This window comes from Dermacentor andersoni, chromosome 3, assembly GCF_023375885.2.
Source record: "Dermacentor andersoni chromosome 3, qqDerAnde1_hic_scaffold, whole genome shotgun sequence".
Lineage (NCBI taxonomy): Eukaryota > Metazoa > Arthropoda > Arachnida > Ixodida > Ixodidae > Dermacentor > Dermacentor andersoni.
This window is the reverse complement of record NC_092816.1, coordinates 153,837,895-153,909,983: the sequence shown is the minus strand read 5'-3', so window position 1 is coordinate 153,909,983 and position 72,089 is coordinate 153,837,895. Positions and strand designations below refer to the sequence as shown.

General features: G+C 46.5%; 1 protein-coding gene and 1 long non-coding RNA gene across 2 annotated transcripts; one reads left to right on the top strand and one right to left on the bottom strand.

Annotated features, from left to right (window-relative positions):
- Nucleotides 1-1,422: 1,422 nt before the first annotated feature.
- Nucleotides 1,423-1,737, top strand: LOC140216566 (uncharacterized). Its single transcript, XM_072286936.1, has one exon. The coding sequence runs from the start codon at nt 1,423-1,425 to the stop codon at nt 1,735-1,737; it is 315 nt and encodes a 104-aa protein (XP_072143037.1).
- Nucleotides 1,738-21,534: 19,797 nt separating this feature from the next.
- On the bottom strand, nt 21,535-57,248 carry LOC129383011 (uncharacterized). The gene is made up of 3 exons (XR_008610959.1): nt 57,151-57,248; nt 33,691-33,789; nt 21,535-21,827 (listed from the first exon to the last, which is right to left on the bottom strand). It is a non-coding gene; the product is annotated as an uncharacterized lncRNA (long non-coding RNA).
- Between the last annotated feature and the right edge of the window lie 14,841 nt (nt 57,249-72,089).

The following is a 72,089-nucleotide window of genomic DNA, read 5'->3' as shown; positions in this document are numbered from 1 at the left end:
GCTGTGAAGTGCTGAAGAAACACAATGACCAGCTGGTCCGGGAGATAATTGAGGCGGCCGAGATTACTAGACTTCGTGACCAATGCGTTAGCACGCCGTCCTTGTTACTGACAAAAAAAGAACTTGAGCTTTTGCACGTGCAACCGCTATCTTGAGTGTATAAAAGGAAAAAAGTGCTTGTTTCACATGATGTGTGATCACGTGACTGCGACACGTGAGGGCAATGTTTATAAGAAGCCGTGTTTCTTTTGGAATAAACGTTGTTGAAAGTCAGCGCTTGTGGTGTCTTCTTGTCTCGTCCCTTGTCTACATTTTGCGCTGTTACTAGCAGGATGCTTCAACTGTTCCGTGAAAGGGCACTTGGTCCAAGCGTGTCGCAAGAAACAAAAAGGTCAGGTTAACCACCAGTTGGAAGATATGTCAAACTCGGAGCAAACTGAGTATGATGACATGCTAAATATTAGTCAAGTGACTAGCGGTTGTCCCAAGTTTATGGTGGCCGTAAGTATAGGCGGTGAAATAGTGTCCATGGAAGTCGACTCAGGAGCAGCTAGGTCGATTATCAGTGAAAACACGTTCAGCAAAGTGGCAAGGCGCATAAAGCTTGAAGAATCGGACACGAAGCTCGTAACTTGGACTAAGGAAGGATTGGACGTCGTCGGAAAAGCCACACTTCCGGTCAAATTCAAGGAACAAGACTTCGAGCTGCCGATACTCGTTGTAAGAAACGAAGGTAGCACGCTTTTGGGTCTCGATTGGTTCAAGGTATTGAACATTAATGACACTGGGCTTCACAGCATCGAACAAAACGCAGAAGCCCTTATCAAAAGGTTTCCGGATGTTTTTGACGAAACATTTCCAGGCGCTGCTCTGCCACCCCTACACATCGAGCTGAAGGAAGACGCCCGGCCCAAGTTTCTAAAATGCCGCAGCATTCCGTTCGCACTGAAGGATGACGTCATGACAGAACTGGAAAAACTGGAACGTCAAGGTGTTCTGCAACCGACGCAGTACTCGGAATGGGCCACCCCTGTGGTCATCGTCCGTAAAAAGGATGGGTCATTAAGAATATGCGGCGACTATCGAAGTACAGTAAACCAAGCGGTAAGGAACAACGTTTATCCTTTACCTACTAGCAAGGAACTTTTCGCAAAGTTGGGGAAAGGCCGTATTTTTTCTAAAATTGACTTGACGCAAGTGTACCAGCAACTTGCAGTTGATGACGCTACAGCAGAAGTGCTCACAATAAATACAGTAAAGGGCCTGTACAAAGTGCGACTTTTGCCGTTTGGTGTCTCGATAGCACCCGGATTATTTCAAAGAGCAATTGATACAGTGCTTACAGGTCTATGCCAGGTGGCGGCATACCTCGACGACATCCTTGTGGCCAGCGATACAGCAGAGGAGCACCATGAAATCCTCATGGAGGTTCTCAACAGACTGTCAAAAGCGGGACTGCGTATACAAGGCGCCAAGTGTCAGTTCTTCAAAGAGAGCCTGGAGTATTTGGGACACCGGATAGACGCCACCGGCATCTACCCATCAAAGGCTAAAGTCGAGGCGATTCACAAAGCACCTGTACCAAAGAACAAGAAGGAGCTCCAAGCTTTTCTAGGTATGGTGAATTTCTACAATCGTTTCCTAAAGGGTCGGTCCGAAGTTGCAGAAGTGCTCTACCACCTACTGGACAGCGAGAGTACGTGGAACTGGGGTGAAGAACAGCAACTAGCTTTCTAAAGACGTTGCTGACGTCCGAGTCACTTTTAGTGCATTTTAACCCTGATGCACCCCTAATTCTGTCTTGTGACGCATCACCCGTGGGTGTGGGAGCTGTATTAGCTTACCGCGATGCTCAAGGACGCGAGCAACCTGTTGCTTATGCGTCAAGAACACTCACTAAGGCAGAACGTAATTACGCCCAGATTGACCGCGAGGCTCTAGCTATTGTCTATGGCGTCCGTCAATTTCATCAGTACTTATGTGGGCGAGAATTCCGCATCTTTACAGATCATAAGCCCCTACTCGGTATCTTTCAACGAGACAAGCAGATTCCCGTTGTTTTGTCACCGCGCATGTTGCGATGGTCTTTGTTGTTATCTGCTTACGAATACAAACTGGAGTATAGAAGGACTCAAGGTCACGCAAACGCTGACTGTCTAAGCAGGCTACCGATACCCGGTGACAGGAAGGACATCGAGCCTCCTGGCGACGTGCTTTTGTTGGAAGCAGTGGAGTACCCTCATTGTGAGCGCAGCAGACGTCTCATCAGCCACTATGCGTGATCCTTGCCTGTCGCGGGTAAAGAAATGGGTTGCAACTGGCAGGCCAGAACAAGGTGTGCCCCCAGAATATGCTGCCTATCAGGTGAGGCGCGGAGAGCTGTCTTTTCACCGTGAATGCCTCCTGTGGGGTAACAGGGTCATACTGCCGGAAGAGCTGAGAGAAAGTCCTCTCCATTCTGCATGCAAATCACCCTGGCATAACGGCCATGAAAGCTCTGGCAAGGTCATATGTGTGGTGGCCGAAGATCGATGCCCAGATTGAAGATTTCGTGCGTCATTGCAAACTCTGTCTAGAAAGTAGGCAAAGCGAACCTAAAACGCCTGTGCATTTTTGGACGAAACCCGAAAGCCCGTGGAGCAGAATTCACATAGATTTTGCAGTGCCGGTTAAGGGCGTTTTCTTTCTTGTTGTCGTGGACGCGCTATCAAACTGGGCCGACATCGAGATAATGCCATCGCTTCATTCTTCAGCTGTGATCGAAAAACTGCGAAGAATGTTTGTTCATACGGATTGCCGGAGTTGGTTGTTTCTGATAACGGCACAGCCATCTCGAGCAGCGAAATGCAATCTTTCTTGAAGAAAAATGGCGTAAGCTACATATATACCGCTCCCTACCATCCCGCAAGCAACGGAAGGGCTGAACGCATGGTTCGCGAGCGCTTCGTGTGCGCTTCGAAAGCAGAGCGAGGGCACAGTGGCATGTGAAGTTTCTCGTTTTTTATTCAAGCAGCACTCCACGCCCCACTCGGAAACCGGAAGGACGCCAGCAGAATTCATGCTGGGCAGGAGCTTCCGCTCTGTCTTGTCGAGTCTTCACCCTGGCCCAAAAGGCCCTGGATGTACGAAGCCGCCATCCTCGAGGAAGTTTCTGCAAGGTGACTCCGTGTATGTGCGGAACTTCTCTCGTGGTCCGAAGTGGCTGGCCGCACGGATACTGCGTCGCTTGGGCCACGTCATGTACAAAGTACAGACTTCCGATGGCTCAGTACACCGACGTCATCGCAACCATGTGCGGAGAGCATGGGATGCTATACCGATAGTCTCTCACGCTAACCCCAGCTTCAAGCTTCCAGCGACGCCAACTGCAGTGCAGAGATCGCCTAGTCCAGAAGCTCCGCAAGCATGCCGTAGGTCTACTCGTGTACGTCGCCCAGTGCTTCGTTATGGCATTGACTACTAGGTGGGAAGGGATTTGATATCAGAGCGACGTGACTGAGTTGGCTATCTTGTGCACATGTCTTCCGTGTTAAACCCGTCGCACGTGTGCCGATAAGCGATACATCGCGCTTACATAAACCCTTGTTTTTTTTGTGCAATAAAGAAATCTTGCAAAAGTTGCTGCTGTGTCCACATCGGTTATTACACATACAGTAGCCATTCTTTCTTGGAAAGCTTCTTTGCAACGAGGCTCTAAAGTTGTTGATAGACGATTCAAGTAGGTAGTTTTTTTTTGTGTAACGATTAGTAGCCTTGCATTAAAAGCTTATCCTTTGTCCCCAATAGTTAGCTCTTTTGCACTAGTTCGTTAAGATGTACCTGAATATATGGAAATAAATATTGCTGCTACTAGTACTTACGTCGTCGTGTCACTATTTAATATACTTACTATTCTTGTTCAATTTGTGTTTCAAAAAAATTAACATTCGCCCATCTCTACTTCTTATACAATGCACAAAGATGCGCCCAAGCCATAGTTGTGCTTTCTGAAGTCTTACTTTGCTGAATATAATAGTGGAAAATAGCAGCTTTTCAGAGAGAACTTGATTTTGTTGTTTTGTGTTGTTTGTATATCACACACAAATACACAGCTTCTCAATGGAACACATTTATTTTGATACACATGAATTCGCACCCTGTTCATCTCGATTTCAAAATTATGCTGATTGTGGTCAGCCTCTAGTATCTATAGAAGCATGTCTACGATGTGGTCTGAGGGTACATGTGCAGTGTTACCGTAAAGCTAGTTATGGTTCTCACAGCAATGCACCAAGTAAGGTTGTTGCTTAATTACTATAAAAAAGACAGGCATCAGCTAGGCTGTAAGGGCGACAAAAATGATTTGTGCAATTCACCAAACATGCAAACAGAATATAATAGGACTACATGCCATGTGCTAGTTAGTATTTCAAGTGATTACGAGAATGATGCATAGGCTGTTGGGTTAATCTGGTGTATTTGTCGAGTTCAAACACAGGCTGTGAAGTTAACTTCAACATGTCTACGAAATTAGTGAGGTGGCAGTGAGACTCCCTGGGGAAGCAATACCTCAGTTGTAGTAATGGTATGACTTGACTATATAATTTCATCATTGCTTGTTTAGACATATGACGGTGAGTTAGAACCCATCAAATATCACAGCAGCAAGGCTGGGCATCCTTAGTGCTCAGAGGCTTAAAGAATGATAAACAGTTATGCTTTAAAGCACATTTTGGTAACAAATATACGCCATGTTCATTTCAGTAGAATGGAAAGAGGTGATTGAGCACAGCCACGCTATGGTACCATTCGTGAATGAATACAGAAGAGCCTGTGGGCTAATATATGGTAATAGAGTGAACAAGTAGCTGTGATTTGCAAGAAGATTTTACTCCACTGCGAATGGTTCAGTAAGGTTCGTGCAACTGTAAGCAATACGAGAACGAGTGAAAGATTATTTGTAATATATGGATTTGTATGGCAGATGAGAATGTGCACCCAATTTGCCGCTACGCATTTTTTCTATATTATGTTCAGCACAGAGTGTGAGTCACTATGGCTTCTTAACTGCAAATTTCTGCGTTCCGTTTCGCAGTGCTTATGGGGCTATCTGCGTTCGTTTGACTACTTTTGAAGTAACTGGATAATAGAACACGTCCGCATTGCAGATTTACACAGAACAAATTGTGAATTCGTCAGAAAGCTCCACTCAAGAAACTGTCTGTTGGTTATGAAAATAAAAAAAATGGCGACAAACGTACATTCGCCTATTTTCTTGTGCTGCCCCGCACATGGTGGTAATGAACTAATGTCTATAATGCAGGCATTCTGCTCTTTCATTAGAGGTAGGTACAAGTTGCAATGACACAATGAACATGCATTCATTGCCTACTAGCTACTGCATGTAGGAATTGGTGTTACAGCAGGCATGGCAAATGTTCTCCCTTACTTGTGTCTTGTGCACCATATGAGCCAGCATTTAATTTCATTGTTTTGTGCCTGTTTAAGCAGTTACTGATTAAGAAAAGCAAATATAAAACGGCTTACTACGTCCACCATTTCGCTTGCAAGATCACTGCACTCGGTTCAAAGCTTATTAGAGAGTTTTAGATCAAGGGGATGCAATCGTTGGAGCCCAAAGTACTAGGGGGCCTTAACGCTTGCGTCCCTTTAATCTAAATCACTATAGTCGTGTGATAACCTTGGTTTGCTTTGATATGAAACACAGGTACTGTGCACCTGTTTGTTAGCCTATGCACTTCTCTTTCTTTTTAATGTGGCTGTGCATTAGCTAGCTAGGTTGTCACTGCATGAATGACATTTGGGCCATGCCCAACTCAATCAAACCACATTACTTTGCTACAGTTCACTGACTTCATGCATCCTGTGCATGTTCGTTTTTTTATCTAGGGAAAACAATAAAAAGAGAATGCATGCATAAATGATGTTGACAGCAGCAAACTGTCTCAAGACAATCATCCTTGATTGTCACCATTGCTGAGAGAGGAACTACGCCTGTATTCACTTTGACCACAGGCTGTACATTGTTTAAATGCTGATAGAGGTATGGATAAATAGTCAAGATGCAACAGCTAGGCCACCCATGGGCACTGCTGCCTTGTGTGCCCCCGTAAACCTCTCTCATATCTTAAGGCATGAATGAGATAACACTACTTCTATTTGCAGGGACATTTTAGCACCAATAAGAAATGGAAACATTACGTGTTTTCACGCCTATATGGGGTGTCTTCTCAGCAATATGAATAATATTTGTTTTCATGCAAACATTCTTCTCTTGAAAACATATCTGACAAGCATCTCTGCCTGAAGGACTATAATATATATATATATATATATATATCACTTTTATGTCTGCCATAATTGTAATCAATTGCTTAAGACCTACTGATGGGTTAGTTGGTTAGTCATGATGTAATATGGCAGCGCACTTTGAAACAGTGAAGTAACATAGGATGAACAAATACTAGCTCTGTGTGTGTGAGTGTGCGTGCGTGCGTGTGCGTGTGTGTGTGTGTGTGTGTGTGTGTGTGTGTGAGTGAGTGCGTATGTGTGTGTGTTTTGCACAGCGCTCCTGTACGTTCATTCTGTGTGACATTATTGTGTCGAAGTGCACTGCCATATTATGTCATGTAATCAATTGTAGGCTCACTATTAACTTGACAGCTACTAAATAAACCTCAGCAGCAAAGTGCAACTAAATCAGCAAGCCACTGTTGAAGATTCAAACGCGTGGTGGCCGCGACGCTGCGGGTGATGGAGAATTCTTGGAACTCGACTCGGGGTGGGGTCACTTCCTGTTTCTTCTACACTGGTGCTTCGTGCAGCTAAGGAGCTGTGGCGCGTTGCTTGTACACAACACTTTCCTTCCTTAGATGGAGTCGCCGTAGTGATCCGGAGTGCGTCGTTCCCGCTGCGAGCATGACTCTGCAGTCGTGTTTGGCACGGTCTCAGGGGCAGTGCCAATCTCTCGTTTGGTCACCGATGATTGCGAAGGCTCCAGAATTCCTGAGAGAGTGGCCTCTGACGACGTGGAGTTATCTGCTTTTATCCCAAACATAAATGGGAGCGGAACACTGCATCGCGGTTACTGTACAACCCTTATCCTGTGTCGCCGAATGTTCTATGGAGTGTCTCAAAGCGCCGCGCTTGATCTGGTCACATTGTCATCGCACTAAGCCACGATATGTGGCCTAGCGTTTCCAAAACCGTTCCCTCCGTGCACATCTGGTTCCCTCCGAAATTTCGAAAGAAAACTGCTTGTCCGACAGCGAGTACTCTCGACTTTGTGTCCCTGTTGCAGTTGGTATAGGTTTCGTTCGCTTTTCCTTGGGGCTGAATGCGCGCGAGAGCTGTATCCAGCTCACGCCCGAACATAAGTGCAGCTGGCATTTCGCCCGTTGATGTGCAGACGGTGGTGTGTTTCATTAGCAAGAACTGGGCCAGCCTACAGTGGAATGTTCCGTTCTTGTTTTCGGCTAATGCTTGTTCCGTTTCAAAAACCATCCTTTCTGCTTGGCCATTCGTTGTAGGATGATACTGTGCACTTATTACATGGGTCATCCCTTTCTTTTTAGGAAGCTCTCAACTTCTACTCAAACGAAGGATGTTCCATTATCAGTCACAAGCTTTTTGGAGAACCGAAAAGCTGCGAAACGGTTCCGGAGTTCCTCAATCAGTGTGGCAGACTGTGTATTGCGCATGGAGCACACTTCCAACCATTGGTGTATGCGTCCACAACAATTAGCAGCATTCTGCCTTCTACGCGACCAATGAAGTATGCGTTAACTATGTCCCAAAGCGTTCTTGTGCGTTCCCATTTGGGCACTGGTGCCCTGGCTGGTGCCTTGTGGTGTTTACAACAAGTTGCACAGTCTTTAGCGAGCCGTTCGATATCTGCGTCAATGCCTGGCCATCAAGAGTACCGTCTTGCGCATGCCTTCATGGCCACAATTACGCGGTGGTTTGCAGATGCGACTTTAAGAAGGTAATTTTACGCCTTTGTTGGAGTTACCATCCGGGAGCCCCTAACAAGGCACCCTTCCTGTGCTGAAAGCTCCGTCTCCAGTTTCTGGCACGATGAAAATTGTTCTTTTTGCAGTTCATGAAATTCGCCGTTTGAGACAGCCTCCAGCACTTGGGACAAAACTGAGACCTCTTGAGTCATTCGTGCTAGTTGACGCGGTGAAAGCTGGAAGCTGGGCATGGTAGCCAACGTGAGCACGTCTTCCGGGAAATAAGGCTCATAAACTTCTGTCGGTATTGGAAGTGCGCTTAAAGCGTACGCAATTTAGTGCAGTAGGCCAGGCCTGTACACCAACTTGTAATCCTACGTTGCTAGTTTAAGGCACCATCGCGCCATCCTTGATGAAAGGACGCGAGGTACTTGCTTCGTTTTCACTCATGATTCTAATCACCGGCTTGTGATCTGTTATTATGGTCACATGCCGGACAACTATGTACTTATGAAAATTACTGATGCCGTAGATTACTGCTACACTTTCTTTGTTGAGCTGGAAGTAGTTCTTTTCGGCACTTCCCAGTGTTCACGAAACGTATGCAATGGGCGCCTCTCGGCAAATAGCGTCTTCCTGAGCGAGGACGGCACCAACGCCGTACGGCGATGCGTCCACGGACAAAAGAAGGGGCTTGATCTCGTCGTAGTGAGAGAGCACTGTAGATGCACAGATCATCTCCTTAAGCGCCTCGAAAGCGGCTTGATGCTTGCTCTTCCACATCCAGCACGTTTTTCTCTAGGAGTTTATACATTTCCACCGCGACTATCGCTCTGTTCTCCAAAGGCACTCGTCAAATGAAATAATGACCAGAAAAGCACTTAGGCATGTCTTGTCAGATGGTTTGGGGCTTGAAGTATAGTCTCAACCTTTTTCTCGGTGGTGCGAACGCCATTGGTGTCACTTCGATGTCCCAGAAACTCAACTGACGTAATTTCAATCCTGCACTTTGCTTTCTGGGGGCGTAGGCCTTTCTCAGTTAGCCTCGACAGAACCCCATTCAGACGCTGCGCGTGCTCATTTGCACCATTCCCGTTGACAATGATGTCATCAAGGTAAACACTCACCCCTGGAATTCCAGGTAACATAGACTCCATCATGCACTGGAGGATAGCTGGTGCAGCGTAAATTCAGAACGGGAAGCGTTCCACCCTGAATAGTCGTTTTTTGGAATTCACTGTGAGCAGTGCTGCTATTTCTTCGTCAACTTTTAGTTGTTGATATGCTTAATAAAGATCCAACATTGAAAAGAGGGTTCCGCCATGTAGGTTTGCGAACACTTCATCTGTAGTTGGTAGCGGGTAAGATGCCTTTTTCGCTGCTGCATTAGCAGTACTCCTGTAATCACCACAAACACTGAGTGTACGGTCGGTCTTCCGAACAAGTACTAATGGGGTTGCACATTTGGTATGCTGCGTTGGTATTACAATGGCTTGGCGCTGGAGACAATAAAGCTCGTGTTTCATAAGCGCTTGCAGCGCCACTGAAATCGGATGAGCCTTGCAAAACTTTGCCGTCGCATCGTCTTCGAGTTACAGGTGAACTAAATGACCCGTATAGCTGCCAATGTCTTCCTTGAAGACATCTGGGTGTCATCCCAGGACCTCTGTAATCTCTGGTGCTGGCTCTCCAACGTGGTTGATCCCCTTCACCTGAATGTGAAGTGCCGAAAACCAATCTCGTCCTAGGAGGTTGCACCCGGTGTTCTTCATAAACAACAACGGCAGGAGATAGTCCTTTGATCTGATCCTCACGAACTTGTGCGGAACCCAAGATGCATAATTCTTCACCTAACCATGTGCGCAAATCGAGCGCCTCGCTTGAAAGCCGCGGAGTGTTTTTCTTCCACGTTATGTAGTCCCATGTCCTCGTTTATCAGGGAGCACGCAGCACCTGTGGCCACCCCAATCTAGTCTGGCTTTCCCTCCACTCTCAAGTGCACGAGGGAGTTGGGGCAGAATGTTTGTACGCTCACTGTGTGCAGCTTGCACCAGGACTCACCGACAGATAGTAAGTTGACACTGTGTGCCCGTTGTTGCTTGTTGTCGGAGCGTGGTTCCGTGTTTTTCTTTTTCTTCGAGATGCAGGCACGCTCGACGTGACCTGTCTTAGGGCAGAAACCCTCTCGAATTTGTCGGCTGTCTTGAATTTGCATGTTTCAGGGTCGTGCAAGCCGTCGCATCGATAGCAGTGTCGTACTGACGTATGCTTGCCTCCTGCCTTGATTTGCGACGTCCTGTTTTTCCCCTGAGTTCCCTTGATTTCGCGTTGATGCGTTGACGCACTTTCCGCTGACAGGGCTAAGTCCGGAGCGCGTTGAAATGTCAGGCCTTTTTCTGCGAAAAACCTTTCCGGGAGATGTTCATCCCAGATCCCGCGAACGAACTTGTCCCGGCGCGTCACATCTTGGGGCCACATAGTTGAGTTCACTGCTGAAGCGGTCGTTTGGGTGTCAGGTGACGTCGTAGATACTGTAGCCCAAGGCAGCCCTCCAAAGCTGCAGTCGGCTGTCAAGGTACTGAGGGCCGAAGCTGGCTATGATGAATACGTCGTCGCTTATGCGAGCCGTACTCTAAAGAAAGCAGAATTAAATTACTCCGTCACAGAAAAAGAGTGCCTAGCGATCATCTGGGCACTGAGCAAGTTTCGCCCATACCTTTACGGCCGTTCTTTCGCTGTAGTTACTGACCACCATACCCTTTGTTGGCTTTCTTCTTTGAAAGACCCGCCGGGACGCTTGGAACGTTGGGTGCTTCGCTTGCAAGAGTACGACATCCGCGTAATGTACCGCTCCAATCGCAAGCACTCCGACGCTGATGCGCTTTCTCGCTCCCCACTGACGCCTGATCTTGCGTCTTTGTCACCTGCCTCGTCCACACTGTTACCGTTGACCATCACTGACATGCTCACAGAGCAGCGCAATGACCCAACACTTGTAATATTACTTGACTACCTTGCCGCTCTGCCTGATGTCCCTTCGACACGAACACTGCGTCGCCAAGCAACCCACTCTCCCGTGCGGGACAACATTCCATATCGCCGCAACTACATGCCCGACGGTCGGAAATTGCTCCTTGTTATACCTCGTCATATGCGCTCTGACATCTGCGCGTCTTTTCACGCTGATCCCCTAAGCGCTCATGCCGGCGTCCTCAAAACTTACACAAGGTTGCGTCAGCGCTATTATTGGCGAGGCATGTACAACTTTGTGCGAAAGTACATTCAGTCTTGTACTACATGCCAACAAGGCAAGACACCTACCCAGCGTTTAACAGGACCGTTGCAGTCGCTGCCGTGCCCGTCTCGTCCCTTCGACCACGTCGGCATCGACCTCTACGACCCGCTTCCATGTAGCAGGTGTGGAAATCGGTGGATTATCGACCGGCCCTACTGTGTTCTACTATTATCGATCTGTACTGTGTTCTACTTTAGTCTTTAGATTGGTCCTGTTGCTCTTCCTTTCCTTTTTCCGGCACTCCTTCCTATCTTCCATTTCTGTGCTGCTGTCACCTCCCTTCAGAAGAGTAGGCAGGCGTTGTTCCCCTTCCGGTGACAGTTGCCAGCCTGCCCCTCGCTTTCCCTTTCCTGTTAACTGTGTATATGTGTTTAAAACAAATAATAACTATTGTAGGCGTAGACCACGTTCCTCGCTACGCTGAGACTGCAGCTCTGCCAGCAGCGACCGCCCGTGACGTTGGTTTCTTCATCCTTCTCAATGTTGTTCTTTGCCACAGTGTTCCCCGACAACTACTGAGTGATAGAGGCCGTGTCTTCCTGTCGGAGGGCGTCCATGCCCTCCTCGCTGAGTGCAGGATAATTCACCGCAAATCGACCGCGTACCATCCCCAAACCAACGGTCTGACCGAGCAGTTCAATCGCACATTTGGTGACATGTTGCGGATGTACCTTTCATCCGATCACTCCAACTGGGACACCGTACTCCCTTTTGTTACGTTCGCATACAACACCGCGGCGCAAGCGACCTCCGACTTTCCCCCTTTTTTTCCTTGTGTATGGCCGTGAGCCTTCATGCCCATTGGACACCAACTGCCGTACCAACCTGACGCTACAGAGTATACGCCGCTTTCCGAAGTCGCCAAATATGCTGAAGATTACCGTCAGCTGGCACGTGCCCTGACTAGTGAGACACAAGAACGTCAAAAGACAAAACATGACCGTGCTCATCAACCACCGCACAACTTTGCTCCTGGTTCGCTTGTGTGGCTTTGGATACCAGGCCACGCGCCTGGCCTTTCTTCTAAACTCCTGGCGCGTTATCAAGGTCCTCTTCATATCTTCGAAGCCACGTTACCGGTCAACTACATCGTCGAGCCGCTCACAGTGTCACCAGACCTGCGTCATCGTGGACGAGAGACAGTACATGTCAACCGCCTGAAACCATATTGCGATCCACTCATCTTCTCCGCGCCCTGAGTCGCCAGGATGGCTACGCTTCGCTCCCGGGGCATTGTAATGAAGCAGACGCGCCCCGTGTATGTGCCCACTGACGAGGAAGACGAAGGACCGTGCCGTGATTGCGAGCGAGCCCCGTGCTACGGACAGCCCTTGCAGTGCCCTTACCTAGCGTTCCACAACGTTGTGAACGACAATACACCTCGTGGCACATGAAGCACTAATATTTACCTGGCCTTTTTGTTGCGTTTCTCTTTCCTGTAAAATGTATAAATCGTCTCATTTTCACAATAAACATTAGTTGGAAGTTAACCCTCATCCCTCTCTAGTGTCATCCTGTTGATAATGCTTCACGCTGTGCGCTCTTGCAACATTTATGTGTGTGTGTGTGTGAGTGTGCGCGCGCATGGGTTTGGAGGTGAAAAAGGGGCCTTGGGCGGGGACATCATTCTTCTCCTGCGCATACTTATGAATTCATTAACTGCAGCCCAACAGAATGACAATAGACAAGAACGAAGTGAACACACAGAGCGCTTCGTTCTTAATCCTTGTCTATCTGTTGCGCTGTAATTAATTATGAACACACGCCAACTCGTCCAGTTTTCCGTACTTATGTCGGGCCCATAAGCCCGCTTGTGTCGCGGAATATTTGCATGACTATGTATCCTGTAAGTTAATTTCTTGGCCATGTGCTTGCAAGCCCCGTGTCGATCTCCCGATTTTCCTGATAATCTTGTGTAATGTGCCGGCCCTGACAGTTCAGGTGAATCCATAGAGGCATGCAGGATGTTGTAGTCTGCAAATCTGCACTGCAAGTGCTGCTTTGATTGCTTTCAGTTCAGCTTTTCTGGGTGCAGGATGTCTTGGTATGGTCCCGATTTGTGTGTTATTTAATTTTATATGGCTTAATGCTACCTTTGCGCTGATATTCATGATTAGCAACCTCCTCTGTGTGTTTGGCAGTTGCACATAGTCTCCTGGCGTAATTATTTACCTCCATATTGCATGATATGAGCCTGTTGTCTTTCAAGTCCAGGTGCTCCTGAAGTTTTGTTTCTGAGTGTAAGAGTAGTTCGTCTTTGCATATCATATGCGTGCAACGATGGCGTAGAGGTAGAGCATCCGCCTGGCGTGCAAGAGGACCGCGGTTCGAATCCCGTTGCCGCGCAATTTTCCACCTGATTAAAAAAATCCGCGTGTTGATAAGATTGCATAAACAAGCCTGTAGTGCGGCCTGATCCTGGTGACCAGAACCGGTGACGCACTCTCTCACCAGAGCAGGATTGGCCACCCTGGTGAAGCACTTAGCCACAACCTCCTCTATGAATACAACAATAAAACCCCGGCCCCTCAGTCCCCAGCAGCTGCGAAGCAAGTGCCCACGGCGGTGGTCAGACCTGTGACGCAGCAGAGGGTGCTAAGAATTTCTGGATCTGGACAGGCCGCCATTGGAATCTGAACCTGGCAACGTTTAACGCTAGAACGTTATCTAGTGCGGCGAGTGTAGCAGTGCTATAGGAATTAGCGGGCATTAAATGTGACATAATAAAGCTCAGTGAGGCTAGGAGGACAAATGAAGCATATAGAGTGCTAAAAAGCGGGCACGTCCTCTGCTACCGGGGCTCAGCGGAGAGACGAGAACTAGGAGTCGGATTCCTGATTAATAAGAATATAGCTGGTAACATACAGGAACTCTGTAGCATTAACGAGAGGGTGGCAGGTCTTGTTGTGAAACTTAGTAACAGGTACAAATGAAAGGTCATACAGGCCTAGACGCCTACATCCACTCATGATGACGAGGAAGTCGAAAGCTTCTATGAAGACGTGGAATCGGCGATGGAATCGGTCAAAACAAAACACACTATACTGATGGGTGACCTCAATGCCAGGGTAGGCAAAAAACAGGCTGGAGACAAGTCAGTGGGGGAAAGGGGCATAGGTTAAAGGAATAGCAGGGGAGAGTTATTAGTAGAGTTTGCAGAACGGAATAATTTGCGGATAATGAATACCTTCTTCCGCAAGTAGGACAACCGAAAATAGAAGTGAAGGAGCCCGAATGGCCAGATTACAAATGAAATATACTTCATACTCGGCGCTACCCCTGGCATCATACAAGATGTGGACGTGCTCGGGAAGGTGCGCTGAAGTGAACATAGGATGGTAAGATCTCGAATTAGCCTAGACTTGAGGAGGGAACGGAAGAAACTGGTACGTAAGAAGCTGACCAATGAGTTAGCGGTAAGAGGGAAAATGGAGGAATTCGGGATCAAGCTACAGAACAGGTACTGGCTTTAACTCAGGAGGAGGACCTTAGTGTTGAAGCAATGAACGACAATCTTAAGGGCATCATTAAGCAGTGTGCAATAGAACCCGGTGGTAACTTCATTAGACAGGATACTGGTAAGCTATTGCGGGAGACGAAAAATCTGGTTAAAAACGTCAATGTATGAAAGCCCCTAATCTTACAGCTGGAATAGAATTGGCAGAGCGTTCTGAGTTAATCAACAAGCGTAAGATAGCTGACATAAGGAAGTATAATATGGATAGAATTGAGCATGCTGTCAGGAATGGAGGAAGCCTAAAAGTAGTGAAGAAACTAGGAATAGGCAAGAATAAGGTGTATGAGTACGATGGTATGAGTACGAAGCCGGCAATATCATTACTAATATGGATAAGATAGTTCAAGTGGCTGAGGAGTTCTGCAGAGATTTATACAGTACCAGAAGCACGCACGACGATAATGGAAGAGGGAATAGTCTAGAGACACTTGACATCTCGCAAGTATCGCCGGAAGAAGTAAAGAAAGCCTTAGAAGTTATGCAAAGGGGGAAGGCAGCTGGGGAGGATCAGGTAACAGCAGATTTGTCGAAGGATGGCGGGCAGATTGTTCTAGAGAAACTCGCCACTCTGTATACGCAATGCCTCATGACCTCGAGCGTACCGGAACCTTGGAAGAACGCCAACGTAATCTTAATCCATAAGGAAGGGGACGCCAATGACTTGAAAAATTATAGACCGATCAGCGTAGTGTCCGTTGCCTACAAAATATTTACTAAGATAATCGCAAATTAAATCAGGAAGACCTTAGACTTCTGTCAACCAACCGTCCAGGCAGGATTTCGTAAAGGCTACTCAACAATAGACCATATTCACACTATCAAACAGGTGTTGGAGAAATCTGTGGAATATAACCAACCCTTATACCAACCCGCATAACCAACGCTTTCATTGATTACGAGAAAGCGTTTGATTCAGTCGAAACCTAAGCAGCCATGCAGGCATTACGGAATCAGGGTGTAGACGAGCCGTATGTAAAAATAATGAAATATATCTAGAGCGGTTCCACAGCCACTGTAGTCCTCCATAAAGAAAGCAACAAAATCCCAATAAAGAAGGGCGTCAGGCAGGGAGATACGATCTCTCCAATCCTATTCACAGCGTGTTTACAGGAGTTATTCAGCTACCTGGATTGGGAAGAATTGGGATAAGAGTTAATGGAGAATACCTTAGTAACTTGCGATTCGCTGATCACATTGCCTTGCTTAGTAACTCAGGGGACCAACTGCAATGCATGCTCACTGACCTGGAGAGGCAAAGCAGAAAGGTGGGTCTAAAAATTAATCTGCAGAAAACTAAAGTAATCTTTAACAGACTCGGAAGAGAACAGCAGTTTACGATAGGTAGCGAGGCACTAGAAGTGGTAAGGGAATACATCTACTTAGGGCAGGTAGTGACGGCGGATCCGGATCATGAGACGGAAATAATCAGAAAAATAAGAATGGGCTGGGGTGCGTTTGGCAGGCATTCTCAGATCATGAACAGCAGGTTGCCATTATCCCTCAAGAGAAAAGTGTATAATAGCTGTGTCTTACCAGTACTCACCTACGGGGCGGAAGCCTAGAGGTTTACGAAAAGGGTTCAACTGAAATTGAGGACGACGCAGTGAGCTATGGAAAGAAGAATGATGGGTGTAACGTTAAGGGGGGGATAAGAAGAGAGCAGATTGGGTGAGGGAACAAACGCGAGTTAATGACATCTTAGTTGAAATCAAGAAAAAGAAATGGGCATGGGCAGGGCATGTAATGAGGAGGGAAGATAAACGATGGTCATTAAGGGTTACGGAATAAATTCCAAGAGAGGATAAGCGTAGCAGGGGGCGCCAGAAAGTTAGGTGGGCGGATGAGATTCCAGGGACATGGCCACAATTAGCAAATGACCGGGGTAGTTGGAGAAGTATTGGAGAAGCCTTTGCCCTGCAGTGGGCGTAGCCAGGCTGACGATGATGGTGGTGCATATCATATTCCAGCTGGCCTAGTATGCTGTGGCCAGTTTCTGAGCTCTTGAGCCAAAGAACTTGTGCCGCAGGCTGCAACTCTAGGCTAACAAGGTGCATGTTCGTTGGCTCTTTCTCGTAGAAGTCTTCCAGCATGGTAAAGTTGGAAAGACCTGCCAGTACCCGACGCCTGTATTTGATCAGTTGTCTTTTTTGTGTGCTGCTGGAAATTCATACCGTACAATACCTTGGACACACGTACATCATCTGTGATTGTCAATAGTATCCACTCGTCCAAGCAACCTGATTCCGAGATTATTCTTTTCACCAGGTGCAGAATTTGTGTCCAGGCATGGCATAATTCTTTCACCTACGGGCTGACTCTGCCGTATTGGGTCTACACTAGCTGAGGATATGGGGATGTTGACTTGAGGATATATTGTGTACCTATGTGAAGCACAACATGTATTCTGGGGTAGTTCTTGATTATAGTCTCATTTCCAACGTCAATGCAAGCTGACTTATCTGAAAGCGAGGGGCCAGAATGGCTAAGAAAGTCTGCTATTTTGTCGAGAGCTTGTTGCATCATTCTTGATTTCTGTATAAGATAGTTTTCTCATAGACTGTACTACCCTATAGAATGTAGTACTTCTTGTAGTGTGCCTGTGTTGTTGGTGTGGGCGGACCATGTGTACCTCCAACTCTCACCTGCAATTTTCTCTCCTTCAAAAAGTTACGGTGCAACTTAAGTGCTCTACCACAAAATTTTTTGCTTATCGTTCCTCCTATAAGAGTAGCATGAGGTACTGTATTAAAGGCCTCTTAACTCTCTTAATTCTTTCATAAGCTGAATCACACAATGCCATCTAATAAAGTTTCTGCTGCTTATGGCCCACTCATATCTGCCAGAATGGACAGTTTTTGAAAAAACAGTTTTCTTTGTGCTTTGTGCATGACGTCGTGTGAGCATTCATGTCTTTTGACATTTTTACGTCTGCAAAATCAGCTACCTGATAGTGTACTTGCTATGCCTGATCATGCTTATATGTGCAGTGCATTGGAACAATGCATCTTGGTTCAATGAAGGTTGACATATTCGAAGTATCAGGAAGGATATTTGTTTTACAATTGCGCCCTTTGATTTCTATTCGTGTAAGCATTGCCTGTTAGATTTTGCATAGGCATGCCCCCATTATTAAATAGCAGTTGGGAGTTCAAGGATTCACTAAACGATGATAAACTATATTCAAGTGCAAGAGGTTTTTTTTACCCATGATTACCATCGAAACGCTACTGCCATGGCTGGCAATTCATCCCCTCACTTCGTGTTGCAGCAGCATGCTATAACCACACTCGCAGGTGAATAAATTGAACAACTGTTTGTCTACAGATTTGTTTTTTTTTTGCCGGTATGTAGGTAAAACTTACAAAAAGTGTGTTATTGCAAAAGAGCTATTTCTGGTCCTTTATTGAACAAACTGCAAATTCTGTATAATTGAAATGCAGAAATTTCTTTGAAAATCCCAGGGTGATATGCTCTTGTAAGAAGCATGGTACTGCGTTGTTTATAATGTCACGTGGTGGTGACGTTGAAGAACACAGTAGCAATACTGTGAAAGACAAAATTAACTTTTATTGGGCGAACCTGTGCCTACAAAAAACAGGCTACACTTATAGCTCAACGATAGCGGCGAACACGGTCGGCGATCGTCGAAAATCTGATCAACGGGTCAAGCGCGTCGGCTTTTACACATCAATCGTCGAATGTTCCAGACTAATCGTTGGGACTCGCGTGCCTTCCACAAAGTTCTACACCATTCGCGTCAGGCGATGAAATCAGATAACATAAGGTTCGGCGACAACAGACAGTGGATAGAAGCATCGATAACTTTCCAGACACTTCGGATACATGCAGGCGCGTCCCGCGCTGTGAGATAACATTTGTTAGGCGGCGAAACGTGGTCGCCCGATAAAGATAAGTACACGTGTCAATAAAGCTAGTAACGACGGAGGATATCGTTTTATGAGTTTACATACTAATTAGTGTGATCAAACCTTATTAGAAACTTATTAGAAACGCGTAAGGCATGGATATTTCTGAAAAGTTGATTAACTCTTGACGTGCAAGAACCGCTTATAACTAAAAGATTTACAGGAGGGTATGCAATTGGCTGACTTCGCTGCACAGTTTTGATTTACTTTTATTTAACGTGTCATCTTCTACTGTTTCATCTACATGAGAACAGGCTGTTTGCCTGCTTTTCGCATTGTTGCACGTGTTTTAGATGAGGGGCAGTAGGATGCGTTGTCAGTAGTTGACTTACTGTACTGTTATTTACCTTTGAAAGCAAGGGTTAATACAGGTGCAATAAGGATACAAAGATCGCAATATATTCAAGGTTTGTTTGTTTCTTTTCAGGGAAAGAAAGGTTATCCATAAGAGATGCGACTTAACGTGCATGAAATATTCCAGAACAAATTGAAGACGCTGTTTATTCAAGCTATGAAGTTAATGCTATCGCATAAAATTCATTACAATTCCCTGCACGTTTGGCATGTCAACTTTAATAAGTAAGTGAGGTAAGGTGACCTTTGAAGATCCGTCGGGATATTCACGCTTGAAAATCGACAAGAATGCAAATAAACAGTCCCGCGTTCAGCACAACGTCGAAACTTCGGGCAGTTTGCTGTCTTGTCATTTGTCATTGCAATGCCGAGGTTGGAATTATTTAAAGTTATCCGCACGCGTGATTTTTGCATGCTACTAAACAAAGGAAAATTGTGACGACCCCAGAAGTTCATGTCGTTTCCTGAGGATTGAACACCTCGTAGAATTGACACTTCGCAAAGGTGTACGAAGAAAACGTGAAAATGCACTTCATTTCAGCATCAACACTTGAAGAAACGCAAAGAAATAGGAGAATGGGAAGCTGCGGTACAAGAAAAAAGACTCGTCATGCAATAGACTACGTAAACATGCAGGGCGGCAGAAAAAAGGAAAAGTGGGCAGACATTCAGGAGCACTTAAAGAGAGAACAAAGAAGGGTGTATGCGGTTACAGCAACACACCATAGAGGCTCCGAAGCGCCGCCAATTATTGAGAAATAGGTTTGTTAAGGGTGCCACAGAAATAAATCGGAAAGAGGCGGTAGGATTAGGAATGCTCACACATCAGCGAGCCAAATGGGAAATAGTAAATTCAAATTGTCAAGAGCATTTTTGGTTATTATGTACAATGACTGGGAAGAAAGCTCGGCTAGGCGTAACGATTTGCGGACCGGAAATAACGGCAGAGAGAAGAGTCAGGAGTTAGTTACATGCCTAAGTGCTGACATTAGGGGTTTCGGGAAAGACGCCGAAATTGTTCTATTAGGTGGCGTGAATTCCCACATACAGGATCTAGATGGTTATACCGACAATATCGGGAAGTAAATGCTAGATCTTGGCGAACAACATAACCTCGATATCTTCAGTACAGGGCGTAATTGTGATAAGCAGACCACATGGGAAGTGGGAGAAGCGGCAATCGACACTCGAGAACTGTCTGAGGAGGAGGAAGAAATAACTTTATTGTGTGCCCTGCGAGTTGGTGGGGAGGGCCGAAGGCCCCGCCTAGGAGACGGCTAGGAGTTCGTGGATCCTGGCGGCATCCTCGGCCCGCTGGACTGACCGTAGCTGATCCTTGAGGGCGGGGCTGAGCAGCGCGGCTTCCTAGCGCGTGCGAAAAGCTGTTGCTGTTTTCGTTATTGTTATATATCCCTCGGCATTCGCATAATGTATGCTCCAGAGTGGCTCTGGATTCACATGTCTTGCATTTCTCCGTTTGACATATATGCGGATATATGATGTGCGAGAGCGCGGGATTAGGATACGTCCTAGTTTGTAACTACCGTCACACGACAGACTACTTTTTTGTCAATTTTGGGTGAGGTCGCGGGAATATGCCCCTCTGTAACTTATAGTGTTTCGTGTTGTCATTATATGGAGTCATTCTGTCCCCCAACTCCCACTCATTTACCGCACCGTCACGTCCGGAGGGTGTCGGGGCGTCATTTGCGACTGGGGCTCGGTCCGTAAGCCCTCGAGCCACGTCGTGTGCCGCCTCGTTGTTGCCGTCCTCCGCGTGACAAAGAAATTTATGATCCGTTGAAAGAAATGGTCATTGACGTGGATGGGTATAGAAGCATAGGGAGTGACCATAAATACATTATTTTGAAAATGGGGTATGCAGTTGGGAAAGAGAGGGAAGAGCGAAGAATGGCTGGTCCAGGTTTGAACGCTGAACAAATAACAAATATAGGCACAACAGACGAGAAAAAACTTAGCAAACGGCCAAGCAAGAAATGGTAATATAGTGAGCTTCTAAGTGTATTTACGACAGAAATAGCGAAAGAGAAGCTGCTTGATCATTCGAAAGAAAAAAAGAAACCGAAAAGCTGGTGGAACAGGGAGATACGAGAAGCGATCGCCGAACAACAGAAAGCATCCCGAGAGGACAAGCGGGCAAAAAAAAGCGCAGTTGCCGCAGGATAAAGTAGCCAGAAAATGGGGAATATACCGGGCGAAAAATATATTTGGTTCAAATACTGGTTCAAGTAAAGATAAAAGTTGAAAGTGGACGTTGGTTTCAGAAATACGCGAGAAAAAAAGGCCGTACTTAGAATATTTTGGAACCGCATAAACTTATTAGGCAGGAAGTCTGGCACAATACAACATATCCTAGACGAAGAAAGAAACAAACTGTTAGTTAGTACTAGAGCACTTACTGGAGTCACAAACTTTGCACGTGAGCCTGGGTAGATGTTGAATCGAAACAATGCACAAAATAAGGGCAGCTTTCATACAAACATTTTATTCTTCTGGATCCTCTTCTTGGTGACGGCACTTGTTTTCATCGAAAACCTGTACAACGGTGGACGTGTTACAAGTATTATTGAAGAACACTTCGCAGCATGACCAATTCTTCAGCTCCCCTGGTTTTTGATCATATTCTTTGTATGGTCGGCGCACCCAAAGTTCACAAAGAGGCTTTTCCCAATTCTCAGTGCTGCTGGTGAACGAGAGAGAGTCGTTGCTGCTCGAAAGGGTGCGGCTTTCGAACCTTCCTTCTACGGGTCCTGCGCAGCCGTCTGTGCGAATAATATAGTCACTTCTTTGAACTCCATTCTTGATAGAATTGAAAATTTATTTCAATGAGTGTGATCTTTTTAGGCAAGAGAACGAAATAAAAATTTGTTCTAGAAAAAAAGTGTTCATTGCGCAAATTAATATATTCAAGAAAACTGTTCCATTTGGAAAACTATCTATGCCATGTGCGCCACTGTTTAGAAAACAATTTACCTACGAGATACCGCACACTGTACAACAATGCTGTATAACTGAAGAGCTATTCGTCGAAGGTTACCACAAGCCTTTTAAAGGTTCCGCAACTATCACATCGAAGGATAATATTGTTCATATGTACAAGTCTAAAACTGAATTGTGGAAGCATGCACACGCAAACTCACGCTCTTTAAATATTTTGTCAGCTTTCCTTTAAACGTGGAAAATACAGCAATGCATTAAAACAATTGAAGTTCATGTTCTGAACGTGTTTTCAGTCGTTGAATTCAAATAGCTGTGCTAAATAGGACGATGTGAAAGTTCGTGATTATTTAAAACGTATTCTTTTTATTTGAAACACTTTTTGAAAAACAGGCCACGCAAGTTAGTTTAAATACGTCACTATACGTTATGTCACCAGGAGAACATTATGTGCAAGAAAAAACCCAAGCAATCAATTGACCAGTTAAACTAAAACAGTACGTAACATTTTAGTTACAGACCTTATGGTTCATTTTTATATTGGCAATTGTTGAAGCAAAACCTAATAAAATCTACCTATGTGTTGCAACATTTCAAAACAGCCCTGTAAACTCAAATAATTTGCCTCACATTATTTGTTCAATTGACTTCCTTACGTGCACCACTGCGAAGCGCAGCTCGCGGTTCAACCCCGCTGTGACGTATAGCAAAGCGGCGTAAAATGAAGCTGCCGTCGAAGTTCGTTTTTCCCGCAATGTTATTCAATCTTATTTATGTTATGCCGATTGGCGCCCTGCGCAACCGCGATTGGATGCAAATAACTGGTCCGCCACTATTTCTAATCCGCAGTTACAAGACAGAAAACAAGTCGTTAACGTTTATCCGTGCTACTCTGAAGAACCTGCTACTAAGATAGGTGTACCGAAGGGGTCCACATTAGGTCCCCTACTTTTCCTAACTTACGTTAATGATCTGCCTAGTTGCTCCATATCATCGAAGAGCATTCTGTACGCTGACGACATTACTACATTTAATTCCAACAATTGTGTAACAACGCAAACAAGCAAGCTAAACGAAGATCTCGTGAAACTTTCCACATGGTGTGAGCTGCAGATTAACTAAACTGAAACCAATTTTGTCGTCTTTGGCTCGCATCAGCGGTCGCCTGAGCTTCTTCAATCCATTTCCATCAACAATCACCTAATCACTGCAGTTGATCATTGCACCGATTTAAATAGGCACGGAATTTGATCGCCGACTTAAGTTTCACCTTCACATAGCTAATGTAAAAAAGAAAATGGCACATGGAATACTCGTTCTAATCAAAGCACGACCATACTTGTCGTTTTGTACTCTCACGCCGCTTTATTACGCTTCTATTCATTCTCATATTAACTATAACATTGAATAATGTGGAAACAATTATAACAGTCACCTAACTTCGTTGCAAGTCATTCAAAATCAAAGTATTCGTGAATAACATTTTCACCTCGTAGCATTAGCCCAAATGAGTTATTACATGTACATTACATTTTGAATGTGACTGATCGTGTTATAGATAACCTGGCCATTTCTATTTTCAAGGCATCAATCAATAAAATTGCAATAACCATCATACCAAAGATATCCCTTATTAATACAAAGAATACTAGATTTGCAGGTAATATGAACTTCATTTTACCCTGCGTTCGCACCAACAACGGCAAGCAGTCATTACATTTTTCAGCTTTATCTCTCAGGAACACATTACAATTTTCTTTAAAATTGCTCAGAGCTCACAAATTTCTTACAGAACTTAAGTGCTTTCATTTAGCCTCCTCCGAGTTTCCTTTCTGAGCGTAGTATGTGTTGTATTTTTATGTTTAAGTTTGTTTCTTTATTTGCCTCCTGCATTTTTTTACTTAAAAAAATACTCCCTTTGTAGTTCTATTACTGACTAATTCGAAACCTTGTTATTGTTTATTGCATTCAACTGCTGCTTTTCGGTTCATTTATGCCTTGTCTCCCAAAGTCGGTTATTATCGTACATTCTACATGTTGCCATTGTTGTTTCTATTATTAATTCTTGTCATCATGCACAGGAGGTCGCATTTAAGTTTCTAACTACGGGACCTCCTTCTGTATGTCCTCATCATGTAATTATCCCCATTTTCTCATGAATAAACTGATTCTGAAACCGATTCTGAAAGCATGGTGTCACGTGCGCACAAGCAGACATGAACACATCTCTCTCGATGACCGCAGAGACTCACTGTGACAACGATGGAGTGTGAAAGCGCGGCAGCAGCAACGAGCGAATTGACCTTCGTGCTGTCTCGCATCAACGCGAACGAAGCCGCGGAAAGACCGCGCACGGCTGATTTTTTTCCCCAGCGGAGAGGCCTCACAACATACAGCGGACGGAGTACAACGCGCCCCCCTACCGACCCTCCCCCCGGAGTCTTGCGCGCAACGGAAGACGGCGCGCTTCCTCCCGCTTCCCTCCCTTCCGTGTCACATGTTTTCACTTGCACATGCAGCGTACGGCGCGCGGCGACGACCTTATCGCCCTTGGACTTCATATGGAACCTCACAGCGACGGAAGAAATGCGCCTGGAGTGCCCATGTAATTGCTATCGCAATAAAAGTGATACCAGCATGCTTTAATCGCCCAAGACAAGAACTCATTGTGATTTCATGTAACTTCCGAATAAGATATGACGTGCAACGTAGTGGAAAAAGGGGTTAGAAAGAGTAGTCACCAATGGCACAAAAAGTGATGAATATCGATGGGTGGGGTACAAGGTGGTTCGGGGCCCAAGCAGGAAAATCGTGGTGACGGAGCTCGTAGTGGTTCCTGGTAATCAACAGGCAAACGCCAGGTAGCATGGTCAGGCGTACCACTCGCAATGAAGTCAACAAAGAAGAGATCGCAGTTCTCGCTGAGAGAGCCTCTTTGGATCTGTTGGAGTCGGGAAGGTCGAGCCCTGAGCACGGCAGCATCCTGCAGCACCTGATGCTCTTGTCCCACCTGATATTTCGATTATTCTATAACGGAGGTGTTCGCCTAGCTGCACTAGTTCTAGGTTAGGAGCGGTAGGCCGAAACAAGCCGGTGCTACAGCGAAACGGGAAAGCAAGCGCTTCTTTTCGTCTTCTTTCAACAGCACCATGTCCTCTGCCCAGTGCCTTCAGTACAGTTAGACCCTACCGAAAGAGCAGCCATCCTGGCGACCTAAAGACAGGAGAACAAAGGGCTCAAATACACTTCTTGAGCGAGGAGACGTGGACAATTTCCTGGCCGCGACGACGCTGGTAGGAAGACGCTTCCATCGGCCCAGTGAGGTCGTTTACCATGTATGTTTGCTTCAATACCAAATAAAGACCGTGGTACTTAGAGAGCAGCTTGGAGGAAAGGCCTGAATGAGTAGAGGGCACCTGTAATCAGACAAGCGAGCCGTAGCCGTAGTGGATGCCTCCTGGCGATACTTATGGCGCTACTGGTCCTGGGATGTGAACGAACGAGCGAGCTGGCGACATTATTTGGCGTATGCAGCCGCTCGAGAAACTGTCGTCGACTCCGAAGCATCTGGCCAGTAAGGTAGAATCGTGTCCGTAGTGCATGAAGGTTCGTGTCCGTAAAAGAAAAAAAAAAGGGAGGACCCTGTGGTGCCTTGCGTGGAAGTATTGTTAGCGTAGGTGACGAAAGGCAGAATGCGATCCCAATTCGAGTGGTCAGATGAAACATACATAGCCAACATGTCGCGAAGGGTGCGGTTAAAATACTCTGTATCCCATTAGTTTGACGATCACATTCCGTGGTAGTGCGGTGAATGATGCGACACTCCTTTAGCAATGCTGAAATGGCGTCGGAGAGGAAAACGTGACCGCGACCGCTCAGTAATTCTCGAGGTGCTCCATGGCGTACAATTAGGTTTTGAAGGATAAAACTGGCGACGTGTTTTGCTGTGGCAGATGCTGGGAGTGAAGTTTCAGTGTGCCGCGTGAGGTAGTCGATAGCAACAATAACCCAGCGGTTGCCGCTTGTGGTGTTAGGAATGCCGACGCGGTCGAATGCTCGCGCGGGACATGGTAAAGGTTGCACGGGGCCGGCGGCATATTCAAGTGGCGCCTCGCGCCGCTGGCACATGGGACATGACAAGACATACTGGCGAACGAAACGGTACATACCGCGCCTGTATTACCGAAGCTGAAGGCGAGAGTATGTCTTTAATATACAAATGTGGTCGCATTGTGGGTTGTCGTTGAACGTGGCGCAGATGTCGGAGCGGAGTTGTCTGGGAATAACAAGCAACCACTTGCGGCCGCTGGAGTTGTAGTTGCAGTGTTACAGCAGGTTATCCCGAATGATGAAGTAAGCGGCTTGGCGACGGAGTGTCCGAGAGATCGGCGCTGGCGACTGGCTAGACAGGAAGTCCATAAACGAAGAGATCCGTGGGTTTTTGGGCTGCTCTGATGGCATGTCGGAAATGTTGAGGGCGAAGGCACTGCAGTTGGAAATAGACGAGTGGACGAGACTAAAAGGCAGCGGTGACCGCGATAGAGTGTCTGCGTCTGAATGCTTTCGGCCTGAACGATAAACAACGCGAATGTCGTATTCTTGTAGGAGCAATGCCCAACGAGCGAACCGACCTGTTGGACCTTTTCGTGAAGAGAGAGAGAAAACAAGGATAGGAAAGGCCGGGAGGTCAACCAGAAGAGCTTCCGGTTTGCTACCCTACACGGGGGGTCAGAGAAAGGGGAATAGAAAGAGGAAAAAAGGGAGAGAGTATGCACTGAGTGCGTGTGGGAGGGATACTATACACAGGGCCACTATAAACGGTCTCTTAAGCCGGTGCACTTGAAGTATAGCACTAGTGCACGAATCGCTTTTCGAGCCAGTGACGGGTGTGGCCACGGTCCGAGTATCTTTGACTCGGTGAACGGTCTCGAGTCTAGTCGGTGTAACGTTGCCCGCCGAGAGAGGCGTTGGACATCGTAGCGAGGGCACGTACACAATAGGTGCTCGATGGTTTCCTCGCACCCACAGGAGTCGCACATCGGGCTCTCGGCCATTCCCAAACGATAGGAGTACGCGTTCGTGAACACCACTCCCAGCCACAAGCGGCACAGCAAGCTTGTTTCGCCGCGGAAAAGGCTAGATGGCAGTTGTAGCCGTAGCGTGTGATCCAATTTATCTAATCGGAAACTGAAGGCACTTAAACTCCAGAGATCTTGTGACTTCTTGCGTGCAAGTAGGCAAAGTTCCCCGGCGGCGTCCGACTTCGCCAAAGGTGTTGGACGCGTCTGGGTATCTTCATGGGCAGACCGGGCAGCCTTGTCAGTTAGGTTGTTGCCGACGATGCCACAGTGAGCATCGTGGTGCACTTTCCTGATGTCAGATATAATCTGCTCGTAAGTTTTGTGATGTAATGCAGACTTGATACTGTGAAGAGCTGCCTTAGAATCACAAAATACGACCCACTTCTCTGTGGATTCTTCGGTGATGTACGCCATAGCGGCATGGAGAGCTGCAAGTTCTGCCGACGTAGATGTATTAATGTGTGACAATTTGAATCTAAGTGTAACCTGCCTAGATGGAACGACGAATGGGGCAGTTGAGCTGGTAGGTAAGGTCGAACCATCGGTATATAGATGAATGTGATCATGATACGTCTGGTGCAGTAATAGGAACGTAAGTCGCTTCAGAGCCGGCGATGAATGCTTGGACTTTTTTGTAATTCCAGGAATAGCATAATTCACTTGAGGCTGTCGCAGGCACCACAGGGGAGATGAAGGTTTCGCCGCCGGTGTAAAAGATGTCGGTATGCACTCTTGATGAGCGCTAATCACTCGTTAAAAGGTCGCTTGAGGTCTCTCGGCTGTTAGGGAGGCCAAATGATTGTTGGGGATCCTTTACAGATGGCGAATGTGCCCTCTGAGAGACTCGACAGCTACATGTGTCTGGGTTATATGGTCTCCCGCGATGGCAATTGTTGCTGCTGTTGAGGTGCACCGAGGCTGCCCTAAAAACGTGCGTAGGGCTTGACCTTGTATGCTTTCCAAAGCGGGAAAGTTCATCTTGCATGCATTTGACAACACTGGTAGACTGTAACGTAGGAATCCGAGGAACAATATCCTGTACAGCTGCATCATAGAACAAACTGGTGTACCCCAGTTTTTCCCGCAGAGAAATTTGAAGACCTGAGCTATGGAACTAACGTCTTCAGATAGACGCAGTGGGGGCTCCACGAGAGGTTGCGGTCAATGATGACGCACAGAAAGCGATGCATCTTAACATACAATACAGCTTGACCACTGATTGAAACAGGATACAATGACATGTGCTTGCGCGTGAAACCAACCAATGCGCACTTTTCAGTAGACACACTGAGGCCTTGTTCTCGGAGATAAGGCGCCGTCATGGTTGCCGCCCGCTGAAGCCTGGCTCGTACCTGAGGGCGACTCACCGAAGAGGCCTAGATGCTAATGTCGTTGGCGTATATTGAGACATGAACTGTCTGCGATGAGTACTCAGCTAGTCCTACCAGGATGAGGTTGAACAAAATAGGGCTCAACACTCCACCCTGCGGCACACCACGGCAGATGTAATGGTCTGAAGTTGGGCCGTCTTCGGTCTCTAAGAAAAAGCACCTCTCAGTCAAATAGTCCCGAATATATTGATACATCCTGCCACCAACTCCAATAGCTTCAAGTGAGTTCAGTATGGCCTCATGGGCGACGTTGTCGTATACTCCTTTTATACCTAGAAAAAGTGCCACTGATAGGTGCTTGAGGCTTTCTTGATTTTGGACCCAGGTTACGATGTCAATGACGTGGTCTATGGACGAGCGACCTCGACGAAAGCCCGTCATGGCGTCCGGATAGATGTCGAATCGTTTTAAATACCGTTCCAAGCGAGCAAGAATAATTCTTTCCATGACGTTTCTGATGCAGCTCGAAAGCGCAATCGCACCATATGATGAGAGCTCAAGCGGAGACTTTCCAGATTACAGAATGGAGATCAAGCGGTTCGATTTCCAATGTTTAGGAACGGCGCCGTTCTGCCAAGACTCATTGTAGTAGTTGAGCAGCTCATCGCGTGCGTCATATCCAAGATGGCATATTGTCACGTGGTGGTGACGTTCAAAAACACAGTAGCAATACTGTGAAAGACAAAACTAACTTTTATTGGGCGAACCTGTGCCCACAAAAACAGGCTACACTTATAGCACAACGATAGCGGCGAACACGGTCGGCGATCGTCGAAAATCTGATCAGCGGGTCAAGCGCGTCGACTTTTATACAGCAGTCGTCGAATGTTCCAGACTAATCGTTCGGACCCTCGTGTCTTCCACAAAGTTTACACCATTCGCGTCACGCGAAGAAACCAGATAACACAAGGTTCGGCGACAACAGACAGCCGGGTAGAAGCATCGATAACTTTCCAGAAACTTCGGATACATGCAGGCGCGTTCCGCGCTGTGCGATTACATTTGTTAGGCGGCGAAACGTGGTCGCCCGATAAAGATAAGTACACGTGTCAATACCCCCCTCTTAAAAAGCATCGACCCGATGCTGCATACAAACGAAAGTAATAAAGAAAAACACCCGTAGCAAAAAAAAGACAACAAAATTAGGAAGTTCGTCAGCGTCCGTAAAAGGGTTTCAGACGCACCACGTGGACCACTTCAGATCGTGCGCGGCGCCGCTGTGAATGCGAAATTCCGTCTGGCACGACCTCTTAGTCCAGTGCGCCAATACGTCGAATGACCTTGTAAGGTCCGAAATAGCGGCGCAATAGTTTCTCACTCAGTCCTCGTCGGCGTATCGGTGTCCAAACCCAAACTCGGTCGCCTGGCTGGTACTCGACGAAGCGTCGCCGGAGGTTGTAGTGTCGGCTGTCTGTCTTCTGATGGTTCTTGATCCGTAGGCGGGCGAGCTGTCGGGCTTCTTCGGCGCGCTGGAAATAGCTAGCGACGCCAACATTCTCTTCGTCAGTGACGTGGGGCAGCATGGCGTCGAGCGTCGTCGTCGGGTTCCTGCCGTAAACCAGCTTAAACGGCGTAATCTGTGTTGTTTCTTGCACCGCCGTGTTGTAAGCAAAGGTTACGTACGGCAGGACCGCGTCCCACGTCCTGTGCTCGCCGTCGACGTACATTGCTAGCATGTGGGCGAGGGTCTTGTTCAGGCGCTCCGTGAGACGCATTCGTCGGCGGATGGTAGGCAGTTGTCCTCATGTGGCTTGTCGGGCTGTACTGCAGAATGACTTGGGTGAGCTCTGCTGTAAAAGCCGTTCCTCTGTCGGTGATGAGGACTTCTGGGGCACCATGTCGCAGCAGGATGTTCTCGACGAAAAATTTCGCCACTTCGGCTGCGCTGCCTTTTGGTAGAGCTTTAGTTTCAGCAAAGCGGGTGAGATAGTCCGTCGCCACGACGATCCACTTATTCCCGGTTGTTGACATCGGAAACGGCCCCAACAAATCCATCCCAATCTGCTGGAATGGTCGGCGAGGAGGTTCGATCGGCTGTAGTAATCCTGCTGGCCTTGTCGGTGGTGTCTTGCGTCGTTGACAATCTCGGCATGTCTTGACGTAACGGGCGACGTCGGCGGTCAGACGCGGCCAGTAATACCTTTCCTGTATTCTCGACAGCGTCCGGGAGAATCCGAGGTGCCCAGCGGTTGGATCGTCGTGTAGGGCGTGCAGTATTTCTGGGCGCAGCTCTGACGGTACAACAAGAAGGTAGCTGGCGCGGATTGGTGAGAAGTTCTTCTTCACGAGTAGATTGTTTTGAAGCGTAAAGAAAGATAATCCGCGCTTAAATGCCCTGGGGACAACGTCGGCGTTCCCTTCCAAATATTCGACGACGCCTTTTAGCTCCGGGTCTGCGCGTTGCTGTTCAGCAAAGTCTTCCGCGCTTATCATTCCAAGGAAGGCGTCGTCATTCTCGTCATCTTGCGGCGGCGGGTCAATGGGTGCGCGTGATAGGCAATCGGTATCGGAGTGTTTTCGTCCGGACTTGTAGGTTACAGTGATGTCGTATTCTTGTAGTCTGAGGCTCCACCGCGCTAGTCGTCCTGAAAGATCCTTTATATTCGCTAGCCAACACAACGCGTGATGGTCACTGACGACTTTGAATGGCCTGCCATAAAGATAAGGGCGAAATTTAGCTGTAGCCCAAACGATGGCGAGGCATTCCTTTTCGGTCGTAGAATAGTTGCCTTCCGCTTTTGACAGCGACCGGCTAGCGTAAGCTATCACCTGTTCGACTCCGTTTCTTCTCCGGACTAGAACGGCACCGAGGCCTAGGCTACTGGCGTCAGTATGGATTTCTGTTTCGGCGTACTCGTCGAAGTGCGCAAGTACCGGCGGCGACTGCATGCGTCGTTTGAGTTCTTCAAATGCGTCGGCCTTCGGCGTTTCCCACTTGAACTCAACATCACATTTAGTTAGACGTGTCAATTGCCTCGGCGATGCGTGAAAAGTCCTTGACAAAGCGCCTGTAGTAGGCACACATGCCAAGGAATCTACGCACTGCCTTCTTGTTGATGGGTTGCGGGAACTGTGCGATGGCAGCTGTCTTTTGCGGGTCTGGACGGACACCAGATTTGCTGATTACGTGGCCTAGGAATAGAAGCTCATCGTAAGCGAAGCGGCATTTTTCCGGCTTCAGAGTAAGCCCTGACGACTTGCTGGCATCTAGTACTGTCGCAAGCCGCCTGAGGCGATCGCCGAAATTTCCGGCGAAGACGACGATGTCATCCAAATAAACGAGACAGGTCTGCCACTTCAATCCTGCTAACACCGTGTCCATGACGCGCTGGAACGTTGCAGGCGGCGAGCACAGTCCGAATGGCATAACCTTGAACTTGTAGAGGCCGTCTGGGGTGATGAAGGCCGTCTTTTCGCGATCTCTTTCGTCGACTTCTATTTGCCAATAGCCAGACTTGAGGTCCATCGACGAGAAGTATTTAGCGTTGCAGAGTCGATCCAATGCGTCGTCTATTCGTGGGAGGGGGTATACGGCCTTCTTCGTGATCTTTTTCAGACGACGATAATCGACGCAGAAACGTAGGGTTCCGTCCTTTTTCTTTACCAGGACCACAGGGGATGCCCACGGGCTTTTCGACGGCTGGATGATGTCGTTGCGCAACATTTCGTCGACTTGTTCTCTTATAGCTGCACGTTCTCACGGCGAAACTCTGTAAGGGCTCTGACGGAGTGGTCGAGCGCACTCCTCGGTGATTATGCGATGCTTGGTGACTGGTGTTTGTCGAATCCTCGATGATGTCGAAAAGCAGCCTTTGTATCGTCGGAGCAGACTTCTGAGCTGCTGTTGTTTAATCACGGGGAGACTTGGATTAATGTCGTAGTCTGGTTCGGGAACCATCGGCGTCGGGGTAGATGCGGCGGAATCCGAGAGGACAAACGCATTACTGGTTTCCAGAATTTCCTCGATGTACGCGATCGTCGTGCCCTTGTTGATGTGCTTGAACTCTTGACTGAAGTTTGTCAGCAACACTTCAGTTTTCCCTCCATGCATTTGAGCGATCCGTCTTGCGACGCAAATTTCACGGTCTAGTAGTAGACGTTGGTCGCCTTCGATGACGCCTTCTACGTCAGCGGGTGTTTCGGTGCCGACCGAAATAACAATGCTCGAGCGAGGCGGGATGCTCACTTGATCTTCGAGAACACTCAAGGCGTGGTGACAACGAAAGCTCTCCGGTGGTATCGCTTGATCTTCCGACAGCGTTATCGATTTTCACTTCAGGTCTATGATTGCGCCGTGTTGGTTCGGAAGTCCATGCCGAGAATGACGTCTCGTGAACACTGTTGGAGGATAACGAAGGTGGCAGGGTAAGTCCGGTCATGAACGGTTATTCTTGCCGTGCAGATTATTCTTGCCGTGTCAATATGGCAACATACGTGATGCCATCAGGTCCTGGTGACGAAGAACGCCTGCAGGTCACCAACGCAGCATCGAGCTCTTCGACTGAAAATAGCACGTTCATTTCTGGTACACGTGCCTCAGGGATGTCATTCAGTGCTGCTTCAATAATGATTGCCACGGACCCAGCAACCCGGGCACAGAACTCTTCAGCCACTTGAAGTTCCGAGCGGAGTTGGTAGAGGGCCAGAACAGCAAACGGCTTCCTTTGATGCGGAGATGAGCGAAGACCCCTGACTGTTCTCCATATGCGCGAGAGCGATTTTCGGGGATCAATCGACTAACAAAGTTTTCCATCGCTAGTCTTCCAATTTATCCATACGACGCTGGAATTTCTTTTGTATGCGTCGTGAAGCCTTCAGATCCAAGACGGACTTCATGCGCCGATACCTCCTCTCCAGCCTGTCGGCGTGCCGCACGCAGCCTCTCCAGTTCCATGTTCAAGTCTGTTCGCCTTGCTGACCTTGTAAGTGAGCAGATGGATGTTTTCAATGCCTCTGCGATTGCTTCTTGGATTGTGAGTGGCAGGCCTTCCCGACTGCAGCAGCAATGCTACTGCAGTTTTGCAGTAGGTTTTCAATGTACCAAACCAGGAGGAGCTCCCCTCACCAACATCCCAAAAGAGCCACATCCGTGTGTTTGCGTTGCCATGACGCGTATGTAAGTGATAATTTAGAACTTCTCAATTAGGATCCTAATTTTGAAAAAGTTTTATAGTGACTGGAGCACCAAGGCTTATACCAATGCCGTGTATACTTACCAGCCTCAGGTACTGAAGATAACACACTCACAACGTAGCAGTCTTCAGTTACATACAAAAACCTCCAACTTGGTGGTGACAAGGAAAAGCCATAGGCAGCTGCATAAAGACACACAGAGCAAATACTTTACATGCTTTGTCAAGTGCGCATGCAAATTTTTTCTTGAATAAACCTAAGAAAAGACATTATAAAAATAGCACGGTAACGTCTGGGCATTTCTAACGCTAGTATGTGTGAGCGAGCGTTGCGCCATAACAAGTGTCATTATTTCTTGAGTTTAAAGGAAACGCGCATCGTACCCCGAAGGGAGTCCTGTGGGCTCGGTGTAGCTGTAAGCTTCAGCAAACCCTAATCTGGGCGCACGTCTGTTCTACCGTTGCCTCGTTTGCATCTAAACTCTAAACCGTAATGGCTCGTCTTATGGACCGTTGGGGTTCTCTTATGTGCAGGCCATGCTCTACAAGCAAACCGTCGAAAGTCTTGTGCAAGTTCTTGTACAACGTTTCTATTGTCTGTGCTTTTGCAGTAAAGAAAAACAGAGTTGCTTAATAATTTCTCTTTGAACCTGAGCTCCGCGAGTTTTGAAGGGCATGCAACTGATGAAATATGTTATATTCGAAACATCCTCTTGTATTGTTGTCATCACACTTCATTAAGCAAAATTCGTGAAATTACCCAATGCTAAGTATTCAGATGTATTCCTGATGTTTGCAGAAGGATGTGCAGTACATACCAGGAACAACGAATTGCAATCCAGGCCACATAAGCACAATTAAAGCAAGGCGTTTCGGGAAATTCACAGACAACGCGCACTATGTTCAGCTCGGAGGAAGCGGTGTAATACGAGCAGACAGCAATAGCCAAAGACCGCAAGTCCAAAGTTTAAATTGCCTTAAGAGCACCCGTTGCAGTGATGTTTTACAGTTTTTTGGGCCAGAGATTATGAAGGATAGCAACATGGCTGTTAATTTTCTGGCTATTGCCAACGTAAACATTGCGAATTCTTTTCTCATGATATGCACATGTGGCTTCACATATTTTGATGGTTGCTTTGCATCATATTTGATTGCGAGCAGCATTCTCAGCGTACATCAGCCACTTCGGATTAACCTAGCCGCTTTATGCCACTCTTCAGTGATTAAAGCTTTCTTTGCAATTTTCCCGGTTTGGAAATCGAATCCCTGTCCCACGGTTTCATTAATAACAGAATCCTGGCGGTTTAGGGAGTTGTTTTATTGCTAATCGCAATAACGTCGAAAGTAAGATCGAGATTGGCTCAGCAGCAATTTTTTTTCACGGAGAGTGTGCTTGCTACGTAAAACCCCACATCGAAGTAACGGCCACCTCGCTGTGGATCGCTTCGAGTCCTCGCCCTCATTGGTGCTTCCGAGGCTAGCGGTGGGGGGGGGGGGGGGAGGGGGAAGGTGATTGGGGTTGCCATCCCTAAATTGTTTTTGCTTTCGTCATGTCTCCGTCGCTATGTGGACGAAGGGGCGTAAGGAGCGTGTCGCTTTTGGAGAAAAGGGAGCATAGAAGTAAATCTGGATGAGCGCGAAAAGTAAGGAAAGGACTGCGTAGTGGTGTCGGCCACAGTTTGGACAGATCAGCCATTCATGACGCCTGTGATGGAAGGAGACCAACCAGCGTAGAAGTTTGCACCTATCAAAGGCTCTTTAACCCCCGCCAGATTTGAGTATACGTTTGTTGGCAGCAATAGTCTCCTGTTCAGCAGCTATGCTAGTAACGCTACAAGGAGGGCTTCCACCAACCAGGGATTACAAGAAAGCAATGTACCCTACAGGTGGCTGCAGAAAGTTTTGGTCCCAACATTGGCGTGAGTCTCCCGCGTTCTAGATGATGCTTAAACCAGCCGCACCCCGTCGATCACGAGACTGAGAAGTTGTGAAAAGCCGCGCAGCTTTGACTCGTTAAATTGGGCAGCAACTACAGCGTCTAAAGGGACCGAAACTTGTACATGGGTTACCTCTTCCCACAATCAGCGTTCTGCTCCTCATCCTCGTTAGCCAGAACATAGAAGGCTTGCACACACATACCCCGCTTGGATAACTGACCTCTAAGCTTTTCTATTTGTAACAAGCTTCGCTCTCTCTCTTCTGGAAGCGCTATTAGGCAGTTTTCGTAGGGGGTAAGAGCTGTTGCTCCATTCATTGCTTAATTTCGTGTATGCATGCCTTCTTTGACGTGGACAGAAGTCGTTGGCCCTTAAGCTCATATGTTTCAATCGATTCGTTCGACAAGTAAGTAACTCATATACACCGATTTCTGTTATTGTTACACACGAACAGTATTTTTATAACAAAGTAATAAGCAGCTTTATATTAAATTACACTGCAGATCTTGCCACTTTTTAAAGGAATGTGAATCTCTGATGGAGTATGTTACACTTAGTCGCTTAAGTCTAAATAGCCAACGAGTGAAGGACTTCCGAAGTAGGTCTACCATTTCTTGGCCGACAAATTGATACGGCGCTTCTGTGGCTCCATTTTGATGGCCAATTCGAACGTCAATACCAGAAAATTATCTATGAAAGATTTTTCAGTTTCTCACTGGCCTTATCGGGAGCGCATTCCTCTAGCCTCAATAACAATAAAGTGCTACGCTTCACAGAGGACACAAACTGGAACATCGCACCATTTTGGAGTAACCAGTCTTGTGAGATAGGCGTCCGTATGTTACAAGACAGCCGTTTTTACTAGCGCGAATAGTGAGCTAGTCTTCAGTGTCGCTGCAAATAACTTCACAAGAAAACGAGGTAAGACTACCGATGAAACTTTTCTAGTGTAAATATTATTGAAAGCTGCCTTTCCAGTAATATTGGAAAATACATGGAACATAATCTTCAGCACAGCCTTTTCTTATATCCAGCTACTCCTGCAGAGAATAATGATATGGTCGTGAGAACGACGACGAAGTGGGTCTGTGCCCTTGGCGCGAGTGTATGTCGGCCTGGCGCTCTGGCTCCAGTCTAGTGTAAATAGTCTGTAAATAGCCTCTTTTGTCTGTGTCTTTTTACACTTAACATTCTGGTGGAGGTCAGCGATCCCCGTCCTCGCCACGGAACTCCGGAGTGGTCGGTACATCGAGCTTGTCACCATGCCTCTCGGTGGCGAGCCCGCCTCTGCAACGGCTTCGGCTGGTCCGACTGCTCCAATCGTCACGGTTGCCCAACATCGCGACCCTGGTGTGTTCTCTGGCCTGGAGGGACAGGACGTTGACGAACGGCTCAAGCTATATGAACATGCCAGCGCTAATAACAGGTGGGACCCAACTATTACGCTCGCCAATGTCATCTTTTATCTTGGCGGCACCCCACGCGTGTGGTACCAGACGCATGACGACGAGATCAGCAGTTGGGACTCTTTCAAAGAAAAGCTACGGGAACTGTTCGGCGACCCCATTGGCCGCAAGGTTGCCGCGAGAAAGGCTCTTGCGTCTCGTGTTCAGACATCTACAGAGCCGTACGTTTCATACATCTTCGACGTCTTGGCTCTATGCCGCAAAGCTGACGATGCTATGTCTGAATCGGATAAAGTGTCACATGTCCTAAAAGGCATCGCCGACGACGCTTTCAGTTTGCTTGTTGTCGGCAATGTCTCGACAATCGACGCCATCATTAAAGAACGCCGTCGCCTTGAACAAGCCAAGAGCCGCCGTATCACACACCACATCATGCGGCTACCCAACACCGCTGCTACGTCGACATGTGAGGGTCGTTCGCGTCAGGCCACCACCTGTGACGACGTCACCCGTATTGTTCGCCGCGAGCTCGAGGCCGCCTGTTCGCCAGCTTTCTCCACGACGCCTCCCGATCCGCCAGCAACCACGATTGTCATGATTCAGGCCGTAGTCCGACAAGAATTTGAGAACATGGGTCTGAACTCCGTGTGTTCAACATCTCAACCCAGCGTTCCCCAGTTCTCTACCGGCCCTCCTCGTCCCCGACAGTCCTTTTCCTCCACATCTCGCCGCAACCCGTCCGATTGGCGTACCCCTGATGACAGACCAATCTGCTTTCACTGCTGTCGCATCCGCCACGTCGCTCGTCACTGCCGCAACAGATGGCCTCCGCCTCCTCGGACATACGCCGCCACTTATACCCAGAACCTCCACCAGAATGTTACGTGTAGAAAGACACAGACAAAAGAGGCTATTCACAGACTATTTACACTAGACTGGAGCCAGAGCGCCAGGCCGACATTCACTCGCGCCAAGGGCACAGACCCACTTCGTCGCCGTTCTCACGGCGGCTCGTCTCTCGGGTATCTACCGATAATATCGTAATAATATTATATTAGATTTGAAAAATAACTGTTCTTGCGCTTTTTATGGCATTAAGGTAGCACAAATTAAAGCAATTGCTGACCTAATAGTTAATCTAGTTTGTCATATAACAAATCTAATCTTGGCAACAGGTATTTTCTCCGAAAAAATGAAGATGGCAAGAGTTGCTGTTTTATTAAAAGGCGGTGCTGCAAATATAATTAGTAATTATAGACCGATATCAGTTCTACCGTTGTTTTCCAAAATAGTAGAAAAAGTGATTAATAGACGGATTACTACCTATCTTAACAAACACCAGTTAATTTCTCCCAGCCAGTACGGATTTCAGAGGAAGAAATCAACTGAATCTGCCTTGCTCAGTATTAAGGATAAACTTATTAACAACATAGAAAATCAATTGTACACATTAGGTGTTTTTCTAGACTTCAGCAATGCGCTCGATTCTATTAAACATAATATACTTCTTAGCAAACTACCGTATTATGGAATACGAGGCACTTCACTTAAATTATTGCGGAACTACCTTTCCGGTCGTTCCCAGTATGTTGCTTTTAATAATGCGAAGTCTAATTCTGAGCTAATAAAATTTGCGGTTCCTCAGGGGTGAATCCTAGGACCTACTCTGTTTCTTTTTTACATTAATGACATGGTATCTATCCCACAAACCCCTTCTATTATCCTTTACGCTGACGACACAAGCGTATTTTTTTCTGGGGATAATTTAGGTTCCTTAATTCCGCGTGTAAACTTATGGCTTCAAAATCTATCTGACTGGCTTGTTACAAATGAACTCTCATTAAATGTTGACAAAACAAAGTGCATTGTCTTTGCCCCTGTTAAGAGACCTGTTTACATTAATAACGATGTGGCATTCGAGTCGCGACCGCTAAAAAAGGTAACACAAATTAAATTTTTAGGTGTTCAGTTTCATGAAAACCTTCGTTGGTCTTGCCATGTTCACTATATTAAGCGCAATATTGCACATTGTATTGGTATGCCTAACAAGTTTCGCTTATTGTTGCCTCGTTATATACGACGTCAACTGTATTTTAATACTGTTAATTCGCGACTGCATTGCTGCCTGCTTGTTTGGGGCACCACTACTAGGTCTAACATGGAAAGCCTCCATCGATTACAGAAAAAAAGTGTGCGCTTTATTGAAAATCTACCACAACGTGAATCAACATCTGTATATTTCTCGCAGAATCGCATCCTGGACATTGAATCACTATATAAACTGCGATTATCAGAGCTTGCATATTCAGATTTCATAATTGATGCACAACTCTTCTCTTTGAGGTATACCAAACATGAGTCCCATTACGAGTTTAGGAGAACCAACTTCATCAAGCTTTAACGTAGGACGAATTACAGGACACAACTGTTAAGTTGGCAAATTCCTAATTTGGTAAACCTTTATCCTGCTCTGATTGACATCATGGAAAACTGTTCCTCTTTGATTGCTTTCCGAAACCAGGCAAAGAGATTTTTCTTAAATCGTGTATAAACCAGGTAGAAATTTCTTTTCCTTTTTGTTTTGTCAAGTGAACATATTTGTCATGTGAACATTTTTTTTATTGCCGTATAGGAGATCCAGTTAGAATTCCTTGCTTTGTTCTTTTTTTTTGTCAAGTGAACATGTTTGCAGTTATTATTCATTCTTAATTAGATTGATTTGAATGTACAGTGTATGTATATTGCTGTATGTGAATTGTTGTAGTCTACCTGTAAAAAAAATTGTTTGTACTTCGTAACTTACCATGTCCAAACTGTGCCTGCGTGAATTCAGGGTGTCTAGGGCCTAGTCAGGTAACCACGTGTGTCACCTTTAGCCCTCTTCACCCGGACAACTGTATATTGTCTAAATTTCAATAAAATCAAATCAAATCAAACAGTGTTTGAAGGGCTAGGGAAGACATACTGAAAGAGCCAGGCCAGCTCGTTGTATTTTCTGTATGTGTGCAATGTTAATAAAAGTACGGAGGAAAGTAACGTTAAAATAATTTATGACTTTTTAATAATTACTCATTTACTTTTGTGGGGTATTATTTGGTAACTGAAATCAATTACACTTTTAAAAAATGTCAGTTTAATTCTGATCGGTTGCATTTTTTCTGTAACGTACACAATTCGGGTAGGCTTTGGTCTTATCAATAGCTTCATGATGAATGGATTTGGTTTTAATATTTTGGCTGCCAACTGCATCGTCTGCTTTACACATCCCCTTGATGTCGGCAACTTTATCGTGACGAACTTCATTGAAGCAGGCAACCGGCTGTGCATGTCCGAGAGTGTAAGCGATCACAACCGCTGACATCTAGCCGTCATACTGGACAATTTAACTTTCTAAACGGGCGGAACACCTCGCGTCTGGTTCCTAATTTATGCAGACGAGCTCACCAGGTGGAAATCTTGAAGTAGCAGTTGCGGCACCTCCACCGCCACTCACATCAGTACAAAGAGGAATTGGTGGTACGTACTGCGATTTTAACTAAACCTTACTTATACTATATATAAGCTGTGCTGGCCCTTTATCAGAAAGGTAATGAGACAGCTGTGATGCACAACTGTTCACTTACTAAATGGTATCGCAGACGACGGCTAAATATGTTCAGCTTTGATAAAGAACGTTATGACTATGGACGTCATCATGAAAAGGTGACGCTGCTCGCAACAAATAAAAAGCCACCGCATCTCTAATCACTTCACGCGTTTCCTAAACACGACTGCAACACCGTCCTGCGATGCAACTCTCTTTCAACAGCGAGCGTAGACCTGTGAGGTCTGCCCTCGCTGTCATACAGCCGCCGATATCCGCGAGCTATCCGCTTGACACATAGATCGCTACAGCCTCTGCCAGTAAAACTCTCCGCCGGTACTGCTTGCCGTTGTTTGCTCTGCGCCATCTCCTTCAAGCACGCTTCCTGAGGATGGTGTGTACTGCTCCTAATAACCTCCGCTTCAGAACCGTTCATCTTCTATGCGCCGCGCCGCTGCTTTCCCTCGCTGTCATATAGCCGGCGCTAACCGGGGGAATAATAGAACGCGTAGATTCTGGGTGGGAAGCGATACCAAATATACTTACCAAATGTTCCCTCGCCCTTACATACCCATCAGAAGACTCTTGACGCGTGGCCCCTAAATGTTCCTGTGAGTGTTTTGACTGACACCTGAGCGCACGTCTATCATAAGAGTGATGTTAAATTTGCTGCTTTCTTACTCACGACCATCTTGTCGCAAAGCGGGTGTGCGCGTTCGGCCGAGCTTGGCGGTCATGTTTGTTTTCTGAACTCAGGCCGTCCCTGATAAACTTCGCTCTGGGCTGTCTTTGTCGGCTTCTCTGTTAAACATAATTTAATATTTTGGTGCCGTTCCAGCAGAGAGACGATACCCGGGAAGCTACCGACAAGACTCATCGCTGCTGATTAAAGGCGTTACAAACAGTCGAGAACCTCACAGGGCTAAAGCACAGCTGGCCGTCATGGTAAGCTCAAATCGAAAAGAACGAGGTGACGGGCGCAGAACGCCAAGAATATTTAGGTCTAGTGCGCTGCTAACGACGACGCGGTGACACCGCGCTAGCTTGGTTCAATTTAGCAGAGACTCAATAACATTAACGGGGAGCTGAAAATGATTAATCATAGGTTGGAAGGCCACATCAGCGACGAAGCGTTCTGCTGGAGTACGCAACCGTGTATGAGTATGAGGATGAGACCCACCTATCAACTGAGCCCCAGAGTAAACGCGTACCAGCTTTCCAAGAACAGTTAGTTTTTTATGGATGGCGTGGACTATTCTCGAATACCCTGAGCTAAGTTTCCTAGCTTATAATGAGCCCCTTCGTCTGAAGTATACAAGTGGAGTGAGCACTCAGAGCAATTCAAGCAGACCATTAACCGAAAGGGAAATATTACTGCCATGGTTAAATGTAATACGATAATACATAAATTCATATTTTTGAAAGGAGACCATAGCCTGTTACAGTGTACTACCGCAGCATGTTGCCAGAACACACTGGACATGTTGAAGATACATTTCGGTGAGATCTGCTCGAACACTGGTACTTCTCAAGACTTCAAAAACTTATTCCAGTGCGTCCTTCAAAGGAGGTGACAAAGCTTCGGGAATTGTACGATTAAGTCCACATTAACACGCGGAAGCGCTTCGCGTTAGCAAGTCGCCGATCTCATAGATGCTTTGCTACGTACTGCTCAGGGCGTTGTAAGAGGACAGGGGCGTGCTGCTTCACAGATGCTGTACGACACAAGCGGCAAATTTCACTGAAGACAATGCTCATCACACCACCGAACTACAGTCACTGCTTAAATTCTTCTCCATTGAGCTGGAGGAACTAAAAAAGAGTGGCTTTGTGGAGAACAAAAGATATGACGAGACGGGTAACTCTATAGACAAGAACGGTCGCTTTCGCAACGTAACACTCATTATCAGTGCTTCACAAGCACTCGCTGAAATATGCTTAGAGCTGCACCTTTTCCAAATCAACGCATAACGTAATGGAGTTCTGTAGTAGTGACCTGCCCCTACCAGAGAGGAAGAAACTTCGTTCCACTAAGATTCGATGCTCCTGAAGGAGCAGTAAAGGTCACGGTGCAAGGGCTGGCGCAAGATTACTTGCTCCAGGTGTGGAAATTATCATGCGGTAAGTGTGCGCCACCCAGGGAACATAAGCCGAAAGACACCTGAAGGCGTCAAAGGCCGCAGTACAAATGCGTGCGCAGCTTTAACGAAGAACGAGAAACGGGTTGACACTGATGATACCTCGACGTGGTTGCTCCTACAGACGTTACGAGCATGGGCAGTAACCGACTATTCGTTACATGAAAGGCGTGTTCGATGGAGGAAGCGAACGCAAGCTCATAACGGGCGGACTTTCTAGGTGCTTAAAGCTGAAGTGTCCCGGCTCTGCAGCCATATAGCACTCAACACGTTCCTGAAGGTCACCAGCAGCGCACCAGATCCAGTCAGCCACTACTATAACTTCTTTGTTCAGCGCATCGCAGAAAATGTCTAGATAAAATGAAATTTGCAATGAAATCTTTATTTCTCTATTCATGGTTACAAAAGCGAGCGGACGCAAAGGAAAAAACCGCACGTAGCAGCTTGAAAGACCTCGTTACGAGATGATGTCTCCAAGCGTGATGTCTTTTATGGCTTTGTTTTAGCTCAAAATATTACGTCTTTAGTTTTGTTTGTATTAATTTTGAAGCAGTTATAATCGAACATTGACGCATGTATTGCAAAAATTCATTGTGTTTAGAGGATGTCATTTTCACTTCTAGCAGTAACGAGCACAGTAATGTCGTTGGCGTGGGCAATAGGGTTAAGAGGTAAATTATTGTCAAATTCACAATTTAGTGCAATATTCACAACTTAGTCTGATAAATTCGCGACCTAATATAATATTCACAGCTGCCAATTCTGGACACGATTCGGGACACCAATTCACCCTTCCACCTGCAGAAAAAATGGAATAATTGTGTTGATTGGCTTGGACTTCGTGAGGGCGATGATCGCAGGCGAATTCTCCAGACCTGAAAATGACGAGGTCGTCATCGCCATGAACTACGAGTTCGGACATAACTTTCAAAGGAGCACTGAACGGTCATCGTCAAAGACAGTTGATTCCCGAATGATTGTATACGCGTTGAAGATTCACGTATGAATCAATGACGAATTCATCCGGTCATTTTCGGACCTGGAGAGTCTAGGCATATTGTGTTCTGTTGCAGAGCAACATGAGAGGAACTCCACTATGCACCACTTTGAGAAAATGATTGTAATACATGATGGCAGGTGCGAAGCGGCACTGCCTTGGAAAACTGCCTTTGAACTCTGACAACGAAGTAGTCGCTGTAGCAGGCTCAAGAACCGTTTCTGCCGCTTCTCCAGCAAGAAGACACTTCTACAGACTAATGGCACCACGATTCGTATCTACTAGCTCTTCATGCTGAAGTTGTGAAATGAGTACCTCGAAAATATTTAGTGGTTTGTTAGACACCACACACACAAGAAAAACGGTATTGGGGAACAAGCTGTAACAATAAACCAGCTAGCCATCTTCGATACATCGCAAGTGCACTAGAATGCCAGTCACTTAAAAAGTGCTTAGAAAAGGCCGGCAATCTACTACAGGACCTCGCCTGAATATTACTGATGTCTAGGACACACAACATCGCCATCAAAGCAGACATCGAGAAGGCATTCTTTCAGATTTTGATACAGGAAGAGAGAGATGCCTTTTGCTTTCTAAGGTTCAGAAAAGACGACTTCGTCGAGTTTTTACATAAGGACTTGACTGTATGGCGAGTGACCCCAGTAGCTTTTGCAGCTAGCTTCCACCCGATCCTGCAGACGGCAACAATTCATCACGTATAAAGATATCTGCCAGGTGTGTCTTCAGCCAACAAGACAATATGCGAATCAGTTTACGTCGACGACCTGGTCACAGGGGCTGACATACCAGGCTGCTGGTCAACCTTGTGGAAAAGCGCAAGACATCATGGACTCGGCCGGCATTACTCTTCGCAAATGGACTACCAACTCTCTCATGAGCACGTTGCGGCGAGAGCATTACTTAGCAAGCCAAGATGGTCGTGCTTCGCAAGCATCAGTTAAAGTACTGTGTTATGCGTGGAGCCCTCAGAGCAATGAGTTCAGCTTCACGATGGCAGGTCTACTTGGTTCGCTTACAACGAAATGAGACAGGACACGTTTAGTCCTACAGGCGGCTTCAATAGTGCTTGATGCGATGGGATTCATCGCACCACATACAGCTGTCATACGAATATTGTCTCCGAAGATTTGGAACCATGGGATTGCCTGGGACGAGTGTTTACTTAAGGACTTAGGAGGGGAATGACAAGACTGGGTGAGCCAGTCTTCAAAGCTGCAATCAATTACTGCACCTCAATAAATCAGTAGAATCAATGGTAAATTACATAGTGAGCTGGATGCACAGGTCTTTTGGGGATGCAAGTCTTCAGCGGTCTTAATACTGCTTGACAAACAAGGCAACCATAGATACGCAAAATCACGCATTGCTCCAATGAACATCGTAACTCGGCCCTGTCAAGAACTGCTAGGAGCATTGATCGCCACAAGGTTGATGAACCGCGTAAGCAGCGCTCTTATGGTCTTCCAGCTCTGCTACGTTATGTGCACGGATTCAACAATCACACTGCCGTGGCTAAGGGGCCCAAGGCAGAAAACCCTAAGGAATTCTTCTGAATGCATAGCGCAGACGGAACGATCACAAAAGAGACGGACACTACAATACACATCTATCTGACACGGACCGCGCTCTGTGTTGTTGTGCCCTTCTTTCCTTGTGGGCGTTCCGCCTGCGCTATACAGTGCGAAGATTACTAACCGACAAGCCGAAATTTCCGCTATCTTATGAACCATTCATTCGAGGGTCCTGAGATCCAAGAGTAAATTAAATCTTCCACTTGGAAGTACTGCCCTACTACTGACAGTCTTGCTGACCTTTTGACACGTGGCAAATCTTTTGACCAGGTAGCTACTAGCTGCTTGTGATGACGCAGACCTCAATGGATCGAAGCACCCGAGAACGCCTCCCCAGCACGAACACTACAAGGGGATGACAGAGACGAAGGGATCTGCTATGAGATGGTCACTGCCCATATAGTGCTTGCAACTGACGTCATGTGTCCTGTAACAGTGGCGAAGCGTTACAGTAGACACGAGAAACCGCTGAGAGTACCGACGTTGGTGCTGTGGTTCTGTAATTATTCCAAACATAATCGCAGCCATAAAGAAACTTATTCCCTCACGGAGGACGGCATATCGATGCCCCGTTGCTAGATTCGCCAGGTACAGGCTGTGTCATTCGACACAGCGATCAAAGCTATTTCAGAAGAGCATGTTATCGATGTAACCTCATCTATCACTGACTTCACTCCTTTCGAGGTCCACAACAATATTAGTCGGCTTGGTGGCCGTTTATGCAAGATGGAATCGCCGGAAGTAGTCAAGCATCCGGTTTTACTCAAGCACATTTCTTTTGCGGCTATTCTGGAATCAAAGCGCACTGCGAAGTCGTACAGGGAAGTGTGGGAGAAATGCTCGCTTAGTTGAGGGACCGGTTCTGGATTTGCAAAGCAAGAAGTTTGATCAAGAAATTTAATGAAGAATGTTACTTGCGCACACGCTACACCGTTACACCATTCGCGCCAGGGAGGGCTCGAGTAGCTTCTGTTGCAAATCATCGGTGGTACAAGGGCATACATCTGAAGTTGTGGGAGTGTACTGCGTGGAAGTGCTGATAGGGAAAACACCGTAAGGAGAGGCGAAGAGCTACATCACGCTATTCACATGCGCAGCTTCAAGAGCTCCCCATTCCCGTGAGCACTCCATACCATCTTAAACGTTCGTGGTGTCTTTGCGTCTATTCATCGCCTAGCGAGGCTTTCGCCAGGTCATTTATTCCGACAACGCAAGGACATTCAAGAAAACTACAAGAGATCTGCAAAAGCTGTATAAACTGCCGTCTGATGAAGATGTCGCCGGACACATCAGTAATAAATCCATAAAACGGAAGTTTTTCGTGCTTAGCGCCTCATGAGGAGTGGATGGTGGGAGGGGCTTTTAAGAACCGTGATTATACCGCTTCGTAAGGAGAACCTAGTTTAGCTTTGAAGAAGTCGGGGTGGTGCTAGCAGAACTGAAGCAGTCGGGAATTCCAGACCTCTTATCATCATTGAGTGGGAAACCGGGGAACCACACACTCTAACTCCAGATGATCTGCTAATTGGCCGAATCCTCACGACGACGACACCCTGCGGCATCGATGTCACAGGAACATAATATCACACGGAGGACATTTGGAGACTGCTGCACAGACCCTTTTGACGGAGTAGTCTGCTCTAAAGGAAAGAGATGGCGCTTTCCGCGGTGCGCCACACGTTCCTCGAGCGAAATCGAACGAATTCGAAATCATTATCGCGTCTGCCTTGCTACTGTGCGATCAGCTGTAGGAAATACAAGTGGGTGATCGCTAATGGACAATGCTCCATTCATACTGCAAAACGCGTGACGGTAGAGGGAAACATGTCCAAAAGCTGGCTGCAATAACAGTGTCTGGCATACTAAGAAATAGAACGAATCGATGTGACCAAGCTAATGAACCGCTAACCTCCAGAGAAAGGAGGTCAACCCGGGTAGGTCGGCAAGAAGGAGCATCGCTGGTTAGACATATATAAAGAGCGTCGCACCGCTGGCATGGTATATCTGCCGTGCGTTACCTGCATACATCCACTCCTACTCAAAGTCAAAGTTATGCCCGCTCTATCGCACACACGTAAAAAATAAGCGAATTGGCACATTGTTGAATTAATGCTCAGAAGGATGGGTGACGGCGACTACACCTCCAACCCACGAATGTTCGAAGTGGAAGGTTCCGTGCCGCTGACTAGCGATAATACGTATTTGCTAGAAGATATAACAAAGTACAGAATGTCGCGTTCAAGCCTTGTGCACAGAACGGACAAATATATCTCACCTGAGCCCACCCACCAGTGCTTAGGCAGAAAATTAAACAATCATATAGTGACCGCACTGAGCAACGTTACAAGCGGCTGCTTCGAAGTGACTGCCAAATAACGAAGAGTAAAGAACGCTGCTCCCAGTGTATTCGGAAGCTCAAATTTTGAGCAGCTTGGCGTGCATTTCTAGCTCGACATTTTGCAAAAGCTTCGTATACGCTTCTCGTACCATTTGGCCAAGGCGTAATGATCTCAGAAAGCGCTTATTTGTCCTCTGAAGATGTGGTCCAAAGCTTCGTGTCGTCCACCCAGTCGCCGTTTGCGATACCCACCGCAACAAACGCTTGCTGAGACGAAGTGGCGTGATGCATATCGATTGTGAACACGGAGGCCAAGCAGCCAGCTAAACGCGTCACCACGCGAGCAAACGTAGCGGCGCGAAAAGGTCGCAACCCGCCGTAGTTGCGTAATGGCTATGGTTTTGCACTGCTAAGTGCGAAGTCGTGGTATCAAATGCCTGCCGTGGAGGCCGTATTTCGATGGGGGCGAAATGCGAAAACAACCGTGTACTTAGATTTAGGTGCAAGTTAATGAACCCTTGGCAGTCCACATTATTCCGGAGTCCTCACTACGCCGTGCCTCATAATGAAATCGTGGTTTTGGCACATAAAACCCCATAATTTAAATGGATCACCGTGAAATGGGCCTGTTGAAAGCGTCTGACCGAAGACTTTAGTAACAACTAAAAAATAGACATATAAGCACCTTTCCAACTCCGGTCGGCACACACGTCTAAAGAATGGAGTGACAAGAAAGTTAAAGAATGCAGTGTAGTGCCGGTAAAATTATGGAGTTTAACGTGCCAAAACCACTTTCTGATTATGAGGCACGCCATAATGGAGGACTCCGGAAATTTAGACCACCTGGGGTTCTTTACCGTGCACCTAAATCTAAGTACACGGGTGTTTTCGCATTTGGCCCCCATCGAAATGCGGCCGCCGCGGCCGGCATTCCATCCCGCGACCTCATGCTCACCAGCCCAACACCATAGCCACTGAGCAACCACGGCGGGTAATGCAGTGCCTGTGCACGCTTGCAACTCACAAGAGTAATTGAAGCTACGTGAGGAGTCGGATAGACGATTTCGCTCTTGCAAGCTGAAGCAAGAGGGCAGCCATGTCACAACAAGGGTCAAAGACTGTTCCCGCTATCGGTGTTCGCCGAGCTTATTTCAGAGCAGACCGGTACTGAGAAAGCCAGCTTTAATATGTCGTTGATAATAGGAGATTTAGGCTGTGCTAAATCGCGGTAGTTTGTGGCGGAATGCACGTTCTGTGCGTGACGAAATCCGTCTCGAGGATTTCCCCAGGTTGTCTATTCCGACAACGCAAGGGCGTTCCAGAAAACTTCAGAAGATCCGCAAAAGCTGCATAAACTGCCGTCTGATGAAGATGTCGCCGGGCACATGAGAAATAAGCGCGTAAAATTAAATTTCCTCACGTTCTCTTCCTCCTCTCTCCCACCCCTTCTTGTATGGAATCTGCTCGATTTGATTCACGGCTGTGTCGAGGAAGAATCACAGTCCCGCGATCAAGAGATGGCACAGGCACGCCCCCACCCGTCGCGATGTATTATCGGATCGTGACGATCGGGAGAGTCGCAGTTCGTGGCGCCCACTTCAAGTTATACAGCGGGACTTTGCGGCTCCTTGAGCAAACGCTCGCTACCGCGGCTGCTCGTGTCCTGGGGGGGGGGGGGGGGGGGGGGGCGTTCGTGCCTTGCGCGGATGTACTAGGCGCGACGGGTAAATTCCGGCCAACACACTTTTGGGAGTTCGAGGGAACGCTTCCAGGAACAGCACAATGAAGCAAGCTGTGACTCGTGCCGACCAAAGCATTTTGGCCAAAGGTCGATTTCGTTTATAGAAGTCAGCAACATCCACGTCTCTACTGATGTACTCGTACATTGCATCGGATCGCGCTGCCCGGCACTGCTCGACCTAGGAGTGTAAGTTCATTTACGGGAGGGAATGTGTCCCATTTCCCACGTTCCTTCTTGAGAAAAGACGACGACGACCTTCTTGCCGGGGTACGGGCGCGCGCGTTAGGCCGGGATTAGAGGCCATTTTGGCTGTATTGACTCAGGTGGCGTCTAAAAAAACATCGCTCTCACTTTTGACTCTTTGTCGGCTTGTCCGTTAGCCATGTAATGAAAGTGATGTTCTCGCCGCTGCCTCAAGATCCTTACACCTCCCGAATAACCTAGTTATCCGCGTTGCCGGCGGTGGAAGGTCGCCATATTTAGAACTTGCATTGCCTTCGTTACATTTGCCCGTCACCTGGCGATATGTAATTTTGCCATCCTTGTACAACGCTTCCGCAACTTACGAGGAAGCTTTAGCTCGGGTGTTCCTATCTAAATACATGTAAAAGGAGAATTCGTTTTTCTCGGCAACCACTGCACCAAATTTGGCGACGGTTGTTGCGTCTAAAAGAAACACTTAAAATCTAGTGACTGTTCGTTTCAAATTTTGTTAGGTTGTGAACGTTTTATTAAAAATTGGAAAAAAATAATAAATTTTCAAGAAACGAGACTATCAAGTTTACAACTCCGCAAATCATCAATGAAGAATGATATCACAATTCTGTGAATGGCACTTAATAGTACATCTAAAGCGGTCAAAATTGATATGTTACACATGATAGTATAAAAATTTAATGATATGAAAATAGCAGCTTTTGCTGAAACCTTGTACACAACGTCACAAATTCACGTAAGATATAAAGTGATATATGAAATTTGTCTGCCTTTAATGATCTAATGGGGGCCGTTCACAGAACCGCGATATCGGTTCTTGATGCACAGCTATTGGTTTGTAAATCTTGTGCTTCTATTTCTTTCAAACTTTCAAAATTTTGAAACTATATTAAACAAAACTCATACACTAAATCGAAAACTCGTTTCCAACAGTCAATAGAATTTAACTTTTTCTCTCAAATGCAACAAATCTCATTAAAATCGGTCCAGGGGTTATGTCGGAAAAACTTTTTTGTGTTTTACATGTATTTGAATAGGCCGCGTCGGAGTTGGGCCCGAGCTAAAGCTTCCTCTTAACACTAAATCTTGATTTCTAAGCTGAAGCTTTTTTTGCCTTCCGTCCAGGGTTTGGCGCGGTCACTTCTTCGGTTACTCTATATCTCGGCGAATGTGTTTGTGCACTTTGGAGGTGGGCAAAATCTACTTTCTCGAATACGAATCGAATAAGTATTTAGTCTCGAATTTACTGTCAAAAAGTCCAACGCAGAGGCATATATTCACAGCAGGAATATTTATCTAGGTAGTATTACCTACCCCACTTGTACTGACTAGTGCAATGAAGAGCCAAGAATCAGAGACAAGTGAGTTTTAAACACAAGATTACTAGTTATTATTAGAAAAAAAACTTGAAGAGGCCATCAAAGACAATAAAGGCATGGTGTCGCACACGCTCTCGAAAGAATGGCTGTTGAATGAGTAATTTGCTAAAAAAGCCAGATGAATGGTTGCCAAAAAAAGAAACTAAGTTGTAAAAACAAAAGTTTCAAACTTTTATGCTGCAGACACACGTAACAGGGCCCTTTGGAAGAACCCTTTATATCACTTTGCAGCGTCAACGATAGCATTACGACACGGCTAGACTAGCACAATCTTTAATAACAGACTGCAAGCAAAAATTACATGTCATGTAAGCTTCCACAGCGACACCGAAATCAAAGCTTCCATTATACATTTTGTTTTTGAATTGCTTCGAAAACATTGGTTGATGTCACAATTCAGTTAATTTCCGACACTTTCTTTAGCAAACGGAAAACAGTAACTAGAATTTCAAATTGCGTTTCTGCGACATATTCCATTAGTTTGAAATTTCGAGAATGCCGAGTAGTTCCTTTTTTGAATATGAATACTGACTGTTGGCGTGTAGTATTTGATTTGCATTCGGACCTTCGAATATTCACTCACCCGTCGTAAATATATATGCAAAAGTCATATATGCGTCGAATGGAAGCACAAGTGAATGGGGTAACGAAAAGTCGTAATAAGCGCACCTCTATTGCACGTAACAAAAAAAAAGCACCTATATAAACCTGGACATGTAATGTCAACTCTGAGACACCGACCTGCACACCGACCTGTTGATAGCGAGGTGAATTGGATCGTCACGGTTCAGTGAAAACAGCAGACGAGGACATGTTACAATAGCAGCCTGCTTAGTACATCAAGCAGAGTCGTGTTCTTCGCCTTGAGATCTTCCACGATACGAATGCGTTAAAGCTCGCGTCCTTGCCTCTTTTGTCTACGTAGCCCAAACCTGGTAATATATAACGGATTCTTTCATTAACTTTAGTTTCTTTCATTCAGCCATTTCATGGGGGCCACAGCTTGTTGCCAGAATGGGCATGTGTCACTATGATGCAAGAAAAACAGAATCTCTAATATTTAGCTTGATGTCGTAATTTTGCGTGCATACAAGTGTCATCACCATTGTGGGATCCAACTTGGATTAAAATATTGTGACCTTTCTGGTGGCTAAACGTATGCACTTCATGACAACATACGTTGCACAAGAGGAAAGTAAACAAAATTGTACGTGTCGAGAGTACATGTAAAGCATATAATTACCCACTCTACTGACGCTTCGCTTCACGTAAATTCCAGCATGCGCTTTTATTCAGCGTATTTTCTTTCTCCTTATTCCTCTCTCATTTGTTTCTCCAACGGTGTCCTTCACCTTGAAGTCCTTCAACTTTTTTTGTCTGATGATTAACAACCAAGTCTCCGCACTGCAGTGCCCATTTGCCGTATAAAACCTGTACTGGTGACTTCTTTGTGGCGCCCTTTACAGATCATCATCATCATCATCAGCCTGATTACGCCCACTGCAGGGCAAAGGCCTCTCCCATACTTCTCCAACTACCCCGGTCATGTACTAATTGTGGCCATGTTGTCCCTGCAAACTTCTTAATCTCATCTGCCCACCTAACTTTCTGCCGCCCCCTGCTACGCTTCCCTTCCCTCGGAATCCAGTCCGTAACTCTTAATGACCATCGGTTATCTTCCCTCCTCATTACATGTCCTGCCCATGCCCATTTCTTTTTCTTGATTTCAACTAAGATGTCATTAACGCGCGTTTGTTCCCTCACCCAATCTGCTCTTTTCTTATCCCTTAACGTTACACCTATCATTCTTCTTTCCATAGCTCGTTGCGTCGTCCTCAATTTAAGTAGAACCCTTTTCGTAAGCCTCCAGGTTTCTGCCCCGTACGTGAGTACTGGTAAGATACAGCTGTTATACACTTTTCTCTTGAGGGATAATGGCAACCTGCTGTTCATGATCTGCGAATGCCTGCCAAACGCACCGCAGCCCATTCTTATTCTTCTGATTATTTCACTCTCATGATCTGGATCAGCCGTCACTACCTGTCCTAAGTAGATGTATTCTCTTACCACTTCCAGTGCCTCGCTACCTATCGTAAACTGCTGTTCCCTTCCGAGACTGTTAAACATTACTTTAGTTTTCTGCAGATTCATTTTTAGTCCCACCCTTCTGCTCTGCCTCTCCAGATCAGTGAGCATGCATTGCAGTTGGTCCCCTGAGTTACTAAGCAAGGCAATATCATCAGCGAAGCGCAAGTTACTAAGGTATTCTCCATTTACTCTTATCCCCAATTCTTCCCATTCCATGTCTCTGAATACCTCCTGTAAACACGCTGTGAATAGCATTGGAGAGATCGTATCTCCCTGCCTGACACCTTTCTTTATTGCGATTTTGTTGCTTTCTTTATGGAGGAGTACAGTGGCTGTGGAGCCGCTATAGATATCTTTCAGTATTTTTACATACGGCTCGTCTACACCCTGATTCCGCAATGCCTCTATGACTGCTGAGGTTTCGACTGAATCAAACGCTTTCTCGTAGTCAATGAAAGCTATATATAATGGTTGGTTATATTCCGCACATTTCTCTATCACCTGATTGATAGTGTGAATATGATCTATTGTTGAGTAGCCTTTACGGAATCCTGCCTGGTCCTTTGGTTGACGGAAGTCTAAGGTGTTCCGGATTCTATTTGCAATTACCTTAGTAAATACTTTGTAGGCAACGGACAGTAAGCTGATCGGTCTATAATTTTTCAAGTCTTTGGCGTCGCCTTTCTTATGGATTAGGATTATGTTAGCGTTCTTCCAAGATTCCGGTACGCTCGAGGTCTTGAGGCATTGTGTATACAGGGTGGCCAGTTTTTCTAGAACAATCTGCCCACCATCCTTCAGCAAATCTGCTGTTACCTGATCCTCCCCAGCTGCCTTCCCCCTTTGCATAGCTCCCAAGGCTTTCTTTACTTCTTCCGGCGTTACTTCTGGGATATCGAATTCCTCTAGATTATTCTCTCTTCCATTATCATCGTGGGTGCCACTCGTACTGTATAAATCTCTATAGAACTCCTCAGCCACTTGAACTATCTCATCCATATTAGTAATGATATTGCCGGCTTTGTCTCTTAACGCATACATCTGATTCTTGCCAATTCCTAGTTTCTTCTTCACTGCTTTTAGGCTTCCTCCGTTCCTGAGAGCTTGTTCAATTCTATCCATGTTATACTTCCTTATGTCAGCTGTCTTACGCTTGTTGATTAACTTCGAAAGTTCTGCCAGTTCTATTCTAGCTGTAGGGTTAGAGGCTTTCATACATTGGCGTTTCTTGATCAGATCTTTCGTCTCCTGCGATAGCTTACTGGTATCCTGTCTAACGGAGTTACCACCGACTTCTATTGCACACTCCTTAATGATGCCCACAAGATTGTCGTTCATTGCTTCAACACTAAGGTCCTCTCCGTGACTCCTTTACAGATATCACCATGCTAATAGTCGGTGTTACTGCTCCATAGAGGGCCTTGATCATTACGGCGAATAGAACCTGCTTCTGCATGCTTGTCGATTTTGTCTTGTTCAAGCAGGTGTTCCACCGGGAATCGGGCTGCCCACCTTTGAAGCGCTTCAGGTAGAAAATTTTACAATGAGTACTACTTGCGCTCAAAAGGACACGCTTGTGTAGACCGTATGTGGAAGCCCTATAATTCACTGGATTATAGCATCTTACAGTACGCCCTTTTCGTTATATCTATCATTAAGTGCTTGTTATGTAGCGAAACTTGCCTCTAAGAAATTGTAATTGGAATCAAATGACGAGGTCTAGCTGAATCACTACCCACACTATGAAAACTTGTGGAGGATCCCCCCAAGCTCCAGTTGAACAAAAAAAAGTTAGGGACGTGTCACTTGGGAAACACGGGTTGCACGCAACCGTATGGACGCCGCCAACATACAGAGTGAGCACCGCGGCGTCGTAGTACAAAAGGAAAGGGCGTAACCGCATCTTATGATGTTACAAACTATTTAGATGTTTCAATAACTATGTGGAGATTGTCTGAACGTTTCTTCAGCACTCGTAACAGTTGTAAAGTACTTACAGTAACTGCAAGAAATTCGAGTGCCAGCGTGTTTCTTAGACTAATATCGTTGCTCTTCCAAAGCTAGGTTCTAGATGTGAGCACTTGTATGCTTACATCTAGCTTTAGGTACATGCAAAGAAACCTGGGCTGTCAAAATTAATTTCTACAATTATTCTACAATGAACCAATGGCCCTCAGTCCCCAACAGCTGCGGAGCACCTGACCAAGGTGGCGGTCAGACCTGTAACGCAGCAGAGAGTGCTAGGAATATCTGGGTCCGGGCAGGCCGCCTATGCAAACTGACCCTTGCAACGTTTGACACCCGAAGCCTCTCGAGTGAGGTTAGCTTAGCAGGACTCTTTGAGGAATTATCAGCAATTGTTTGGGATATTATCGGCCTTAGTGAGATAAGAACAGGTGAGGCTTACACATTGCTAAATAACGGCCATGTCCGCTGCTATAGAGGTCTCTCTGATAAGAAGCAATACGGGGTAGGATTCCTAATTCATAAGGACATAGCGGGCAACATTGACGAATTCTACAACATTAATGAGAGGGTAGCAGTAGTCGTAATCAAACTTAATAAGGGGTATAGAATAAAGGTAGTACAAGCCTACGATCCAATATCCAGTCACGACGATAAGGAAGTAGATCAGTTTTATGAAGATGTTGAACTAGCGATGAGAAAAGTGCAAACTCGGTATGCAGTAGTAATGGGTGACTTCAATGCAAAAGGGACGAAAAAGCAGGCGGGTGAACACCAACACAGTGTGTGACCTGTACAGTACCTAGAGGACTCAGGAGAACTCCATTCCAAACAATAATGAACAGGATGTAGAAACTCTTCCTATAACTGGAGATGAGGTAAGAAGGGCCTTGCGAGACATGAAAGGGAAAGGCGGCAGGAGAAAAGCGATGGAACGAAGAATGCTAGGCATAACTTTAAGGAACAGAAAGAGAGCGGTTTGGATCAGAGAGCAAACGGGTAGACATGATATTCTAATTGACATTAAGAGAAAGAGAAATGGCGCTTGGTAGGTCATGTTGTGCGCAGATTAGATAATCGTTGGACCATTAGGGTGAAAAAATGGATACCAAGAGAAGGGAAGCACCCTAGATGTCTGCAGAAGACTAGGTGGTGAGACGAGATTAGGAAATTTGCCGGTGCTAGTTGGAATGGGTTGGCGCAGGACAGGGGTAATTTTATTTCCTCCAGTGGACATAAAAATAGGCTGATGATGATGATGATTAAAGGTTATAGCAGTTCATCCCCTTGTACAACCTCCTGCTTGAGCCGAAAATTGCTCGGTAGCGCTGCCACTGTGTAACCTACTTGGTGCCTAATATCGTAAACTCTCAGTTGTACGATGGTCGGATTAACAAATATTTCAGAATAATCAACTTTCAGAAAATCGCCGGCAGTTTTCCTATGCATTCAAGCAAGAATCTTTCAGTTAAACGAATTTCTGAATAGCGAATATTTCAGTTGAGCGAACTTGATGAGTGGACCCGGGCTCATCTTTTAAATCAGTTTAATGAAATTTTGAGCATTGCAGCGCTGGCGTAGCCGATGCCCACCGCCCACAAATCGCCCCTCCAGCGGTGGTTATGTGCAGTGTGACAGTCAGCTGGTTACCTGTGCTTAACTATCAGATCTGGAAATTGTTTCGAGTGTTCGTCCCGAAGAAGAAAAGTGCGACGAGGAAGATGCAATGGTAAAGGCAGATTCAAATCCTGCAATTCTAGTCGAGGCTGTAGGAAGCCTTGGAAATTTGGACGATTTCCTGTCAGAGTAAAAGGCTGCGCCAGAAGAAATGCACAAAAGCAGACTTTTTGGCTACCTTTGTTACTTCTTGAACCTTAAAAGCACTAGTGGAAATCAAAATTACACATTTTTTTTTCTAGATGAGATACGCAAGAACGTAACTGTTACGCACTTCGTATATATTGACATAAATAACTCCATAAATAGCATTTCACACTTTTGACTCGATGTCTGCAGTGCCCTATACTGTTCCATATTCTAGTGAATATTCAGTTTAGTGAACTTTCTGTTAAGTGAATGGTTTCCTTGGGTCTCTTGAAGCTCACACAACTGAAAGTTCACTTAGTCGCGACTGTCAAGCATTGAGGTCGAGTCACGGACTTACTGCTTAGTATGGTCGAATTTGCATAGTTGTGGGTTTCGTTGGCGTCGGGAAAAGTGCTTTCGTTGGTGGCGAAAAAAGTGAAGTTAATTCGCGCACTTGCCCTAAAAAGGAAGAAAGAAAGAACGGCATGCTTATTTTATTCACAGAGATTTCAGCTGAAAGTGAGCGACTTGCCAATAGATGCCTAGCATTGCTTACAAAATACCGCAGACGTCCAAGGTGGCCTTCAAAATAGTTCGTTTATTCGCGGGCAGGCGTGTTTAAGTCCCTCCAGCAAAATGTTTCTAAGTGTACATGAGCACACGGTGATATCCAAATGCCCCTTGCAATACACTAAATGTCTACCATACAAAATAAAAAAAATCCTGTCATGCCATAGCAAGCTTAAACGCTGCGTTTTTTACTTGCGCTGATCAACATACGAGGTGCTTTTTTTATTATGGCTATAGTCAATATAAGGACATCCCAAGTAAATTTTCGCCGTCTACGTCGCCATGAGGCTTCGCATATATTTACACCTATGTGCATGCTATATGCCGTGCCTTTTAAAAATGATATTTTTCTTCGCGAACCCCGCCGGGTCTCGTGGGCGTGGCTGAGGCCTGGCTGCTTTCTTGCCGAATAGGCCAACCAAACACAGCGGAGCAGGCGCCCCACTGGGTCCCTCGCACCATTACCAGATGGTGCTCGCCTCTGCGCATTCGCGGAGAAAGTTTGGTTTTGCATCCGCGTTAAGAAAGTAAGGTGATCGGAATTCTTCGTAGGTTTTTGAAGCGAAGCTTTCTTTGCCTCTTCGACTTTCCCACCACTACTGGTGGTGGTGCTGCTGCGGTCTGGAAGACCGCGTCGGGGGGTGGCTCAGAGCGTGTGTATACGCGGCAGAGAGGAAAGGCGACGTGAGAAACTATTTTGGATCTTTCCATTGTGTCGCATGTGCACAATGTTTTCTGAAGCTCCCTGGGCGTCACCACATTAGTGTCTTGGCAGCTGTGATTATGTGTCACCCCCTGCAAAAGCACAGCATAAGCTAGAGCACTTACTGTTCAACTAACGCGCGAATTCAGAGGGAAGCTGAATAAAATTGTAGAGAGAGGGGGGTTGTGACGCGAGAAGGCAAGGAAACTCTACTACTATAAACACGCACGTGGTTGTGGGCAAAGCGGATAACATTAAAAATTATGGGGTTTTAACCTACCGAGACCACGATCTGTAGCGGGGTACTCGGGAATAATTTGGACCACCTGGGGTTCTTTAACGTGCACCTAAACCTAAACATAGGAGGGTTTTCTCATTCCACCCCCATCTAAGTGCAGCCGCCGTGGCTGGGATTCGATCCTGCGGCCTCGTGCTTAGCAGCCCAACAGCTAGATAAACTTAGGTTCTAGGTACTTTACGTTAAGCTTCTGCAATTTCTGAAAATAAACACCATGCAAATTTGTCAAATGGACAACTTACGCAGGGCGTGCAGAAGTAGAGCCGCATTAAAATGGTGCACCGCAAGGTCTAAACGACGCTACGGAAGTGGTCACACGTCAAGTCAACAATGCTGTGCCCGCCGCTGTAGCTCTGCGGCTATGGCATTGCTCGAGGTCACGCATTTCATCCCGACCGTGGAAGCCGCACTTCGAATATAAAACGCTCGTTTAGAGACACGTGAAGGACAGGTTAATGATCACAACGGTGCACAAATTAAACCGGAGTCCACCATTGCGTGCATCACGATCCTATTGTGGTTTTGACACGTAAAGCCCCATAATTCAATTAAAGTTTAACACTTCCGCCACCACGCGATGTGCCATGTGAGGCAGCGACAATGCTCAGCCCTCTCATAGGTTATGAAGTATGGCGTACTACAAAGCCTTAAGCAAGGACCTCTCCCTGTGTTTTCTGTGTATTACGCAGACAAACAGCTGTGGTGTAAGGAAAGTAACTTTCAATATAACCTCACCCCTCTCGTGTTGGACTGAACCTTGAAGAAATTAAACATTCACAATCAACATCACCGCTAATTATCGTCAATCCAAGCAAACAGCCAAGAAAGCTTCGCTTACGTCGATTCCCACAATGCGTGGGATCAGCATTATCTCTTTTTATTCATTTTCTTGTTCCTTTCTTTAAATCGGTAGTACATTAGGCTATATAACTACAAGACGTTGGTGGCGCAACCCACCGCCCCGTTCCAAAGGGGCGCTCATGGCAACCATCTATGTGTCCGCGACGTCGGCGGCGCAAGGCGTGCTGGGGAAGGAAGAAAAAAGGAACCACGAAGACCTCCTTTGCGTATCCGCGGCGGCACGTTGGGGCCTGGAGCCGGGTCTCTCATGCCGCACTCGTGGCAGGCTCGCGTTTCCGGCCGTAGGCAGGCTGTACCGCGGTGTCCCACTTCGTAGCATACCCTGCAGTCTTCTTATGCAAGGTACATCGATACTCCGCTCCGTACAGCCAGGGGTAGTGCGACACGTCAGGTCCCGCGAACGTTAGAACGACTGTTGTCGAATCCTTTCCCTCTCTTCTTGCCTTCTAGATTTTGAATCCCTCATGTATTATGTTCTCCTTGTTCTCTTCGATCGTCAGTCGCGTTGGTGCACCTTGAATCACTCTTTTCATGGCGTCGTCGGGCTCCAGCCCGTACATTTCTGCCGAGTGTTCTGTTTCTCCGACCTTGATCTTGCTCACTCCGATTTTTATCGTCCTTTCCTTGGTTGGAGTGCTCGCGGTTGCCTTGTTTTGGTTCTGGCGGGCCCTTAGTCGAAGGTTTGCCTGACGCCACCTCGTATTTGTGGCCTGTAGCAGAGCCAGCGAGTTCGAACGGCTAGAGCTCGCCCACGTCGAGTCCGCTTCGTGGCGGCGTCACTATTTTGTAGTCGCCTATGGGGAGAAGTGCTGGCCTGCGTGCTGGCTTTGTTATCGTCAATCTCGTTTGTCGCTCCAGGAGTGGAGACGGTGGCGGCTTGCCGGTAGTTTGACTTAGCTGTGGTCGGCCTCGTGGCTCAGCTGAGGTCGCCTTCGAGGCCGCCGTGATCCGCTCACCTGCTGCTGTTGATTCCTTGCTCTCCTCTTTGTCTTGTTGCAAATGGTTGTCTTCTTCGTCCGTCTGTACACTGTGCTTCACTCCGTGCGTGGGGGCCACATTGCCCGTCCTGGACTGGTCCTGCTCCTCGGCCCTGCTCGTAGCTAGGCCCACCGCGCCAACAAGACTGGTCTCTGGGCCTACCAGACTAGCGTTAGGCCTTGACCGCGCACAAGGAAGAGTGCCTTTAAATTCTCACAAGTCTCACTGGTGTAACTTTAGTCTTCCCAGGCGTCTTTCACCTGGCTGAATCGGATTGTATAGTAGAACTACACAAATAATAGTTTTCTCGCGACTTTTTGTGTTTGATGCGGAGCTCATGGAACGCACGTCGAGCTCAGCGCGTGAGGCGCGCGCTCCTCAGGTTGCAGATATCAGCATATTGTGCTCCGTGTAGTTTGCTACGAGCGTTATCACCTGAATACCTATGCTATCTTTTACTTTAAACAGAGGAAGGGGCGTCTCTGATTCTTCTTCTTGGACAACAATGAATGATGAAGCATTTCGCTGAAGCTCTTTCTACCGCTTCAGCATATTAATATTAAACAGTTTCGTAGCGTGTCCCAAGGCCAACCAATAGTCGTGGCCGCTCTCCTTTCTTCCGTGTAACCAGAAATGACATTTTCAAATGCACAAGTCGCTTGTTTTCACTAGTTGGGAGTAGTACGAGGGCCCGGTCACTAATTTAAGCTGTGTCTTGGCGCTTCGGTCATACTTTTGAGCGTTTTAAGCTCGGAACAGATTTTCTTGCGCCAGCCTGAAAGTATGTTCAAGGCGTTCTCTCAGATCAAGCACATAACCGCATGTGGTCTTGACCTCTTTACTTAGGTCATCTCCGGTGCACAGCTCTCTGCGAATATTTAGGGGTTATGGGAAATATCGGCCTTATATTGGTTCAAAAAACAGCTAAGCCCATGCTGGCCTGGGACACTTCTCGATATGCAAATGAGAGTGTTGCCAGAAAGCGGGCCCACGACATCGGTTGCTCTTGGCACAACTTGCGCAGCATCTACTTGAAAGTGCAACTGAACATCTCTGTGAGGTCACTGCAGATCGGGTGGTAAGACGTCGAACTCAAGTGCCTAATTGCCAGTAAGCCATTCACCTCCTTCATTAATTCTGACGTGAAGCAGGAGGCTTAGTCGCAAAGGTTGTCGCGTGAAAATCCTATCCGGGAAAACTTATCAAGCAGCCCATCTGCTGCTCTTGCTGCATCTACTGAGTGCAGCGCAACAGCATAATTACACCGTGTGACGAAATCCACCAAGGTGAGAATGTACCAATTACTTTTTCTTGAAACAGGCGTCAGAGTTCCAATGATATTCACAGCCACCCATTCGACTAGAGTATCAATAAAAGGCATTGGTGCAACAGGTGATTTGCCCACTTTGGCGTTAGGGTATAAATTATGGGGTTTTACGTGCCAAGACCACTTTCTGATTATGAGGCACGCCGTAGTGGAGGACTCCGGAAATTTCGACCTCCCGGGGTTCTTTAACGTGCACCTAAATCTAAGTACACGGGTGTTTTCGCATTTCGCCCCCATCGAAATGCGGCCGCCGTGGCCGGGATTCGATCCCGCGACGTCGTGCTCAGCAGCCCAACACCATAGCCACTGAGCAACCACGGCGGGTTTGGCTTTAAGATATGTCCTCTGGCAGGTGTTGCATGACTTCACATATCTGCGGATTTCTTTCTGTACACCCAGCAAGTAAAATGACTGAGAAACTCGGTCCTTCATTTCCTCAATATCTTGTTGTCAAGAGATCGGCGTTTCGTGAGTCAAATTCAACTTGCCCACGTTAAGATTTTCGAACTGCCACCTCTTGAATTGTTTCATCGGGAGCCAGGTGGTAACAGCGCTATTGAATTCACATGTCAATATTAATTTACGGGTATGTGGCCACTTTTCCAGGGATTACTGTGCCCACTTTTGCCTTACAATCTTCCAATGTCGTGTCTTTCCTACCAATGTTGTGTATTTTTCTTGTTCTATCGAAATCACTGCTGCGTTACTTCCAAGTTTGCAAACTTAACGGCCGTCATCTTTTGGCTCTGTCCTTTGCTTGAGAGACCGACCAGAAGTGAGCTAGGTGCTCGAAATCCAGTCTTGGTGTTCGATTTATAGCTGGGTGCCTCATTAGTCTTCGATTTCTTCTGGTTCGCTGACTCCTTACATGTGTTTGGGTCATTAGCGTCACGGGAGCCGGAAACATTTCCTAGGATGACATCGTAAAGAGGTGACATAATACATTTGACCATGGCCTTTCCCGAAAAATAAGAATGTCTATCTTTGCTTCGGATGCCTCGATACAACTAACACCAGCCAATAAAATGGTGGCGGTAGTACCCGTAACCGCAGCACGTCGAACTAGTGAGCGGTGCACAAGTGTGCTGCTTTCAGTATGTCTCAAGACGGAGACGGTGTGGCCGAACACCTCTCCTTCTAACACGGGCAAGTTATGCGCAGCCATGCGAGTCATCGGTAGATTCGTGCGTGTTAGATTTATCATCAGGTGACAAGATTGAGGAGTCTGCCTGCTTTGATCCATCGTTATTCTTTGGGCATGTGCTCAGTTTACGGCCTTGTTTGCGGCAATACCTACAAAAAAGCCGCTTTAGTTTCGCGCGGCAATTAGATGCTCTGTGTCCCGGTCGATCACAGACGAAACATCTGAGTTGAGACTTGGTGGAAGTATACGCATCTTGCTCTTTGGAAATGCTATTTTTGGGCTCATCTTCGAATAACAAGTTTGGTTGCCGCTGGGCCTCTAAGAAGGTATCACCAGTTTGTGCCATTTCTTCTACTGTCTGGAATTTATTCTGTCTCAGGAAAAGGGTCAGGCCACCATGAGTTACTCAAGAACTGGTCAGCTACAATAAAGATGCGAAAGGACGCCAAGTCCATTTCCGTTTCCGACATTTCCAGCCAGCGCTCAAAGAAGCTCTGCAGTCTCGTGGCGTACTTTTTGACAGTTTCGCTGCCTCACGGTTTGCCAAAACCTTTCACGGCAGCCTTCGGCTGGGAAAAGAACCTCTTAACGAATGACTATTTTAGTCTTCTTGTAGTTCATGGACTCTTCTGGTGACAAGCGACCGAAGATTTACAAGGCTTCTCCACTGAGGCACAAACTAAGAGCTGTATCCCACTACTCAGGCCACTCTTGAGCAGTAGCTAGGCGCTGGAATCTTTTTAAATATGCATCCAGGTCGTCGCCACTGTCGTTGAACACCGGTGTTAGGCGGCGAGGATTTATCAAGCTCGGCTAGCTTCGATTTATTTCCAGTTCTCGAACATGCGCTGAGTGTTCTTGGCTTCCTTCAACTTCAGCCAGTCGAAGTCGCAGTTCAAGAGCCCTCTGTCCCATCTCCAGACGTTCTTTTGTCGCATCTCTTTGAGGGACCCGTTCCTCACATGCCTCGTGAGCCTGGTGTAACTGTGCGCCTACCCATGTCTTCAACTCTACCCCATCAAGTCCCACGTGTTCCGTCAGCGTTAGAAGCTCTTGTTGACTCACCTCAACTACAAATATAACCACTCAGTGCAAACGGCTTTGTCCTGTTATGGACGCCAATTGAGGAATGATTCCAAAAATCACGGCAAAGGAGGCGAAACTTTCGTTGCCGACAGAAACGAGGCCGTTTGCATTTTTAGTCACTATCTTAATACAAGAATGAGTGAGATGAACGTGAGTGCATTAGAGAAACACTAGAAAAACATGTACGTACAACACGCCTGCTTAATACCACTAAAGTTCCACAGAAGTATACAGCCCCGCGCTGTGATAAGCAGTGTTTGTGAGCGGTCACCCTGTGCACGTCGATCTACTGTCGGTGGGCCGGTAGATTCCGATTCATGATGACGGTAGGGATGAGCGTGATGTGGGCGGACGGGTTATGGGAGGCATAGGAACGAACGATAGGGTAGGTATCGCACAGTCTGGACCCGGTCCAAGGGCAGCGGACCGTGGCCGATTGAACAATCACTAGGTGAATTGAATAGCCTTGCAGCAGCTGGGCTTTGGGGCCAGAACCCGACGAGCTTTCGTGGCCTGGCACCACTCGCTTCTGTGCTGCTCCACGAGCTTCTCCCAGCACTTCACTTTCCTTTTTCTCGTTCTTCGCGGGTTTGTTCACTATTGGTCGTATTTGTTCGTTTTTCCTTTCCGGCCTTCTTATTTTTCTTTATCTTCCGTTCGCCACATGCCAGCATCAGTGTCTCTTCGTCGTCCTTGTCGTCCTGGCGCCATTTCGTCTAAGCACCGCACAGCACCACGCACATCGCTCACCACATTTGAATGCCGCGCTCAACATCACATCCCCTTTCATCAATTGGGTCAGCTTCTAAGAGTCGGGTTCAGGTAGAGTGATCTGTGCGGTAGTTCCCGCTTTTACGGAGGGTAGTGGCTGTTGTCGCTTCGAAGTGAGCCCCCTTGTTTGCGCGTCGCAGTCTATGTCGGGTCCCGTCGTTGTCTGGGCGGGCACTGATGACAGGACTATCTAGTGGTAAACGTCTAAGGGATTCTCATCGTTGTATTAAGACGTAACAGGCTTCGGCGGTTATACAACGAAAGGATAAATTATGTGCATTCGGCTTGAGCATTTCAAACACTCGTGGAGAACGTGCGCAGCTAAAGCTTTGTACTGCTCAAGTTACTAATTTGACATTTATCAAACATTCTTTTTCGGAACTTTTGCCGTTGTCGTCAAGCTTTACACTCCACTTTCCTCCTTAAAATTTCGCGTTGAACAATACGAAATTACGAAGGTTAATTGGCAGTCGACAAAGAGATGTTCTCACACTGAAAAGGTCCGACAGCTGGCTACCATGTGAAAAATTGAAGGTCACGCGCGGCGCCGCTCTTATTCTGTAACACAATAGGGCACGAGCTCATGGTCGATTGCACGAAACGGTTGTAGGGTTTTGTACGGTCCGAAATGACGTGGCAGTTGCTTTTTTTTTACTAATTACTCGTTGGTGTCTTGGAGCCCCCACAGCCGAAACGCGAGAGCCAGGCTGATATTATGCGTTGCATGGCGAATTTCGCCAGCTGTTATGGGTTTATTTCTTAAGGAATCGTGACACGGATAATAAACCAAGAAAAAATATGTAGACACGCAAGTGTGTCCTCCACGTTTGCGTTTTCCATCCTCGTTTATTCCTGTGACACCTCTCAACAAAAAGGAATTAATTGTAGGGCCGTCCAATATTTTAGTGTAACTTTCCTGTCGTTTGTTGATTTTGATGTGCAGTCAGCCTTAGTTAACGAATGCGAATGTAATAAAATATTTCCTCAATTATTTTTTTCAAGTTGTGTTCCTATTCCCTTAACCTACAGCGCGAACAACGTTGTGGACAGAAGGTACCTTTACTTCAGTCCACGGTGAATTTTCTATAGTTGCCTGCGTTCGCGGACCTTGGACATGACTTTTACATGGCAGCCATCACTAACTCAATCAGCACTTAAAAATGGCTGTATATATATATATATATATATATTATGAGAAGCCAAGAAACACTGACACCAAGGACAACATAGGGGAAATTGCATGTGCTTAACAAATGAAATAAAGTAACGATAAATTAATGGAAATTAAAGTGGATGAAAAAACAACTTGCCGCAGGTGGGAACCGAACCCACAACCTTCGCATGTCGCGTGCTATGCTCTACCAGTTGAGCTACCGCAGCGGCGTTTCCCCATCCACTTTCTTGGGTATTTATGTGTACTAGTAGAACCCTGGGAGTGTTAGCCAGCGCCACCACTCACAGACCTACTACTAGTACACTAGTACACTAGGGTTCTACTAGTACACATAAATACCCAAGAAAGTGGATGGGGAAACGCCGCCGCGGTAGCTCAACTGGTAGAGCATCGCACGCGACATGCGAAGGTTGTGGGTTCGGTTCCCACCTGCGGCAATTTGTTTTTTCATCCACATTAATTTATCGTTACTTTATTTCATTTATTAAGCACATGCAATTTCCCCTATGTTGTCCTTGGTGTCAGTGTTTATTGGCTTCTCATGATATGACAAATGAAAATCGGGTCCCTCGGTTAACCCCCTTTTTTCTCGTTGATATATATATATATATATATATATATATATATATATATATATATATATATATATATATATATATATATATATATACTTTGAAGGCTCGAAGGCATTACGGAAAGGAGTGGGTGAACATAACACAAAAATTGCCCTAGCACTAGAGAATACAGCCTCTCGACGGTGTTTCATACGCACCCTTACGATACTGCACTTACCGGTGCTGTAGATGGGAACTCATGTTTCGATAAGTAATATTTTTTGTCACTGTATTGCCTTGTACGTCCGAAGTGTCACGCCTAATCTTCACGCAGATGGAGTCATTAGCCCCGTACGAGTAATTGTAGTTTCTTTGCAACATATCAAACCGGTGGCTTGCATTGAAGAGCTGCATAATAGAATGAAAAGCACCAAATGGTTTATTTATAAGATTACATTCTTGGTATTGCATGAAAATACATAATTACTGAATAAAGAAGAAAAAAAATCCGACTGCAAATAGGATCCTGGTACGCACACAACCTGCACACCCTTGAATGTAAGTAAACACGGGGAAACAACCAAGCATGGGCACTAGACAAAGACAAACTTGATGTAAATGATTGTTCAAATGTTCCTGTAATTAAATGTTGAATATCTTCCTCTATTATCGCTCTTTTTCACGTTTATGGTTCACTCATCTTGTATCCTAATCCTATCGTATTTCACGTGCAACTGCGTCGACCCTCATCGGGTCTCCTTGGCCTCCGTGCAAGTACGAGACGCTCGTTGTATTCTTCAGAAGCGCCGGCAGCAGCGCGGCTTTTATCAGCGACTCTGTTCCGCTTCAGGAGCTCCGATTTGCTCCACGTCCTGCCGCTACCGGCGGCCCCAATACGAACCACACATTTCGATCAGACCGAGCCTCGCGTGCTCCGCGCGTCTCCTTTTCGTGCGTGGCTCGTGCTCTGGCGAGGTGAGCTTCATACGCGTCATCATTAACCCGCCGAGATGTCGAGCACGCGCAGCCTGGGCACGCTTGCGTTTCCTGTCTACAGCGCCCAGAGATTTCTTGCTAGGCGTTGGCATGTTGCCGTGAAGACTGTTTCATGTGGTCGCATTTTTTAGTAGAAGAGAAGCTTAAATTACCAACATACAAAGGAAGGAGACAGGACTTACAATAGCTATGTATCACAAATTAGCCCAACAAGAAGTACTCCTGCAATTTGACAAGCCCACTTGAGGCGAGAGACACTAAAGAACGCACGAAATTGTAGAAGCGTACGGGATCTATAGGAGGGGCTTCTCTTGCGTAAGCGTGCCATCAGTAAGTTTAATTGACAAAGAGCTGAATTATCTGAGCAGCTTATGTGATGGAGGGACATGGGGAGGGCTGTGCGCTCGGGTTGCTCGATGCGTAGACCATTTGGCGTCACAGTGAAAAGGTGTCCTTGCATGTTTCACCTTCACTAAATTTTTACTTAATTTTATAGACAACTATGACCCATAAATTGACACAACTTAGCATGGATTTTGCATACAAATAATCTACGGTCTTTCAAGCGCATATTGATTTGATAAACGGTGACGATATAATCGTTCTAAAGGACCCAGGGCCACTGCATGATCAGAATTATCCTGACGTAACTGCAGCCGCGGCAACATGGCAGCTCCTATTTCGCTGGTACTGAAAATGCTTAGCACAAGGCTTCTGAAGCTCAAATGCACCAACTTCCGCCTTCAGTAGGCGTCAATGCCGAGTTACAACCAATATGATTCCCTTCGACCACAGATTGCACCTAGCGAACCGGCTGAGTTCATGAGCGGAGCATCAGGTCTCAAGCATAAGCAATTCTGACAAAGAAAGATTATTGTAACATCATTTAGAGCGACGGTGGTCTTAAGGAAAGTGTTTTCTTCCGACAATATCATCCAAGCGTTCAAGAAGCGGTGAGTGCCAACTACACTCTCTTTTTATAGTGGTAGTAAATGTTCTAGTTACTAGTTGTGTAAGTGTACAAGGCAAGTACACTTACGTGCCTTGTCACTGTGCAAAAGATAAACAGCAGCGCGATCAGTACATATTACTATTCGCAATTTAATATAGGCGGCAACTGCCCTGTTCTGGCGTGGCTGAAAGCCCGAGACCTGCGAAACTTCCTTTTCGGGATTTTGCAGCCCATTCAAGAACTGTGTATGCTGCTGAGGACGAGCCGCCAGATTTGATGGAAGTGCGGAATGCATGCGTATGGTGCCGGCTGCTGGTGTATTTTGTATATTTGCTGATTTTTAATTTCTGTTTGCGTTCTTTCCATGTGTGCTTTCGCATGCATTGAAGAAAAAAATAACCGGCATCCTTACACCTTCTCCTCCAGCGTGGCATTGTAATAAGGCACAGGGTTTGTGATCTGGAGATCAGACTTTCCCATATTGAAAGTGGCACGGTTGCATGAAAGTGAAAGAATTTTGCTTCATTTTGTTTTTGATTATTCATTCGTATGTTCTTTAAATATTATTACAAAATTTAGCGGAGATTCATCTAAAACGTATTACGCATAACGAGAGAACTCATCCACAACTGAACAGAAATTCTCATGTGTTCAAATTAGGAGCGCGTTAGAAAAATAAGAGAATGACCCAAACCATGCACCAGCCAGACACACGGTGGCCAGTTCCCTTTTGAAACACATAACGTTCTTGGAAAGATTCACAATGAATTTAAGAAAATTGCGATGATTATAATTTGAAAAAGCAATAACATTTCTCCAGACAGACGCGAGATGTCCATAACCGTATAGCAGATATCGCTGTAAAACCTATGTGGCCTTGGCGTTGTGACGTCACTTATGCCACTGATGCCGTCGATGCTTTCTAACTTGGTTTCCACCAACCAGCCGATTCTCTGCCCATATTGTATTTCTAATATATGCCATGTTTGACACTAATCGTCATTTTCATGTGCGCCTTAATTCTGCCATCGATCTTTTTTTTACGAACGTTATGACGGTGAATTTTACACCAATACTTCGCCATCTTATCAATAACGATATATGTGGGATTCACACTACGTCATGTTCGTGCTCTACATTACTGCTTGTTGCCGTCACTTTAATATAATGTGGATTGAATTAAAACGGAACATCCCAGACACCCAATTTCATCATATTTTGTATCTTGAATGAAGTTGAGTGCACTCAAACAAAGGACGTTATCAGAAGTTTTTCAAAATCATACCCAACTTCATACAAGTTATAATTTATACAATTTGATGTCCACAATGCGCGTGTTCCGTGTCCGTTTGGCCTGCCCTTCTCCATGCTGATAGGTTTGTCATATTTGCCCAAGAGTGGAGGCCGGGGTCATTGTGCTACCAATGTCAAACAGCATTCCGCCAAATCAGTGTGGAGACTGAAAGGCTGCAAGATTCGGCATAACTACCAGAAGGTGCGTCTTTCAATGATGGCAATTTGCAAACTTCGGCGGGCGTACACCAAAGTTTGTCGAGAGTTCTTGCCGTCGGCGGAGGGTTTCCCGCAACTTCAGCGAGAGAAGTCAGGACCTGGAGTGGCTTTGCCTTCTGGCGAACTTGGGTCCTTGACCAGTCCCTACTGTGAGAGGAAAAATTCGGATGCACCTGTTCACAAACAGCGGAGTGCACGAAGAGTCCTTTTTCGTGCAGAAAGAAATGTACTCGTGACTCTAAGAGAATCAGTGACGGAACGCCTAGGGTTTCTTTGTCGCGTGCAAGATGTTCACGTCGAAGAGCTGCACCCAGCAGTACAACCTTTCACAGAAGTCTTCAGTGGATTGAGACAGCTGAAAGGCGTGGAGCTAAAAGTCATGGAGTTCTTGCGTACAATCTGCCTCGATCTTCCTCGTCTATCACATATCTGTGACACGCCCGTCAGCCGCTTAAGTCCCGGCGCTTTTGTTCGCCTGCCGCCTCGAGCCGTCACGTACGTCTGTTTGTCATCGACTCCTCCCGTTTCTGACGGCGACTCCGATTGCTGATTTACAACTGACGCGTGATGTTACTGTGCCACATACCATCGCCATAATTGCAGATAACTGTGTGTTAGTCTCACTCCTAAATTTCGATCTGACCCCTCAAGTACTGCCCCACAAGATATCGCTTTCTCAACTCACCGTAATAACAGACACTGACATGAAGGTTGTCGCCATAACTGCTCCTGATGAAGCTGAGGTTTCCCGGTCACCAGGTTCTGACTACACCATTTTTCAAAAATGATTGGATCAGACCTTTCGCCTGACGAGACCGACGCTCTATGCCGAATTTCGACCCTATACAGCGACATTTTCGGCATCTGTGATTCACCCCTGGGCCAGACTAAGATTGTCACCCACCGCATCAACACTGGTGACTCTGACCATTGACCGTCGGCCTCAGCGTGTCCCCCCATCATAGCGCGAAGTGATTCACAAAGAAGTGACCAACATGCTCGCGAAGGACATCATCGAACCATCTTCTAGTCCGTGGGCCTCCCGAGTCGTCTTAGTAAGGAAGAAACACGGCTCCTGGCGTTTCTGCGTTGATTACCGGCACCTTAACAAAATAACCAAGAAAGACGTGTACCCTCTTGCATGTATTGACGACGCCCTCGACTGCTTACATGGCGCCACCTTCTTTTCATCTCTGGACCTTCGCTCACGCTACTCGTAAATTCCTGCAGACAACATGGATCGCGAGAACACCGCCTTCGTGACCCCTAACGGCCTTTACTATATCAAGGTCATCCCTTTCGGTCTCTGCAACGCGCCAACTATCTCTGGGAGAATGATGAACACACTGCTTCAATGATTTAAATGGTCGACGTGTTTATGTTACCTAGTTGACGTGATAATCTTCTCACCCACTTCCACAACAGACCTTGAGTGGCTTTGGATCATTCTAGCAATATTCCGAGGAGCTGGCCTTCAGCTAAATTTCTCAAAGTGCCACTTCGCTCTTCGTCAAGTTCCTGTGCTGGGCCACCTTGTTGATGCTTCCGGTATCCGAACAGACCCAGCTAAAGTACGCGCTGTCACGAACTTCCCGTTCCACGCTCTGTTCATGATGTTCGTAGTTACGTAGAGCTGTGCTACTACTTTCGCCGTTTCGTGAAAAACTTCGCGGCACTCGCTCGTCCACTCACTAACTTTCTCAGACAGGACGCGTGATTCTTGGGTTCCTCGACAAGCTGACGCCTCCTCTCAGCTAATCGCCGCTTCAACTACTTCAACTATTCTTGCACATTTTGACCCATCTGCTCCCACCGAAGTGCGCGTGGACGCTAGTGATCACGGCATCAGTGCAGTTTTGGCCCAAAACCAACGATGCATTGATCGTGTTATTGCGTACGCCAGTCGTCTCCTTTCGAAATCTGAACGCAACTACTCTATTACAGAACGGGAATGCCTTGCCCTTGTCTGGGCGGTTTCGCTTTCGGTATGGTGTTGCGAAGTTGCTACTGCCAGGTTAGTCAAGTTTATTGCGCGAAAGTTAAGATCTCCGAACAGTAACATCGGAGAGTGGTGATGTAATTCAGTTACCGAACGCCATGTTTCGTTGAATTCTGCAACAAAGTTAGCATCATTACCAGGGGGGCGATAGCATACTGCAATTATTGGGACTGGGTGAGAGGCGCTACACAGGACGAACAGAATTTCTAGGGAGGACGATGTCTTAATTTCAGCACACTGAAGGTCCTTATGTGCGCCAATGAATACGCCGCCACCACGTTTGGTGGTTCGATCATGCCTGAAGACATTGAAATTAGGGTAAAATGGCAGGGGGTATTTCAGAGCCTTCTATTGTAGAGTTAAGCCATGTTT

Bases quoted from the DNA above. Each gene is read 5' to 3' on its own strand.
- LOC140216566 (XM_072286936.1), top strand. From the start codon at position 1,423: ATGGAGGTTCTCAACAGACTGTCAAAAGCGGGACTGCGTATACAAGGC.